This window comes from Medicago sativa, chromosome 7, assembly GCF_051527215.1.
Source record: "Medicago sativa cultivar Bolivia chromosome 7, Bolivia_mono, whole genome shotgun sequence".
NCBI lineage: Eukaryota > Viridiplantae > Streptophyta > Magnoliopsida > Fabales > Fabaceae > Medicago > Medicago sativa.
The window spans coordinates 9554604-9606146 of NC_140755.1; the positions used below are offsets into that span (position 1 = coordinate 9554604).

The window sequence follows — 51543 nt, forward strand, 5'->3', positions numbered from 1 at the left end:
AGAAGCAGAATATTAGCAACACATGTTTTAACACATACTTTTCAACACACTATCTTTGATTGTTTAAAATTCATATGGATCCTACCAAATTATGTGGGGCTATATAAATTTGGTGGAACCCTTGTAAATTTTAACCAATCAAAAAGAGTATGTTGAAAAGTATATGTTAAAATGTGTGTTGTTAGCATTTCTCAAATAAGATGAAATGAAACATAATGAATTCCTCGAAAGTCTTCCCATTCAAGACATGGATGCACTCCGAACTTGAATCAACAAACTTTCAAGGCAGCCCAATAACCTTCGAAGTGTTTTGAATTTTTTTAAACCATAAATTTTCAACTTATAAAGTGAATACATGCATGAGCCGGATTAGTCGCCCACCATTGATGGGTCAGAAACCAGTGCGAAAGAAAAAAAGAAAAAAAAAGAAAGATATATGTATGAATGCAGACATGCAACATAAAGGATTGTTTAACCAATCCGAAAAACGGTAACCTAAGTTTCTACCTTTCCTCAAAACGAACCAGTTTTGTTAGGGTCATTGTGACATTCTCTATAATTTTTTTCACTGAATTGTCTCAATCATCGAAAACAACTTTGTTTATATGTAACCAAATGGACCAAACCATCGAGAGTCATATCAGAAAACACACATTTCTATTCCTTTTTTACGCAGAAGAAACCACGTATTCGTAGGAAATGTGACACACATTTTTCATGAAGCACTCTCTTCAAACCCATCCACCCCATGGCAGCCATAAAAATTTGGCCAATAGAGAAAGTAAATTTATACATATAAAAATTAGAGAAATGATATTTTGACAACCACTTTTTGACAACTTTTGGACAACTTTCTCTCTCATACTCACATGATGTTGTTATTCTCTCTCTTCCTTTTTCTCTCTCCATTGTTTTTGACCAATAAGAAGTGAGAAAAACAAGGTTGTCAACAAAGTTGTCATCAAATGGATGTCAAAATATCATTACTCTAAAAATTATTAGAAAAATACATATAAAAAATATGTTGTTAAAAGAATGAGGTGCATTCCTTGACACTTCAATACCTTCATCTAAACCAAACTAACAAGAACTTAATATTTTGAAAGGAACAATAAAACTGTCGGGTGAATGCTTGGGAACCGTCGTTTAACAAGTTTGAATTACCTCATTTCAGATGTAAGACAATTGTTGTAGTTGGAATGTGCATTCCCTACCTAATCACGATCTTTTGGCAGAATCAAACTGTTGATAATATCTTCAGTTGATCTCAGCAACGTTACACGCATATCGATCCACTAGAACATGTTGTGCTCCCAAAACATGTTCCCCACATTATCGTCGTTCGTTAATTCCACCCAACTGAATGATATTCTTCTATCGTCGAGCGTTGGACGTTTATAACGAACGTATTCCACCTTCCTTGTGTCTCCGGGGTTGACTCCTTGGTTGAATTCATTCAGTTGATCCTTGATACCTCTTAACGTGACACCAAGGTGTCGAACCTTCAACCTCTGAGGTTCTCCACCGTTGAATTGTGCATGAACATCGAACATATCAGTCATTGTTTCAAATCTACACAATAAGAAATTAAAAACATTCAATGAAAAACTCATTCAAACATTTCATCAAACACTTGGAGTGCAAAATATACAAAAACCCTAAAACTCATAACTACAACATAAACATGCAACATCTAAACAATTAAGCAATATAAGTCATTTACATGTAACATTGTATCATTTCTTGCAAAAAAAATCAAAATTTAAACAAACCCTAAATCTAAAAAAATTCTCTAAAACTTAAAACTACAACATAAACATGCAAACATTTAAACATTTAAGCAACACAAGTCATTTTCATGTAAATATTGTATGATTTCTTGCCAAAAAAACCAAAATTTAAACAAACCCTAAATCTAAAAAAATTCTAATATAAGAGAAAAAATCTAACATATAAACATAAAAGGTTAATGGTGTTTGATTATGAAAACTTACTTGTTAATGGAGTGCGGTTTGATTTGAACTTGAAGGAATTTTGGATTTGGGTAATTTGAGAGAAATTTTTGAGATTTTAGATGAGAAATGAGGAAATGAGGTTTTGTCTGTCTTTAAAACAGCACGCAGCGTGAGTTAAGTCACGCTACGCTACTTAACTCACGCAGCGTACCTTAAGTTGCGCAGATTTTACCACTTGCGTTAGTTAAGTAACGTAGGGGTATTTTCGATATTTCAGTTGGGCACGAGCAAAATGTGTTGCGAGAAGAGCAGAATTCAATGAAAATAGGCACTGTGTGGCTGTGGTCGAGTTGGAATATTAGAACACAAACAGAAGGTACGAGAGTACTTTATTTAATTTTTGTTTATAGGGATTAGGGATGAATAGAATGAATATTATTATACGTGATTAAAAGTTAAAAGAACTAATAAGTTAAACTATCTTTATTCACTAAAAAAAGTTATCTTTAGTGGTCACGTCATCTTGGCACGGTGTAATTTTTTAGGTAGGGACAAAAAGTAGTCTAGTATAAACTCATTATGCAAAGGAGAATGAGCTAACACCACCTTTATTATCTTATTATATGTTTTGGTTTGGACAAAAAATGTTACTACTATGTTTGTAACTTTCTTAAGCTAACTTCCATTTTAAGTAACAATGTACTATTAAGATAAGTACACCGCACCATACATATATGATTGTATTCTTAATCCTTAAAACAAAAGAAAAATGAGACAATTATCTTGTGATAACGATGTTTCAATATGTGGTTTTTGGACATCATGGACAAATTAACCTCCACAATTTTACATAAAAATATGCTTTGAAATGACAGCTTTCAAATTTAGTTCAAAAGGAATGTTAATTGTTTTATTGACCTAGATGGAAATGCTAATTATTCTAAAGTATAAAAAACAAAATGCTAGGAATTTTTTTTTTTTTTTGAAAGAACAAAATGCTAGGAAATGGATAGAGACAGAAGTATTATGAACGAGTTTCATACCATCCTTTCATCATTGATAAATTAAGAGAGCATATATTTTTATCTAATTACCTTTTTTTTAGAGGATTTGTCTAATTACATATTCAATCATTTATTTGAGTAAATAATTAGTTTATTCATGAAATTAGCTAAAAATTCAAAATTATACTTAATTTATAAATTTTCAATTATATTAAATAACAAAATTGAATATAAATACATGTTAAAAAACTTAAGTTGATATACAAATTTTTAACTTCAGATACCTTTTTTAAAAGGTTTAGTAGTAAACTTTTTATTTAAGGGAAGCTTATCATTAGCCTTATGCACAAATAAGTTTAGCTTTCATTACCGTCCAAAAAATAAAAAGTTTAGTTCTGATTGATATGTAAACTTAGCTGAGTATGTACGCATCTTTAGCTGTATGCGGTAGACCAAGGACAATGGAAGTATTAGAATTTTGTTAACGATATAAAATAAAAAATTAAGAAATTTAGAAAAACCTTGTTAAGATTTTGTATGAAAAAATATGATTGGGAGTGAAGACTTTATTTTGTGTGTGGTACAGATATTTTGATAATGATTAGTGGTAGAAACTTCGTACTTATATTATAGTAATCTACGATAAATAAAAATATTGAGAAAAAAAATTTGTTAATATTTTGAAAACTCGGCATCTAGTTAGGAAGATATAAATGTAATATTGATGCGGCTTTTTCTACTCAATTGACCCGGACAGGTATAGAAATTTCACTACTAGAAAAATCAATTTTAGAGAGGGTAGAAATCCCTCACTAAACTACCAGAATTCCCTCGCAAACTAATTTAGTGACGGATTTAGTGACGACCGGTAATCCCTTAAGAATATTGGCCTTGCTAAATATTAGTGAGGGATTTTGGTTTCCGTCCCTAATTGATACGGATACAATCCCTCACTAATTATATAAATCCGTCACTAAATATGAACCATAAATGAATTGAAATTTGGACAAATCCGTCAGTAATTAGTGAGGGATTCTTGTTCCCTCTCTAATAGTGAGGGACTATTCCATCATTATTTAGCATTATTTCCGTCACTAATTAATGACGGATTGGTTTTCCCTCTCAGATTGTGAAGGCATATTTCATCACTAATTGTGATGAAACTGAATTCCCTCACTAATTGAAACAGAAATTTATGTTCAATTTCCTACCAGATTTCATTAATTAATTATATTAATATTTTAACTGCATTTACTATATTAAACCATATAGAACATGTTGGAAATTATAAATAAGCAATAAAAAACACTTGATAAGTTTACAAGGAAAATGTCAATAAGTTTACAACCATTGTTCAACTCTCAAAATACATAAAGAGTCATAAGGAAACTCTCAAAATAAGGTTCATAATAAATGCTTAAAACATTTTTAATGGTACTAGAAGTAGCACATTAGCTAATTTTGCAACCAAGCTATCAAAATAACCATATATTATACATATTATATATCTATATATCAAGTAGATGGAGGTGGAGGTGGAGGTGGATGACCTTGAGAAACCATTTCCATCAATTTAGTCATTTGCTCCCTAAGAAAACGTGAATCTTCCTGCGATGCACGAATCAACTCCTCATGAGCCTTCAATTTCTCTTTAAGTGATGCGTTTTCAGCCCTCATTTGTTCAAATTCAGATTGTAAGATGCCGTCAGATCTGGAAGATCTAGACGGCTTATATTTCCCTGCTATCGGGCCCAAACCATATATACGACCCTTCTTATTTACTCCTCCAACAACATCTAAGAAGATAATGTTGTCACTTTCATGTCTAGAAACATCATCCCCTAGTGCCTCCTCATGTGAATCCCTCTCAATAATTCTTTTTTCAAACTCATCCTGCAAATTAATAATATTTTACTAACAAGTAATAATTTCATACTTCATTCAGTCAACATAATCAACTTTTTTTTAAAAAAAATATTGAATACATGAATAATTCCAAGTAAGTATATGAAATATTTTGATAACTATTCTCCCCTGGTCTTAAACAGAGTACTTTGTCAACTTTGTCACCTGATAACTATATGAAATGTTGGCCTAAAACCTTATCTTTTTTTTGAAATGGCAAATATTATTCTCGACAAGTCCGTGCAAGAAGCACTAAAAGACTCGCGGTAAAAGAGAAAAATACAATAAGATGCCGCGATTAAACGGGACATCAAAACAAAGAATAAAACCCCAAGAAAAACCACAGAAACATGTTGTGAGGCCGACGTATACAAGCCATAAACTGCCAGCATACTCCTGCCTCACACCCGAACCGGCCACCAAGAACCACACCAGCTAAACAACAAAGTGCTGTAACAACAGAAGCTGCCAGTTCAGCACAGAAACTAGCTCAGCAAAAACTCCCTAAGAGGCAGAACCGAAGGCAGCAGGGAAAAAAGGGGAGGGACTCAGCTGAAGGCCTCACAAATAGCCAGCACAGACCGCTAAACCAGCAAGAAAACAGCAGCTAACAGCGGCCCAAACTACTGATTTTTACCCGGTATGCTATCCTAAAAACTTATACTGTGTTCACTGCTTGCCTATATCAGTTTCGCAGAAGCATCAAACAAACTAACATTATGATATATCTTTTTGTCAAGACAATTAATTATTTTTCTCAATCTGCTTCTAAAACATACACTTACAGACTGCTACATATCTGCTTAACAATTAGCATCAGTGCAGAACCTCCATAAAAATAGCATCAGTGTATAACTAGTTCCCAACAACTAGCATCAGTGAACAATTATTTCAGCAATATCCCAACAAAATAGACTAAATATTCATCGTTCAATAAGGTCATGAAGTAATAACTTACAGCAATATCCTTTGATTTTGAGGAAACCCACTTGCTTGGATCACCTTTCAATTTGTGTGTGTATTCAAATATTTCCCAAGATGTTGGAGTCACTTCTGGAGATGTTTTCTAAAAACAAAACGGATCAATCAATTTTAATTGAAATTAAAATGCTTAACCTAACAAATACAATTAAACTCAAATTCAATTACTTACTATTCTCTTAGAAATCTCAAATGTTGGAATCGACCCTCCAGTGTGGAGTGGAGCATCAGAAGATTTTCTGTTTTTGCTGTTAGTTTGTGCCTTGCTTTTCCATTCATCCTCACTCCATTTTTCATCCAATTTCTTACGCATTTCAACTGGAATCCAATCACCATCATCTTCCCCTGTTCTGACCCTATACATTGCACTTGAGTATAACTGAGAGGCTTTATGGTCAAATGACTTCTTAATCTCTCCATTAAGTTCAGGTAGCCACTTAAACTTCCTCTACAATATAAAAAATATAGGTTAATAATAGAATAAAGCAATATATTGAGAATAATCTACATGAAAAAAATAAATATAACTAGTAAGATACGTAAATATTCATGAATACTTTCATACATTAAACTCTCTAAACCACATTGCAATCACACTATGTTTCCCGTTTTTTTTTCTTCAGCCTTTAGTTCTCCATACGTTGTCCAACATCCATCAAACTTTTGCTTCATAATTTTTGTTATCGCACGTGTAGGCGCAATAGGAGGGTCAAACCTATTAAAACAATATTGAAGAAATTGTAAGATACGAGTATGATATATTTAAAGTTAAAGGACAAAAAGTAATAAAAGCATACGTGCTCTCTGGTCCTGGACGAATCCAAATACGATCATCAAGAGGGTCCTCACTCCCACTGTTTGGAGATAAATCCACATCATTTGATGATACATGTGGATCAGCAGCAGATGCATTAGATGATGGGATTTGTGGCAAGCTTGTTGATTGAGAAATGGGAGGGCTAGGAGTAGAGTGGGGAACTTGTGTATTTGTTGTTGTATGAGATGTGGAAGGATTTGTTGCTTGCCCAACAATAGAGTGTGATGGAGTAGTGGCAGCCATACCTCTCCCAGATGAAAGTGTGGTACCCCTAACTCCCCTACCTCTACTGATACCTCTACCAGTACCTCTTCCTCCACTCGCCAGAGTATCATTTCCTGCCATCTATATATACATATAAAAAAAACATATTTGATTAACACATCAAAATCTGGACACATCTAAAAAACATACAACGCGGATGTCAGAAAGTTCAATTGTTATTTGTAAGAAAAGCTTCTTATCATGACGATATGAGTATTTTGATCCAGAAATCAACATTTACTTGATGCATCATTTACAATAGAAATAATAAATAAATCTAAATTTCAAACTTTGATCACAACTTTCAAACGAAATGACAGCTTGTTTTATGATAATAGTAAAGGACCAAGGTAGTTTTCAATTAGATCTTGGCTAGTAGCACCAAACATGAAAGGTGAAGAAGGAAAATAAAGTAATCAGCAATATTCAGCTATAGCTATAGAAAATATCCTACATATTAAAATTTTAAGCATATTGCTTGAACCAAATTGTAAACATAAGGTAGTCAAGTTTAGCCAAACTAATGCTCTTTACCTTTAAAACAAGGGAAAAAGTAAAAATAATATGATATGACTAAAAAAGAAGCAAAGTCAGAGAGAAAAACACAATAATATGACTAATGCTCTTTACCTTAAGAAAGAAATTTGCTCCTGCCACAAGAAAATTCCTTTAATCTTCGTTGTCAAGACTAACACCAAGTATTTCTTTGAAAAGGTTGGTATACTTGTATGCTCCACCTCCAATAGCCTTCATCACAAAATTAATGCATTAGTCTAGTACCTCATAGCATCAAAGTGGAAGACATACGGAAAAGGGGTCAAAATTAACCATTTTGATAGCTTTCTAAAACAGATAATGTTACAATTAGATATTTTATTTTGAACAGCAATCATATTAACAGCCAAAAATCCTCTCAAGCAGAGAAAGATCATGCGAAACTGAACCATAACACAGGCCCTGAACATGAAAACACTGCAGGGAAAAAAACGCAAACAGCAACTCCTACAACTACTGTCAACTGCTGCTAACAGAAGAAGCAAAATACCAATAACAGAAGGCGAAAAAAACAGGCCTAGCCAATGCGCACAGGCTGAAGGCAGCAGCCCCACCCTTACCCCCACAAAAACACCTAGAAAACTAACTCTCCCTATGTTACAATTAGATATATTAATACCAATAACAAATGAAATGAACAGAAAAACCATCGACGTTGGTTTTTAATTACGAGAGGGCAGAGGAGATCAGATATCATTTTTACTGTTGAATTGATAGAAAATATCACATAAGATTAATCACTCTTTAAGGCTCCCTGCACAAAATATCACAGAAAATATCACATAGTCATACATACTCCTTTTCTATTGTCCATTTTTTAAGAACTTTGTTATCATTCATCTTTTTTTTTTTTTTAAACAGAAATATTATTAAGGCTCCCTGCACAAGACAAACGAAGGAGACCAAAACTGCGATACAAGGTGCCGTATATAGGCGGCACCGCAACACCCACAGAAAAACAGAACCTGAATAAAAAAGGCCACGCAACTGACAGAAAACACTAACAGAAACTGTGAGGAAACAAAAGCACAAAATCCCCAACCGAAGTAGCAGCACACAAAGCCAGTACCTGCAAAAACAAAGCACAAGACTTCTATCAACACTACAAAACGGTTAGCAGCACCTAAAAGACAGTCATGCTAATATGTGATGTGAGGATAGATTTCAAGAGCATCGTCTTCATATGACTTAGACAGTAAAAGCAAAGTACATAACTCCAAATGTTAGCCATGTAAAACAATAAAAACAAATATCACAAGTAAAAAAATCATACAACATCATCCAAGAAAGGTTGTAAGAATATCCTATTGACCTCAAATGTTCTGAATTTATATAACATAATCTAAAATTTACAAACCCTATAACTCTAAATGTTTTCAACAACATATCACATAACAGAAAAATTTGAACCCAAAATCCAAATGTAAGGTCCCTTTCCCTTCATTTCAACAAGCTTTACTTCAAATATGGCCATGATAAAGATAACAGTGAATATATAAATTAAAACAACATCAGAAAAATAATTATCACAAACATTAACTTCACTGAAGAGAAAAACTATAAAAAAAAAAATATTAAAAAAATAGTAAAATAATAAATAAATAAATAAATTCTAAGATTGAGAGAGAGGTTACCGTGATGATTTTGGGAGTCAGATTTAGTGAAGATCTACAAATTCAGCTTCAAATTTTGAAGAATCTACAAATCGAACATATATATTAGAAAAATTAGCTTCAAAATTAGAAGTGATGAGAATGGGGAGAAATTTCAAATTGAAACCCTAGCAAAGAGAAGAAATCGCTGAAACTGACCGATGATATTTTGGACTGAGAAGGAGAGAGCTTGCGATTCAGAACTGAGAATGGAAAGAGCTTGCAATTGGGAAAATTTGTTCTCTGAGTCGATTCAGTTATATGATATTTGGAAAGAGCTTGATATTTGTTCTAAGAGAGTGATTCAGTTTTGAGAGAGTAGATTGGAAAAATTTGTTCATCTGAGAGAAGAGTGAATGAACGTTTGGGGAAAATTTTGGGTTAATTTTATTTTAGGGTTTGGATTCATCTTGAGTTTTTGGGACTGAGAAGTTTTGAAGATGAGTGTTTGGGTTTGTGAGTATTGAGTTCATCTTGAGTTTGTGGGTATAAAATTTGTGGGATAATTATTTTGGGGTTTGTGAGCCAAAAAAAGAGGGGGAATATTTCAGTATGAGAGGAGGGAAACCAAAACGTGAAAAGAAATGAGGGGGAAATAATTTAGTTTTGGCTAATGAATTTAGTGAGACTTTTAGTGAGGGATACCTGAGATAAAGATATGTAATTGATATTAGTGAGGGTTTTAGTGAGGGATACATTAGAGAGGGATAAAGTCCATGACAAATTTCGTAACAAACATTCAACTAATGAATTTAGTGAGGGATTTATTGACGGAATTTTTGTGACGGAATTTTTGTGAGGGATATTTAGACAATTCCGTTACTAATGTTTGGCAACTCAACTTTTATGAAAAATACAAAAATCCGTCCCTAAATCCGTCACTATTAGTGAGGGATTGTGTTCCCTCCCTAAAATCCGTCTCTAAATCGCTTTTTTCTAGTAGTGTTTGTTTGCGAGATGATGCATGTACTTTTGTATTCGCGAAGTCGTTGAGTTTTGTTATTGTTCACACTGTTGAAGTTGGTGAAGCGTTGGATCTCTATCATGCATTTCAATGGTTAAGTGACATGTAATTTAATCATATTGACTTCGAAGTTGATTCCAAAATAACAAATGATGCATTTCACTAAAATAGAGTCGACATCTCAGAATTTGGTCATATTATCTATACGTGTCAAACTCTTTTTACCACTTCCTTCACAAACTCTCGGATCGAGTTCATTAGTCAACAAGCCAGTGTGGTAGCTCATGCTCTTGCATGAGAGGTCACATTCCTAACTTAGTCACACTATTTATTTTCATATTCCACATTATATCGACAACCTTATTATTAATAAAATGCTATAAGCACCCTTTATTTAAAACTTATTTTGTTTTATTTTATGATATGGTTTTTAAATCTATTGCCAATCCACCATATGAAGTCATCTGTATTTATTTCCCTCGTATATTTATATTTACAATTACATTTCTTTAGTTGAGAAATTTACAATTACATTTTATAAACTGTGAAAAACAAAACTAACAGCATTCTGCTAAAAACAAATAGCATACATTTTCCTTCAAGTTTTAGTTATATTTCTCTATCTCTCTATGCCAAGTCTCGTACCACTACCATAAGGTTGAAGATTTAACTTAAAACAAAGTGACCTCACGGGAAACATACAAGTTTTAATTATATTTAGTAATTATTGTGATAAGATATTTCCGTTTTCCCCTAAAAATTCATATTGTTGTCTTGGTGGCACCTTCGTAAGCTAGCTCACATATTTCTTTAAGCAATGATATGGGAACACAAATTGCATCAACATTGTATAGACAGTGTATTGCATTTGTTTCACGAATCATGTGAATAGAAAAGTAGGCCGAGCGTCCACGTGAGCATATATCAGTTGATAGGGATAACGTATTGTTATATGTATGGGTTAGAGTTTGAATTCCGGATACCCTAAACTAAATTCTAACCACTAGACTATTTGACCAAAAACAAGGAGGTCAAACTATGCATCTGAACCCGCGAACCACATGGTGTCCGATGTTAGCTTTCGCGTTCCCCGATCATTTTTCTATATTTTTGATGTTCTAACATCTACTTTTATTTTCATCATAAATTTTTTTTTACCACCTATCAAATTTGGTCATTGTATTTTTTTTTTTTTACTTTTATTATAAGCAAAATTTATTTATTTATTAGAGTACAAATGGTATTCAAAACTCATTACATCAAGTTATTTTCATACACTTTTAAGACAAGGTATATGTCTACTATCTCCAAATTTTTTACTTTCCCATTAAATAAGATGTTCTTTTCCAGCAAAATTACAGTGGTTAAACATAATGGATGAGATGCCTTGCATGCATTCTTACCTCTCAAAATGTGTCAAAAGACGCAAAATTTTCCTAATCATCAATTCCCAGCTCGATGGATAACATCCAAGCCAAGTGAAAACGGGCTCCAAACTTCCTTCGACATTTGACATGAGAAAAATATTGTATATTTCAATTTCCTTGAATCATATACACAACTTTGTTACATTGATGGAAATATTGGAAATTACATAAAGTCTTGTTCTTGTGCATAAGTAAAGAAATGGGAAGAAAAACATTAAGGGTTCGTTTGTTACGGATTAAAATAAAAGTGATTTTCACATAAAATAATTTAGAGATTATATTTTAGAGATTTTGTGAAAAATCAGAATCTATTTTACGTTTGTTTACCGTAACAAAAATCACTTTTTTTAAACAAATAATCTAGTTTGTTTGGATACAACTATATAAAAGGGATTTTTTTTTACAAAATTAGTTCAATCTTTTAAATCGTATTTTCTCTCTCCTCTAAAAAAAATCTATTTTTTAAAAAGCTGCTCTTAACAGCTTCTCATTTGAAGTTGTTTTTAGATTTTTTTTAGATTCTGATTTTTTTAAAAATCTGTAACAAACGGATCCAAAACTCTTAAAAGTGATTATTTGTTTAAAAAAAGTGATTTTTTTCTTAAAAAAGCTATAACAAACGGGCTCTAAAATCTAAAACATGACAAATTCTCTTAATCAAATTAGCTTAAGCCGGTTTGAAATAGAAACGAGAAGAAATATGACAAAGCATTATGACTTGCGATAATCTAAAGGTCCGTTTGTTATGGATTAAAATAAAAGTGATTTTTCCATAAAATAATTTAGAGATTATTTTATATAGATTTTATGAAAAATCAGAATCTATTTTGTGTTTTTTTACCATGATAAAAATCACATTTTTAAAACAAATAATTTAGTTTGTTTGCATACAACTATATATAAGCTATTTTTGTTGCAAAATTAGTTCAATTTTTTGATCCATATTTTCACTCTCCTCTAAAAAATCTGTTTTTAAAAAGTTGTTCTTAATAGCTTCTCATTTGAAGCTGTTTTTAGATTTATTTTTTTTTTTAGATTATGATTTTTTTTAAAAAAGTTGTAACAAACGGCTGTAATACTCTTAAACATGATTTTTTTTTTAAAAAAAATAATTTTTTTCTTAAAAAAGCTATAACAAATGAGCTCTAAATCCTCTAATTAAGTGAATATAAAGCGGTTTAACTCTTTCCAATTCCTTTAACCATGGAGAAAAGTCAAAATTTCTTAAAACAAAATGGATATGCTTAATGCTTTGTTTGCAAGTTTGGAGGGGGAAGGGAGGGAAAGACTTGGGAAAAAAGGAATGAGTAAGTGGAAGAAATGGAGGAAAATAGGAGGGGATGACTTTGGGGTGCTAACTTTTCTTCATAATACAAAACCTTCCTAATTTGGAGAAGTAAAAAATTGTATTGAAAGAGGGTTTTAGGGGTTTTTGGATGGGTTTTTTTTTTTTTTGTGGTGGCCGGGGTTTGAACCCCGGACCTTGCATATATTATGCATTGTCCATACCAACTAAGTTATGCATTGGTCGGGGTTTTTTCAGATGGTTTATATGAATTCTTCAAATTTAATCTATATTGTCATATTATTTTTAAAATTAAAAATAAAGTAATCATATGCATTAATTTATCATTTTCTAAAAAAACTACTCTTTCAAACTTTTTAAAAGATTTATCCATTTTCCCTCATATTTTCCACCCTCAAAGTCTTTCATTTCCCTACCTTCTAAACTCGCAAACAAAGTCTAAGTGAAACTTCACTTACTCGCCCATTATAAAAGGCAAATGGCTCCAAACAAAAAGGAGAATTTGATGTTTCGAAAAAAGATGATGAACCAGAGAGAGTCACAGAGAATTGAAGCTTTGATCACCATCAAAAATCATTCTTTGTGTTTATTTTGATGATGGCTAGCTACAATGTGTAGCTAAATTTCTCTTTGTTGGGATTGGATGTAATCTACCAAACTCTCATGTAACCTCTAATTTGATTTCAGTCACTGATTCAATTATGTTCTTAGATTACGTTTGACCCGGGGCATCATTAATCAAGAATCACAACTTTGTGCGAGTGGGTGTGGTGCTATAAAATCAACTAATTACTTGTTTTTGGATTGTAACTTCATCAGCGGCATTTGGCAACATGTTCGTCATTGGATCGATTTCTCTTCGGTTGATTGTTTCAGTATTTTAGACCATTTTTTTATCCAACATTAAAAAATATAATATGTGAATCAATCCAACATATGCATGAATCAATTCAAAACATAAAAAAATTGTTTTTGAACAATTCTTCATGAGTCAAACACCCAAGAGCTTAAATGCAATATGTGAATCGAATCAAATCAAATCAATAAAAATGGATTTCAACATATTGAACACAAAACTTGACTCCAATTTTTACATGTGCTTGAATGCGATATATGAATCGAAACAAATCACTAAAAAAGGATTTGGGACACATTGAACAAAAAACGTGACTCTAAAACATCACACCCTTTCTAACAACACACATATAGCATTTCCCTATTTTTTAACGTCAAATTTTTATTAAGAAAATTATAGAAGTATAAAAAACACTTAACCCATAAGTCTAAAAAAGTATAAGAGAAACTCGATCAACCCAAACACCCTATATTACAAATTGAGACATAAAAGAGGATTTTTTTTTTTTTGAAGAATCATAAAAGAGGATTTAAAAACCATTCAAAATACATAGAAGCCACATCAAGAGGTTGCTTTAATTGCCTCTACCATGTTTTCCACCGCCCGAGATTTTCGAAGAAAAAATAACCTATTTCGAACCTCTCAAATCTTCTAAATTGTTGCATGTCAAATAAAATATAAGTTTTTTCGATGATTTTTATCCTTAGAGAAAGATGATTAATAGTCGAGAAGAGTGGCAACATTTTGTTATTCCAATTCACAAAATAATTAATCATATTTACAGCAAAGAATTTGATATATCTCATAAAGATTCGATAAAGTTTTACCTTAGTTGAGAAGACTACAAAACACAAACATCTTGTTTTATCTTGAAGACTTTGAATATCAAAGCTAATATAGACATGCTTTAATTTATCATATTAATTCAAAAAATATCTTTCATGTTTTCATGTTGCAAGTTCAATCCATTGTAAAAAGAAGTTGAAAATCCATGTGGATTCAAAGATGTGAAAGAAACTGATTATCAAACAGTGGATTACTGTACTATGTTATAGTTGAAAAATTGACAAAAATTCCTGAGGATATGCAACAGTAACAGTCCTACCCCAATTTTTAAGGGGCAATTAAGCAATTAAGGTGGTCTCATCCAGTCCAGAACCAGCCCATGACTTGCTGGTTAGCAGTACGTAATGGGTCCCACACTCTCACCAAAACAAGATTACTGACTTCATCATCAAAAACTAAAAACCAAAACAAACTCAGAGTGGACCCCCACCATACACATGTTGTTATTTATTATTCCCTCCGTCCCGGAATAACTGACCCATTTTCTAAAAAAAAATGTCCCAAAATAACTGATTCATTTCAATTTTCAATACAACTTTCATTATTCCCAATACAATATAACACTAAATAATACTCCCTCCGTCCCGGAATAACTGACCCATTTTCTAAAAAAAAGTGTCCCAAAATAACTGACTCATTTCAATTTTCAATACAACTTTCATCATTCCCAATACAATATAACACTAAATAATACTACTTTTATCATTCCCAATACAATATATTCCACTTTTCCCTTTATTTATACACTTTTCTTAATATGTGTGAAAAACCAAAGTAGGTCAATTAAATTGGGACGGAGGGAGTACTACTTTCATCATTCCCAATACAATATATTCCACTTTCCCCTTCATTTATACACTTTTCTTAATCTGTGTGAAAAACCAAAGTAGGTCAATTATACCGGGACGGAGGGAGTACTAATTTTGAAATTTAAAATATGAGAAAGAGGAGTGGTGAAAATGAAAAAAACAAAAACATACCCATAACGTAAAGTGCGGATGTGTAAGACCAGACACTCTCTATCTCGCGTCATTGTTTTCATGATTCGAGTAAATATAAAACTATCATTACTTTTTATTTTATTCTCAAACTTTTTTTTTACTCTAATTCGAAAACTATTTTGAACCTATTGAAATAGCTTGATATTTTTTAATCGTTTGATAATTTTCTTTATTGTTTGATGTTAAACATTTAATCAAAACTCTACAATTTATTTCTAAGTACAATCTTATGTTTCCTTATCTATAATTAGAGATTCTTATGAGACGATCATTGTTGAATAATCTTATTGCTACATTTCTCATTTTAAATTATGTTATAGATTCTTATGAGACGACCATTGTTGAATAATCTCATTGTTACATTTCTCATTTTAAATTATTCTAACATGCATATGACAATATATCAAATAGTTTGTTACGAAAAGAACAAGATCTTCATCAATGTTTTTTTGAATGAAACAAGAATTCAATTTTTGAGTTCGTGTTTCAAGAAGTGATTTAACTATGTATAAAAAAACAAATCGATGTTTTGTTATCATCTCAAGAACGAGAATTATTAGTCGTATAGTAGATCTAAATCGTTAAAATATCTCAAGTAGTTTAGTAGAGTCAAAAACCTTAACCACTTGGGCTAGAAATTAAAAATAGTTTAGAATCTAGGGTTAAATATGTTTTTGGTCCCTATAAATATGTCTACTTTTCGTTTTAGCCCCTCTAAAATTTTCCTTCAACTTTTAGTCCCTATAAAATTTTCAATCTTCAATTTTGGTCCCTCTTTTAAAGTAAACTCATATGTAGAATTCATATTATTTAATAAAATTTTCTTTAAAAATTCAAAATATTATAAGAATCATTCCAAAAAAAAATTCAGAATTTTTTAACAAAACATGAATTTAATATGAATTTTTATATGTTTTAAGGTTAATAATTCATATTTAATTTGTGTTTTGTTAAAAAATTCTAATTTTTTTTAGGAATTTTTTTAGAATATTTTATACATTTCTGCACAATTTCATTAAAAAATACAAAAATTAAATTAAAAATAGGAACAAAAGTAGTGATTGAAAATTTTATAGGAACTAAGGGTGTGTTTGATGGTCAGGATAGAGAGTCAGGATATGATAAGCATTTCATATCCTGTTGCAATCTTTTGTTTGATGCACCGATAAGATATGATAATTTATTCCATTTATTTATCCTATCCTATCACTTCTTTGTAATTTATATCTAAGTTTAGGCTGGGTTAGAATTATCCTATCGAAGGTAACAACTAAAATCTTTATTTTGCCCTCACCCCCCACTCCCTTCTCTATCGATCGACTCTTCTCTCTGTTGCTCTACCTCTTCCTCCATAACTCTTCAACACCATTTCTTCTATGTGTTACAAATCTAATCCCAATTCATCAATATAATCCCCTTTTCCTCAACATGCTTAATTCTCAATTTTCCCTCTTTTTTGGTTATCTACGTTGTAGTGAAGTCAAATTGAAAATAATTGTTCTTTTGTTAACGCCAAAAAAAAATTGAAACAAATTGTTAAGATGTCAATTGGTGTTCGATTAAGAAGAAAAATTTGAGCTTATTGTTTATCAATTATAACATATGCAGGTGGAGATTTTATTTAATTGTTGGTTGTAGCTATAAGGTATGCAATTAATGTTGCTTTCCCATTTACTCGTAATTTACGAAAATGGTTTCTAATGGACGAAGAAGTGCTGTAACTCACAAAGGAAGAAGATGATTAATAAAGGAAATTATAATTTTATATCATTAATATGAATTTAATTGTATTCAAGGGGGAATTAATTATAATGGTATTTTTGTCATTTAATTCTAATATATATGCTATCATGTTTATTATCATGTGTGTATCAAACACATGATATGATAAGCATTTATCCTGTCTATATCCTATCCTGTCTTTATCCAGTTTCATATCATATTCTATCTCTATCATATCATGACCATCAAACGGACCCTAAAAGTTGAAGGTAAATTTTAGAGGGACTAAAACGAAAAGTTGACATATTTATAAGGATCAAAAACATATTTAACCCTAGAATCTATCTATCATATTCATAATAATTTAAAGTATAAATGAAATTTAATGGTAGAAAATTAAATCAAGCATAATCTAAAAGATTTTAGAAGTATGATGTGGCTTATGAGATAAGATTGCCACTTAAGTTGCAAAGTCTGAATTGAACACTAATACTTAGCTATTAGTATTTGTCCATTAAGTTTACTTAACAATTAAGAGTTGTATAAAGAGCAACACATGAATACTAGGTGTCTTATGTTTGTATAATTACTTGGAAGCTAAGTATGCTTAATCATTAAGAATAGTCTTAGTATTTTGTCTATAAAAGGCCATGCTTGTACCACTGTGACATATCAAGTTTTATGAATGAAATATAAGAGTTCAAAATACAAAGTCTCTCCTCTGTTCTTTCTATGTTAGTGTGTTTGTGTTAATTTGCTTATATGTCCCACTGATTTTAGTAAATATCCTATATACACAATAATTTTATTTGTCAAAAAGTAATAAATTATTTTAGTAAAGAGAGATCTACTTTCATTCCATGATAAGGAAAGTGCCCACAGATTATTCTTCAAGAATATAATACTAAAGCAACTAAGGAAGTTATATTGGTCTCACAAAAAATTAGTCTTAAGATTGGATAACGTAGAAATGAGTGCTTTATTAGATGAAAAGATTACAACCATAATCAAAGTTTCTTTTGGATTCATTAACCTTATCGACATCCCACAAACTAATAAACTATTGTATTTTTTACTAATTAAACTAATAAACTATTCACTTGTCTAAATCATACTCTAATTGGTAATACAAATTATAAAAAGTTTACAGATTTGATATACCCCGTTATAGACTATGGTAGTATAGTTTGTTTATTTATGTCTCTTCTTTTTATCAAATTTCATTCTTGGATTTATGGAGCACAGTAGCACAGTACCAAAGGAATTAAATAGAATAAAACCACCACCAAATTCACCACCTTCCATAAAACAAAACAAAATAAAACTTCTGATCAAACAGCAACACTTTCTGCCTCTTTCTCTCAGACACGAATACAATTTATATAAAAAATGCAAAAAAAAAAATAAAAAATACACTATTCCATTTCTTACGGGAGAAAAATTAAAGAGAGAAAACAAAACTGCAGAGAAATTTTTCTTCTCTAAACTCAAAGAACAAAAACAACAATATGATGACACTGCCAAGTTTACTATATTCATATTTCACTTTCAAACAAAATAAAACTGAACAATGAACAGAGAAAATTAAATTAAATCATACCAAACATTTCCACACGTACAAGCAAAAGCCAACATCAGAAAAATTTCAGAACAGTAACCAATTCCAAGAACTAACACTCCTAGTACCATCAACTTTAATTAATTAAAATTAAACCCATTTTAATTAATTAATAAACCCATTTTAATTAATTAATTAACTAATAACTAATTAATCAACCATATAAAAACACACAAAAAAGAAATAACATTAACTAAACTACTTTAACTTGATCATATCCAAAATGTTAACAAAGGTGATCATAATTCCTCATTCATAATTCATAATATCTCATAGCATAAAACTGATTAAACTAAAATTAAAATTAAAAAAAAAAAAGCTAATTAATTAACCAAGTAACATAAGTACTTAAATCTATCTAATTACTTTATTTATTCCATTAATTAAAGATTAAGAAGAAGATGATGAACCATTAGCACGAACAGTTACTCCAACAACTCCACCTTCATTCTGATAATGATTGTGATTAAGACCATGAATCTCAACATTCTTGTGTTCTTCATCTTCAAGAGGTAGCTGAAAACTCTTAACACCATCATTAATATTCTCATTGTTGTTAAGGTTTTCTCGTTTGGCTAAAGTGTTCTTGTTGTTATGCATCCAAACCTTAAGAACACTACGATCAACACCAATCTCATTACAAAACTCATGAACAAATTCATCATCTTTTTTCTGCATCTTCCACCCAACTTTCTCAGCAAATTTCAGCATCTTATCTTTCTGATCTTGTGTAAACTTTGTCCTGAAACGCTTTCTAGAATTGTTAGAGTGAGAATTCATCAACATGGTTTGGTTTGGAGCTGCAACGTTTTCCGGTAAGGCGGCGGAGAGAGCAAGAAGCATGTGAGGGGCGGAGGGGTAGTAAGAGGAGGAGATCGGTGGTGGTGAGGAGGAATTTGGGCTCCGGTGGGAAAAGGGTGGTGGTGGAAGTGGTTGATGACGGTGGTGAGGTTGATATTCAATGACATGGGTGGTTGTGGAAAGTGGTGGCTCTTCAGGTTCACGGCGGTGGAAGTTACGGTGGCAGCCACAAGCAGCACATTTTAAGGATGTTGGGTCGGTTGGTGTTGCTGTGGGTGATGTCATGAATTCACCACAACCATCTAGGGCATGACCACCTAGGTTTGCTGCATGGTTTTTGAGACATTCTTTGTAGGTTATGGTGAGTTGATGGTTGTTGGTGTTGTTGTGGTGGTTGAAGTGGTGGTGGTGGTGGTGGAAACGTTTGAGAACACCATTTGAAAAAGGTGAGATTTTTGGTGTTGTTGAGGTTGGGAATTTTGTTGTGGGTGTTTCAGTTTCATGTTGTTGTTCTGGTGATTTAGTTAAGGTTGTTGTTGAGGTTGTAAATATGGTTGGTGCTATTGATGTTGGTGGTGGTGTTGGTGTTGGAGTTGGGGTTAAGGTTATGTCCATGGCTCTAACATCTATGGTGAAGAAAAGATTTTTTATGTGTATAATAAGAGAATAATTTAAGGAGAAAAATGTGTTAAAAGAAAAAGGGACAAGGTTAGCTTTTTATGCTATAGGGTTAGGTTTAGAGATTAGAGAGAAAGTAGTAGCATGGGATAGGATATATACTCACTCACTCACCATGAATTCAAGTTTGGTGATGAGTGATGACACTGTTTTATCTTTGAGAAATTAAGAAAGGGGTTTTGGTTTTGGGGTTTGGAAAAAGTGAAAAAAATTAAAAAGAAGAAAAGGGTTAGAAGGAAAAGGGAGAGAGAGATGAAGGAGAGAATGGTTTTTTGGTTTGTGATATGATGATGATGCAAAATGAGAAATAAAATGAGGGTTATGTGTGGTTGTGCTTCTTAACCACTTGTTTTTTAACCTTGGTTCTAATCTATGGTTAAGTTCTTGACCCTACTTGAGGTTAGATGTGAGTAATAAATATGCCTTCTTGCTTACATCCCTTTTTCTTATTTGACTCATTTTGCTTACACCACCATACTTTTTATTGTTTTAGTTTGCTTGGTAGTATAGGGACACAAGTTAATTTTGACTTGAATTGATTATGTTTAAGAAAATTGAATGTATTTAATTTAGATTTGGTTGTATTCGCTTAAAAAGACTAGAACAATAAATTTAAAAGTAAAATCAATTTTAGAGAAAAACTCTCTAAATTCTAATTTTTTTTTTGACAAATTAATCTTACTAAAAAAAACATTCAAATTTGTCAAAATCAGTTTTTTAATTAACTTTTTGTGTCTTTGGTTTTTAGACGACATACATTGAGTTTAAATGAAAGGTCATGCTAACGAGTACCCTTAAGGCACTAGTTAAGGATTCAAAAAAGAAATAAGTGTTAAATTTTATGTTAAAAAAAGTTACTTTTTGGTATTTCAATAAATCAAATACACAATTTTCGAAATAAAGTTTCTACATTTAGTTTCATAACAAATGCCCCAAGGGCACTTATTAATATTTCCCTTAGATGAATTGAAGGTAAATTGTTTTTTGTATTTAAATACATTTAAAAGAAATGAATTGAATAATAAATTTAAATTGAAAAATCAATTCTAGAATTTAAAGTTTGAGTTTATAGCTTCAAATTAAAATCGATTTTAACGATAAAATCATTTTTTTTAAAGAAGCTAAATTAGTCCTCCCAAATAACGATAAAATCAATATTACTCAATAAGAGTCATACATACTTCCTTCGGTCACAATTATAAGCAAGTTTTACGTTTTCAAATTTATTAAATAAGCGTATCTAGACTATATTGTATTTTCATATACATCATTTATTTAATAAATTTAAAAAAATAAAAGTTTTTTTTTATTTATAAATGTGACCATAGAAAGTCCTCGTGAGCTTAACTCAGCTGGTTGGGACAATGCATAAAATATGGAAGGTCCGAGGTTTAAACCCCGGCCACTACCAAAAAAAAAATGTGACCATAGAAAGTATCAATCAAATAAACACCTAAAATCAATTTTTGATCCTCCAAAGTTAAAACCAAACGCACCCGTACTATTGTTCAAAAGTAAAATCAAAGACAAACTAAAGTTGCGCTACTAATTCTTTTTGCATGTCAAAATCAATCTTCATAACACACAATATTTATGAACATAGGAAACATGACATTTTTATGGATGACCATTTGAACTACATGTAAAAGATCAACAACCTCTAGTGTTAAAAAACCTAAAGTGTCAAACGCAAAACATATAAAAACATGTTGATTGAGATAACACGATTTCTTATATTTTACCGCTTTGTTTGACGTGGCTTTAAATGTTGTCGATTCACCATAAAAGCATTGATCTCTAATTCCACAAATGATAAAACCCCAATCAAATTTACACATACTTATTCTTCTTACCGACTTATACACCGTATCATAACCTAAAATTGAAACGAGTATGACCTAAAATTGAAATGGAGTATGACTATACTATATAGGTTATAATTACATACCACTATTATTAGTTCTTGCAAGTTGCAATACTATGCTACAACAGCAATGATCTTTTATGTCATCAAGGGAATTTGATTTTGACTCAAGCTAGCATAAGCAAAAACACAAGGGACCAAGTCAGTAGAAACTGTAGACTTAATTTGCTTGAAGAAGAAGTTTTTTATGGGGAATATAAAATAAAAAAATGATGACTCGGTTACTACTATTGAGTTGACTCATGGTGTGATTTGTTAACATGAAATTAGTATGACCTGCAATTCTGAGGCCATTGACTGTAACCCCTCTTAATTTGTCAAGTTGGCAGTAAAGGAAAGGACGAGACAGCTTTCACAGTAAAATCATTGAGGTTTTTCATTTTGGGGATGTAACCCAATTCCCTTTTCTTTTCTTCTTTACTTTTTTCCCTTCTTTTCATAAACCCCTTGTTTTATAGATAGATTATTACATGCAATTCCTTACATATCCCCCTTAATATAAGAAAATCATATGTTGTGGAAAACCCTTCCATGCCCTTGTCCCTTTTTAATGCCAAAGTATCAAATTTTGGGGTAAATCTGGTAATTTGCTGCAAGATAATGTGGAAAACCCACTTATGCCCTAATCCCTTCTTCTTAGCTTCTGCCACGTCATCAACACAAGGGTAGACTTGATATTTTGCAACTAAACTCAACTTTCCCACTTTTATCAAAATTTCAAATTTCAAATTTCAAATTTTATTCATTCACTTTCAAATTTCAAATTTCAAATTTTATTCATTCACTTTATATTCCCTCTCTTACATTCTTTCTACAAAAAAACACTTCATTCCTCTCATCTCTCCTTCTCATTTTCTCTGTCTCTTTCTCAATGGTGAGCAAATGCTGGAAATAGTGAGCAGCTTACAAATAGCGAGCAAATTCAGTAACATTATCAAAATAACAAATTGTCTTCAAGGTATACAAAATATATTTATGTTCTTCTATTCTACTATGTCTACTTACAAATAATATATACTTGATAATTGCAAATACAACAGAATCAAATAATGTTTCTTTCTCTGTTACTAACAGCAAAGAAAAAGAAAACAATTACCATTGAGAAGTAAAAATGAGAATACCACAACAGCAAAAAAACTATGTTACCAATTTCTTTGCAGGAAAAATCAATTTCCAATGATCAACAAAGATCATTCACAAATTATGGCATCAAGGTACCACTAACATTTTTTATTTACTAACATTTTTTTATTTACTAAAAGTTTTTATTCACTAACATTTTTTATTTACTAACATTCACAAATTAGCTCATCAAGGTACCACTAACATTTTTTATTTACTAACATTTTTTAATTTACTAACATTTTTTTATTTACTAAAAGTTTTTATTCACTAACATTTTTTATTTACTAACAATTTTTTTATCAATAACCTGTTCGAACCTTATGTTGCTAAAATAAATTATGATTATGCAAACAATAACCTGTTCGAAGTTTATGTTGCTAACAATAAAAGTTATAAATTTTAATTAACAAAATAGTTTCTTTTTATATGATTATGCAAAAAAAGGAACTTTTACTAATCAAAGTTCACATAGAAGGATTACTAAAAGGCTACCATTGATATCTATAAAAGAAAAAACAGTTTCACTAATCAACAAAAAATATGCTTACATCTGTTGAAAATACAACAAAATCACATCTAACTTCATCTTTTGATTGTTGTTGTTGGTTTTGCTGCATGTATGATAGCAAGAGATGTAAACTCTGATTTGAAGTTGTTGTTGTTGTTGCATGTTTGAAAGAAGTCTGCGATTTGGTGGGATGAAAAAGATCAAAAAGAGGGCTTACATGATGAAGTATCAGATCTGCTGCTAAAGAAAATGAATGAGACCAAAGTATCAGATCTACGGTGTCAACCATGAGGATTTCGAAAAAATAATCAGAAGAAGAAAGTAAATGATGATATCATTAGATTGGTAGTGTTGTAATGGACATCCAAAGTCATATGTTGGTGGACGCGCGGCCACCGAAAATAGAAGGAGAAGGAGCGGCGGCTAGAGTTTGTTTAAGGGAAGAGAGAGCTTTCTCTGGTAAGTGAAGAAAAAGAGAGAGAAAAATAAAATGAAATGTTTGTAGATGTGGTGTGAGTTGAAGGCATAAAAAATAATAATAAATAAATAAATATGTGGGTGTGGAGTCTCCACGTCTGAGAGTAGTGTTAACTAATTGTTTGCTTAACAGACTAAAATAATGGCACAAAAAGATGCTTAACAATTGTGCTATGTGCCAACAATAAACAATTCTTCATGGGAAACAGGTTCAGCATGCGCAATAACAGTGTTATGGACATCACTATAACTAAAATATTAATATTAGTATATTCACACTCATCTACATGGGCAAAATTATTGTTATCACCATCACTAATATTTAAATATTATTATTAACCCCTATAACATTATAAATCTTTTATGCCATAACAATTTTTATCTTACTTTAATTGGTCAAATACTACCAACATTCTCTCTGACACTATCCCTCTTAAAATAGTACCATACCCACATTGTACACCATATAACTTATTGCTTTTGCATTTACACATACCATTGCATTGCCCATACCCTTCGTACAATAGCTAAAAGGATTTAAGTTACCTTTTCTAACCACTTCTCTCATCCATTGAGCTCTTTAGGCCATCCTAATTTTGTTTCTAGATCTGCATTTACAATTTACTTAGATAATGTAAAACCTTCTTTTAAGTCCTTACACTTTGCTACATAATTTTTATTGGCTTCTTATGTATTATCTATCCTACAAGATTTTTATAACACTTTTTTTTCTTATTTGTTCTCAGAGCAATCCCAATGGCAAGACCAGTTCAATTTATCGGTGATATTAACCCAAAGAAGGATTTCTGGAAGCTGACTGTGAGGGTGAAAGACAAATGGGTTGTTGTTAAGGATGGGAGGGAGCACTTGGAGATGGTTATCGTTGATGCCAAGGTTTTATGTGTATCTTTAGCTGTTGTAATATTAATTATTTCAACATAGATGAAAAGCTTTTGATCAGCAAGTGCTGCTTAAATATGATTACATGTGTATCTCTTTACTTACCTTGAACGTAAGAAAAAGTCCATAACAAATAAAAAGATCTACGGTAAATCGCAGACTGCTTAAATCGCAGACTGCTTAAGCATTTATTTATAAAGTTCAAATAAAAAGTCCATAACAAATAAATGAAATATCATAACTTTCTTTTACCAGAAAACCCAGAATAAATGCTCAGCTGTTAATATTAAACCGAAATTCGAAATTGCCTTCTCTGCATAAAATTAAACTTCTGATCAGAAATAAAAGAAATAGGCAGAATGATGAAGAAAAATGAAGTGAATGATATGGAAGAAGGGAAAGTAAGAGAGGTGAAAAGTAACATAAGATGTAAAGAATTTGACCTTGATTAATACATCAACCCATTTGTAGACCATAACACTGGTGGCTTCAGATTCCGTCGCGGTGGTCGCCGGCGAAGGTATTTCGATTCATGATTTTCTTTGTTTGGTTCTGTAGAGGACATGACGGAGACTCTTTTAATGGTGATGGTTTTTCAAAACATTGTCTATGTTGGTTGAGATCTAGCCGGGAAAGTGGTGATTGAGATGTTTACAAATTTTTTGATCTGGAAATAAATTTAATAGAATGATAGATGAGAAAAAATAGATGAAGATTGTGAGGGTTACTTGTGCATAGTCGGCCAGAATGGACTAAGGAAGCTGTGAACATGAACAATGTTGTTACGGCGGCTAACTTTTGGTTGGGGAGGAGAGCTTCTCAAAATTATTTTGTTGAGGAGAGAGAAAGAAATTATCAAATGAGTATCTGTGAAATTAATTATGGCAGGTGTAAGGTAAGTTTTTTTTTTTTTTTTTTATAACAAAAGAATTGTATTTTTTTTTTTATTCAAAATAACAAAATAATTGATTCAACATCACGTCCAAAAATTCTGAATTATTTTTTGTAAGGTAAGTCTAATTAATTATTGTTGGTAGCTTTGACTCATAATCTTAAAAATGGCAAGTGTAAGGTAAGTCTAACAATTACAATGGCAGGTGTAAGGTAAGTCTATATTTTGTCACATTTTTTTTTCAATGTTTATTTTATACTCAAAAAATAAAAATTTTAAAATAATAATTATATACGGGACGAGTCGTCACTATACACGAGAGATGTTCTCATTGACAAAAAACTTAAAGTATTTGTAATTCACGGGTCATGTTGTCATTGATATAAATTTTAATAATTAATTTTAAAATAATTTTTGTACACTGGTCAAATCGTCACTATACATTAGACATGTTCTTATTGATAAAAAAAACATAAAGTAATTATATACTACATTACAGAAATAATAATATATTTTTTTGAAAAAAGAAATAATAATAATAATTTGTTTAATTTGTATACATTTCAACTGTTTACAAATATTTATTGTCAAGTATAAACTACACAAATTCGCCCACGACGAACCTGTACCCGTGCGGATGCACGGGTATATTACTAGTTTTGGCTTGAAAATTATACCAAGACAATATTACTCCTCTTAATTTACAGCTTCACCAAGAGTTCAAAATGAAAATTCAGTATTTTTTCAATTAAAAGGAAGTATTTTATTTGTGAGTTATTTTTAGATGGTCATTTAATTTCTTAAAAAAATATCGATTGATTAATCCTTCAAAAAAATAGTTTAGTCATTTTTTAAAATATAACACACTATTAAATGACATATATATATATATATATATATATATATATATATATATATGAGTTAGGATCCGTTGACACCAGGTGTCAACGAATTCGTTGACACCAAATCTCAACCGTCTATCTCATTTAATCAAAAGGCTCATATTATTTCACATCTCTATTTGATGAGTATCTTTTACATCAATCACATGCTATTTTTTTTTTTTCCAATTATTTATGTTACAATCATACGGTTCCAGAGACAATTTATTGCGAATTAATGTTCCAATTAATTTGGTGTAATTTCCTCCAATTCCACCAAAGTAATTTGCTGTAATTTCTTCCGCTGCCACACATCCTCTTGGTTTATTACTCATACAGTTTCAGGGATATTTATTCCAAATTGATGAAAACAATTGTAAATGGAGAGGAAGGTATTGAATCCAAGATTGACAATTGAGTTTTTGAAATTTTATTCCAATTTCATAACTATCCCTAAGTAATAGAATTCCCAAATTCATTACCTAAAATATATTGAGAAGGAGAAGAAGATATAATTTTTATTTGGAACATTGATCGATGGTAGAGAGGGGAAATCTGACCGACAACAATAAGAAAGAGGAGAGAGATAACAAAGAACACTTAAGCTAAAAATGGGGTGATGCAAAAATTTGGTAAGAAAAGATCCAAAGAAGTAATGATCATGTAAGATTTTAAGTAAATAAATATGAGCCTTTTGATTAAATGAAATAGACAGTTGAGATTTGGTGTCAACGAATCCATTGACACCTGGTGTCAACAGATCCTAACTATATATATATATATATATATATATAAATTATTTATTTTGATGGTCGTTTAATAAAATATATTTTGATGAATAGATTAATTTGTTATTTCAGGGTGTGTATGAATGAAAGGTTTATGAGGAGAATTGAGAGGATGATTTATTTTTCTTTTTTAAACTATGGACACTAATATTTTTATAAAAAATTAAAATAATAACATGATAAATGATCATACAATATTTATATTATCTGTGATTTAAAACATTGTTTTGTTTGGTGCAGAGCTTGGTGGTTGCAGATGTGGCCTTTGGTTTTGGTTTCGTGAACTCATAAGCGTTGTTTGGTTACCAACACTTTGACTCGATCTGGGTTCAAACACGTTCTTGAGAAACTGGTTGTGTTGGTGTTCCTTGCTTGATTCTCTGATTCTTCCAGGTCTGTTAAGATCTGCAGGTCTCGATGCATTAGGTCTGCATCCACTTTGGTACCGTCCTTTATCCGTCACAGTCTTTGTGATTGTTTTCGAAATGTTGCTCAAAAGAGCTTTATACTTTGTTCAGGGGGTTGCTGGTACGTGAATCTTGTTACCGTGTTGGCGGTCGATCCATTCGCCAACCTAAAACCCTTTTTTATCCTACGGACGCTCGCGCGTCATCTTTTTTGTAACCTGGTTTTGAGCTCGTGCGCGGGTTTACTGGATTACGCCCGTGAGAAGTGTTCGTTTTGTTAAGATTGATTAGGGTTGTTTCACTTTAATGTTTTATCACGATGTACTCCCGGTTGAGTTGATTTTGGGTCATATCTAATCCGCCTACCTCTGTATCTTTCTTTTTATTTATTATATTTCTCCCTTTTGTCTAAAAAAAATAATAATAATAAATATTCTCCTCATAAATCATCAATCGAAACACAACCTAAATGAATCGACCATTATAATTTGGATGGTTAAAATGTCTATTTATTTAAGAGAAATGATATTTGAACATCCACTTTTTAACAACTTTTGTGACAACTTTCTCTCTCATACTCACATTATCTTTTTACTTTCTCTCTCTGTTGCTTTGATTTTTGTGCTACTACCTAAATTTCTTTGTATAATTTGGTTGTCCAAAAGATTGTCACAAGAAATGGTTGTTCAAATAATATTAACATTGCTCTTTATTTAAATAGAGAATAGTCTGGTTACTCTAACTCTAGAGAATGATGAGTTCAATGAAATCTAAAATTCTCACTCATCATGAGTAAAGGAAAGCTGTCGCGAAAAAAAAACGAGTAAAGGAAACATTCTTTGATCACTAGAGTCTAGAGTATGAATGCCTAATACCTACTCGTTCTATGTCTACACTTTGAATCATAACATAATTAAATGGCAACATGGCTGGGAACGTGACTCGGTTCTAATTTTCTCTATTTTTCAAAAAGAAATTGAGCTTAATTTACAAGAGGTAGATAGATAGAGGTAGAATAATAATGAGACTCACTTATTAATGGAACACTCTATTGATAAATGGAACAAACTAGTATGGACACCCGTGCCAAGCACGGGCTAGAATTTCGTCTTCCTCAATATAGAGAATATTGTGATGCATCAAGTGTCAGTTGAATCTCAACATTGTATAAAATATTGGAGGTTGAAGAACATATAAGTGAAAAATAAATCATATACTTAAGTCTTAAAATTTTGGATGAAGATGTAACATCATTTTCACTTGTGTGATTGCTTTTTCTACATTGTGTTGATTCACACAAGTGTTGGCTCGCCATAAGTCCCAATGGTGATATCATATTCGTTTCAACATTTTTGGGGAGCGAAAGTGGTTCGTGGTGGTGGATCGCAGACACAGAGAGTCTCATACTTAATGGAGAGATGCTAATGTGTCATGTGTGAGTTAAAATAACACATTGAATGCAATAGTAGATGTTGAGAAACATATAAGTGAGATGACTCGTATATCTAATGTCTTAAGATTTTGGGTGAAGTTGCGATGTCAATCTTACTTGTGTGCTTGCTTTTAACCTAATGTTAAGATACAACCGAATAAAGGTTCCCACGAAAGTCTCAACATTATGATGATTTGTTTTGTTAGCTTTTGGTGTCATTTGTTTAATTTTTTTTATCTTAAATTTTGGTTTTGGGATGTCATTCACTTTCAAGCAATTTTTTATTCAACTACTATTGTATTAAATTCCTTCACTTCTGGTTTTTGGTGCGATTTGACAATGAAAAAATGTAGACGTGTTCTGCTATGTTAATAAAATACATGCTTATTATGGTAGCATAATTACCCAATAATTTCCAACTCCTTCAACAAATTCATAAAATTACCAACAAATCATTTATCTCGTGCACAAATTCTTTTTACATCTTATTTCTTTTTCTAATTTACTTTCTCTTTTCTATTAAAAAAAAGGAAAAAAGACACCCCTCTATTAAACCACCACCAACCATATTTTTTTTACCTTGTTGTGCCTTTATGCTTATTTGATTATCTCATCATATCATAAATACAAATAGTCTCACACTTGAGGGAAAGACGTTAATGTGTCATGTTTGATTTAAACTTCTCCATTATATGAAAGAGTAGATATTGAGCAACATATAAGTGAGAAGACTAATATACGCAAAATCTTAAGGTTTTGAGTTTAGATGTGGTGTGAATTTCACGTGTGGGGTGTCTCTTGGCCAAATGTGATCATTAAACTCATTGTAGGCACTCTAAGAACTCTGGACATCGTGATGAATTGTTTTGTTAGTTTTTGGATTTCGTTTGCTTAATTTTTTTTTATATTAAATATACGTTATTGGAAGTCATTCAATATTATTTAAAATACATTCACTTTCGCTTTTTGTGAGATCTAACAATGAAAAAAATGCATGTGTTTTGCTGAGCTGATAAAGTGATATTTTAAAATTATGTGACATTTTCTTATTGAGTTTATTTATTTTTGGGTAGAATAATCACTCGTAAATCTCAAACTCCTGCAACTAAACCATAAAATTACCAATAACTCGATCTATTTTCAATACTTCCACGGATGAAACACTCACTATTTTTTTCCTATCATTTCTCTGATTTTCAACTTACTTGTTCATATTCTTTCTTTTTCTAATTTCATTTATCTCTTTTCGTGAAAGTTAGAATTATAAACCCCTCTCCATGAAATCGCCATCAATCCACCTGTTTAACCATGTTACGCCTCCTTCTGACCTTATTTGGTTATGTTATCAGATCAGAGACGCAGACAGTCTCACACTTAAGGAAGATATGTTAAAATGTCAATTGTGATTTAAAGTTCCACATTAGATACAATAGTAGATGTTGAGACACATAAATGAGATGACCAATGTAAGAGTATATGTTTAATTTTATATTAAATTTAAATTTTTTTGTTTTTCATTTTTATGCAAATTTTTTTATTAATCCCTATTATTTCGAATTTCTTCACTTCGTGTCTTTGATGAGATTTAACCATAGAAAAACTCAAATGTATTATGCTGAATTAACAGAATATGTGTCTAATTATTAGAATTTCTTAAATGTTATTGTGTTTTTTTTTTATTAAGTCTAATTTTTGGGAAGTGAATTACTCAAAATTCTCCAACTCATTTGAGTCACTTTATTCTTTATAACCTCAGGGACAAAACACACATTTTTTTTACCGGTGTCATTTATCTCAATCTCAAATTTCTTTTGCATCATCTTTCATTTTCTAATTTTCTTTCTCTTTTCTCATGAAAGAAAGGAACATAAATATCTCATCATTAAATCACCAGCAACCCACTTTTTTATCTGTTGTGTCTCCGTTTGACCTTATTTGACTATGTCATATAATTACGGACATAGAGAGCCGCACACTTGGGGGATAGGTGTTAATATGTCAAGTATGAGTTAAAGTTCTAGAATTGATGGAATAGTAGATGTTGAATAACATATATGTGAGATGACTCATATATATGTGCCTAGATATTTTGAAAGAAGATGTAATATTAATTTCACTTGTGTGGTTTCACATATAGTCTAATACGATGATACAACCCAATGTAAGCTCCATGAGAATTGCCAACATTATAATGATTTATTTTGTTATTTTTTGGATAATATTTGTTTAACTTTTTTTTATCTTAAATTTTATATTTTTGATTTCATTCACTTTCGTGCAATTTTTTTTATCAAGACAATATTTTTTTTAACATCTATTATTTCAAATTTCTTCGCCTTTTTTAGAGTATGGGCAAAGAAGAAAGTTAGTTATCAAGTTCCAATCTAGTTGAGACGTCATGCCTTTCTCTTTTATGCTTTACATTCTATTCATTTATTAAAAAAATCTTCACCCTTGGTCTTTTGCAAGATCTCACAAAAGGAAAACGTAGATGTGTTATACTAAGTTAACAAAATACATTTGCTAAAAAAAAAAAGTTAACAAAATACATGTTTATTATACATTTAAAATTGATATGGAATTTTTTTAATAAGTGTAATATTTTGGTAGTATAGTTACCTACTAATCTTCAACTCCTTCAACAAACCCATAACACTAACATCAAGTTATTATTTTCCCATATTATTTCTCTATGTTCAAATTCCTTTTTCATCTTATTTCTTTTTCTAATTTACTTTCTCTCTTCTCATAAAAAAATAAAAAAAACATCCCTCTTTGAAACCACTACCAACCCATCAAGATTCACACCTTTCATTTTATCTTGATTTAATGAATTAAATTATATCATTAACAACTCTTATATTTGAACACCAATTATTTTCAAATACTCATTCAACACCACATTTAATTTTCTATCTCTATTTATCTCTTCCTCCCAATATTTTTCGTACTATTTATTATATTCTTCTTCCCAATGTTTTTCGTACTATTTCGTATTATGTGCTTGTTTGACACTTCAATAACTGAAAATGAAGAGAAACATGTGTACTAACGAATACACAGTGACAATAGATGTCTAGTAAAAATAGATGCTTAGAGCATCGCCAACGATGAGGTCCTCACCATTTAAGATCTGGTAACTAATAGGTATCCCATGGGGAAATTTTTTTGAGGGTCTTCTAATACCGAGAGTCTCACTTAAGACCCCCAATTCTTAATTGGACCCGACAATACTTTTTATTAAAATAATATGTTAGTGTTGAAATGTAAATGATGAAGAGTTATTGCTGGAAACCATTTAGACTTTTTGTCATAGGATCCCCATTGGAGTACTTATTGTGTACTTTTATTAAAAAATTATAAATGAATGATATGTACATGGGAGATTCGTTTAAAACCTCAAAATTGGGGGTCTCCATTAGGGATGCTCTTACAGTTTGATACATCAAAAACAAACAAAAGACGAACAACGAAACTCTAAGATTAATGGTTTTGGGCCCACTGAAAAAATGAGAGTAGTAAGTTTTTTTTTTTTTTACAAATAGTGAGTATTGTTGAAAACTCATAAATACAATAAAATGGAAAATAATTTTGAATTCTTTGGTTCAATATCAGAATTGTGTGAAGAATGGTGAAATTAGAATCAACATCTATAGAAAAAATTCAAGAAAATCACTACATTAACGTATGGATCCAAAATTTGCTGCAAAATTAATTAATAATATATTTTATAAAAAAATTACATCATGTGAAAATGAAAAAAAAGTATTAAGTTGTTTTTAAAAACATATGAGTAGATAAAAAAAGTAATTTATAGAGAGAAAAAACTTTAATTTTCGCACATAAATTTTTCAAATCACATGAAAAAATACCGCCCAAATTTTATATCAATTCTCATGATGCAAAACAAAAAATATGTAAGCTATAATTAGTTATGATATTAAATGTCATAATATCTTTAAATGAAATTTAAGGTGACAGTAAAGATAATTGGGACAAAGACAATCACTGAAATTAATGGAAAAAATTATGTTGTCTCTTTCTTTGAATTCGGTTTATGTCCATAATTGTTTATTTGGCTAGGTTTATGTCCATTAGTTTTTTATTTGTCATTTTTTTCTTAATAAATTTTAGCCTAAAAAGCTTGTTAAAAAATATGCTTAAAATATCTATAATTTGCTATTTTAAATACGAAAAACTATCTTGAATATTATTTACAAATGAAAGATATAATATTTTATTCATTATCATAGTTGAAAAGTGATATCTTTAATATATTGAATTGATAAAATAAGAACATCATTAAATGTAATATCATTAAAAAATAAATTAATGATTTTGTAATGATAAATGTTAGTAATTAGTTGCAAAAGGAAGCCATTAATTACATTAACTGGAATATTCATTTAGAGTTAGATGTCGTGATTATGCGTCACGAGAAATGAGTCATGATTCAATTTGATTGGATGATAAAAAAACATTAAATGAGATGAAGAATGTGAAGATGTCACATGTACTCTTGATTTAAAGGAAGGCAAATGTTTATAATAAAGATTGGTTTATATTCGAACAATCATAACTCGTCAATATTACTGCTAGCATTTTTACAATCTCAATGCAGATAAAACTACTTAAAATTCATATAACATCAGACACTTTAATCAAATTTTTAATATATACAACTCTAAAAATATAAAGCTTGATTAAAATATACAACTCAATGTAATTTTTTTTTACAACTTTTATTAGTTTTGTAAAATATTCAACTCTACAGATCCTTTCTATTGTTGAGAGGAACTCTACAAATCCATGTAGTCAAACTTCAGTTATTGCAGCCTTGCACTTCATCTTTGATTGAATCCACATAACTGGAAAAATAAGAAATTAATAAAATCCAGTCAAAACCAAAGAACAATTGGTCGAAGAGCAACCCATATATTTCAACTGTTGCTAAAGAAGAAAAGTTGATCAATTTTTTTGGCAAAAAGACTATAAAAATATAGAGATAGAAAGAGGATTAAAAAAATAAAATAATGGGTTTAAATAAATTGCAATCTGAGAGTAGTCAAGAACCAGAAACAAATATGTGATATTTAGAGAATAAGGATGAGACACTATTTATAAGCACTATGAAGAAAAATAATACAAATATTTTTTTATAAAAAAATGGATACAAATTATAAATGAACAAACATGATTGTTTTGAAATAATTTTGTATTCTTTAACTGAATATTGAAATGATGTGAGGAATGGTTATGGTTGAGGTAATATTTATAGGAAATTATAAACAAATCTATATTAAATAGTGGTTAAAACTTTCTGTACACAAATACTAATGCAAGAACGATCAACACGCATCAATGAACATTTACACAAACACGGGCTTCAAATCAATACTAACACGTTGACACCGTCAATAATCTAAGAAAATAAAATATTTGAATCCACTTACCTTGTTACACTTGAGACTATGATTTTCATCTAATTGATTTTTACTATATCATATTTTTGTGATTGAAAATATGATCGTGATTTAAAATATGCTCCCTAACAACCTGAAGAGAAAAAAAGAATGGTGTTAAAGCTTGGAAGGAACATATGGAAATGAAGAAGATAAAAAATATGTTCATTTTTTCATGTTTAACTATGAAACAAATTAAAAAATGCAATGAAAGTTAATTAATAGCATTTACACGCCATTAAACCATTCATTTTTCAGTCACCATTTACGTTTTTAATCACAAAAAAATAAGAAGAAATATTCTTTGATGAGAGATATTCTGTCTTGTGTACATGAGAAAAACATTAAATGAGTCTCTCACTAATAGGTTGCCACGTGTACTTTAAAAAAAAAATAGCGCAAATATATATAATAGAGATATCCCATTTGTTAAAATGGATTCCATGAATATCTAATTTATGTCTATCTCTTTTAAAATTGAAACACTTCATTTTTATACGAAATTGAGAACATCTTGGCTATAACTAGATGACAAAAAAAATCCATACTTTGCATATATGTGATAAAACCCGCCATAAGTATGAGACAAATAGCTTAAGTAAGTACTTTTTTAAAGAAATGCAATTATCCAATAAAAGATAATAGAAATATACAAATTCAATTTTTTTTGAAGAAGCTAAAATAAATTAAAAACTTAGATCCTTGAATTTTCAGCACAATAACTCAAAATCATTAAATACCCGTCTAACAGATATCCTCACAGATATGGGGTGGACATTAATATCATATTTATCTATCGTAATATAAATAGTGGATGATTAATATCGGTGTCGATAAATACTTATTGACATCCTTAATCGTGACTTCGACAAATAAGGATTTTAAATTTCAACCATCTTTTTTTTTTAACTGCTAGCATGTGCTATTTGTTAAAAATATGCATATAGAAATATTTTAGGAGTATTAAAATTGTGCATTTAATTATTTTAAATATTTTAGAAAAATCCAAAAACAAAATTTCTACTTTTGAATTTCTCAACATGTTTCATTAAGAAACAAGCAAGATCCATTTTTTATTATTATTAATAGTGTGTATCAAGTTGTGTCAAATAAGGTAAAACTGTAATAAGTGGTTGTGGTCGTTGTCTCTCTGTTTTGGAAGTGACTGCGGATGTTGATGTATGGTGCATATGCTTTTTCTACATTTGTGGTTGTCGTTTTGGTTATGGTTGTTGTGGGTGTTCTAGTGTTTGTGATGTAGTTTTATCAGAGGGTTTGACTTTTTATCGTGTAGAAGGATAATAGAATAGGATGATTGTTTATTTTATGAATGAAGTTGGAATCTGAAAGTTAGTTTTGTATTAGGTTGTGTCGAACGAGATGCGGATGTTGTAAGTGGTTGTGACTATCGTCTCTCTGTTTTGGCAGGAATGAGGGTTGTTGGTGTTAAGGATTTTGCTTGAATTTGAGGTTATTGTTTTGGTTGTGGTTGTTATGTGGAGGTCTAGTGTTCATGTTGTTGTTATATTGGAGGGGTTGTTTGTTTTTTGGTGGAAGGTTGTGGCAAGGAGCTGATATTGTTGCTGCTCAACGGATTCTTGTTGTTATAATGGGCTTTGGTTGTTGGTTGTTTGTAGGGGTGTAACAGTTCGATTTGGATCAGTTTTTGATATAAAAAAAAATGCTTGAACTGATGAAATATTCATCAGTTCGGTTTGGTTTAGTTTTTACTGTTTTTTAAAAAAGAAACCAACAGTTTGGTTTGGATTGGATCGGTTCGGTTGATCGGTTAGTTTGAAAATGCAATTAAAAAAATCCACATTTTCATGAAAATTGGGTTTCATGCATACAACATACTCAAATATTTCACAGAACATTATTTTCCATGTTCCCTGTTTTCAAATATTTTGTATAACTAACATGAAAAAACTAACAAGAGATGGACGATCCCGACGACAGTGAGGAACGATGGGTTAGGTGTGACTTGCAGCTAGTGTTCTTTTTTAGTATAAACGAAATATAGTGTGAATGATGGGATGAGATGATGATGGGAGAAAGTGAATGAATTATGAAGAATTTTACGTTGGACTTTAATTTTGAGTTTAATCATAAGTGTGTGTGTGTGTGAGGAGAGATAATATCACTAAAATGAGGAGTGAAGTTATCATCGGTTAAGTTCATAGGTTCTTTGGATCTCAAAATTAAAAATCGAGAACTGAAACAAACAAGATCGATTTAGGTTGCTTCGGTTCGGTTTTGAACCAAACCAAACAAGGTTGGATACATTTTCAGTTTGGTTCGGTTTGGATTTTCGGTTTTATCGGTTTTGTCCAAACAACTTATACCCCTAGTTGTTTGGAGTTTTTGTGGGTGCAATTGGTTGCGTGTGTGGACAAATATTAGTGGTCTTTTGGTGTTTGGTGTTGGGGGCTTGGGAAATTGTTATTGTCCTTGTGACTTTGTGTTGTTTGGTTGTTTTGTAAAATTGTTTGGGTTTCGTTGGGAGCTCTTTGTAGAGTGACCGGTATGGTTTTTTATGTTGGGGGCTTGTACATGAAGGGACTTTGTTGTGCATGGGTCCCTCTTTTAATGTTCCTCCTATATTTGATGCTCATTACTTTGTACATTTTATTTTTCTTGTCTTTGTTCGTCTTAAACAAGAATTTGTTATCAATAAAATTAATTGTTTTAAAAAAAGGGTGCGTTTGATAAACAAAGAAAGCATGGTGTCATCACGTTAAAAAGAAGCTATCATTTGGAGACTTAATAATTGGGTGCACATTGAAATGTCAATGGACATTAATCCAAACGTGGGTCAAGATTTGATTGATTTCACAATTAGGATTGATTTGTTTTGATTTAGATGTTTAAATGTGATTAGGATTCTTTAAAACCTCTCTATCTTCTTTGTTGGATTAGTGCAAGTTTCCTACTAATTATGACCTAAAAACTCTATAAATTATGGTTTTGCGTATGAGATTGTGATATTTCTATAGAATGATCGTATATGAGCCTAGACGAGGGTTGTATGTAGCAGTTCTCTAAAGATGAATCATAATCTAACTATCATACTTTAAAATCCCTAATAAATTAAATATAATTAAAAAACATTCATATTGTTCTTGTTTGGGTTAAAGTGAGGTCATCAATCTTATAAACTAAATTATAGACCACTTAAACATCCATGGTTGTGAGGCATATAGTTGAAAAGCATTATAATGATTGGATCAATTGAAAATTAAAGGAGGACTCTTTCTAGTCTCACTCCATGTAATTTTATTTACGCCCAAATTTACTTAAAATTTTACAATAATACCAAAATTGTCCTCTCCTTATAAAATTCTAAAAAAACCCTTTTTCATGATCGTTCTGAACCTTTAACCCCTTTTACTCACAAACCAACATACATGTGAAACCAAAATTAAAGATTGAATCAACATTTTTTTCATTAATCGGTACTCTTTTCATAAAGGTTAGTGAATTTTGTGAATTTCATTATCGAAGAGATTCTATTTATTTCTTGTTCATTGTATGTTTTCTTGTTTTGTTAAGAGATTGCTTGTGTGAGCGACGTATAAGGTAGATGTAAATTTAGATTAAGTAGATATTATTTCAATAGATATGAATTTAGACGTTATTTAAGATCACATATCAATTATTAAGGTAAACATAACTTGATTTTACGTATACATTATTACTCACTGTGAGAGGTTAGAGTAAATTAAGTTTACTTATGTATAATTACTCACTATGAGATGTTAGTGTAAATTCAGTTTACGTATGTACAATTACACTATGAGAGGTTAGTGTAAATTCAGTTTACGTATGTACAATTACTCACTATAAGATGTTAGTGTAAATTCAGTTTACGTATGTACAATTACACTATGAGAAGTTAGTGTAAATTCAGTTTACGTATGTACAATTACTCACTATGAGAGGTTAGTTTAAATTAAGTTTACATATGTATAATTACTCACTATGAGATGTTAGTGTAAATTCAGTTTACGTATGTACAATTACACTATGAGAGGTTAGTGTAAATTCAATTTACGTATGTACAATTACTCACTATGAGAGGTTATTTTAAATTAAGTTTACGTATGTACAACTTATGTAGAGTTCTCGTGAACAAATTTATACATACACACATGTAAACTTAGTTTACGTAACTTATGTAGTTTAAAGGGTATATTGGTCATTCCGAGGTGTAACTTGGATTTTTTTTGGGGCGTGAGTAGTATCCGTCTTAAAGGAGACTTAGATCACAACTGAATAATGAAATTGCATTAATTGAATCCAACAAATAAGTAAAGTTTCATCTTAAAACTTTAATCTTATAGTGTTTAGTTACTCATGGTCACTAAATAGATAAACAAAGAAAAGATAAACACGCACTCTGGAACAAAAGGAGAGGAGATAAACTCCTCTTTGATTCTCATGATGATTGCCCTTGCCTTGAACCGCCAAATTTCTAAATGAGTATTTCTTTATGCAAGGCTGTCTATTTATATGCATATTTCCAATTGGGATTGCATTAGAAATTTGGGCATTTTCCTCTGATCCAACTTGAAAAATCATGAAAGAGTTTGATCAATTATCATGCTTCATAGAATAAGTGGAATCAAACTTTAATAAAGAACCAAATTGAAATTGATCTTAACATTCAAGATATTCATCATTGTTTCTAACTTGAGGTATTTTTGAAAAAGTTTGGTCCTAATCATGTGTTTAATTTAGACAAACCTATCTCAATCTATGCATATGATAAATCATTTAACAATTCAAGGAAATTTCATTAAAAAAATAAAAAAAATTAAGAGTTAAGGTTAGAGAACAGAAAATTTAATTGATCGCAAAATTTTGTTGTTGGTGCCTTGAGTTTTCCATTTTCCGACTGCATCAATTAGTCATAGGAATATCTACCACTATGATGTGGTATTTCTTTCTTATTCTACATGGATTCAAATCCATGATCATGGGTTTAAGTACGTTGTTATGGTTTCGCATCCTTATGGGAGACAAAAAATATATCACATGAAATGTAATAGATATTCCTATGCGTGACAAATTCTTACAAGAGGCCGGTGGCCAATCCGTTATATAGGAGTTGCTAACTTATACTCCATCCGTTTCACAATACTTGTCACTTTCAAGTTTTAATGCAACATTTAATATGGGTTTGTTAATAATACCCTTACCTATTTATTGTAGAGAAGGAAATTATAGAATGAAATAATAAATGTTTAAGGGTGTAGCAGAGATAACACAAAGAAATTCATCAAAAATAATAAAATTTATTTGATTTTTTGGTATGTGTAATTTTCTCAAAAGCGACAAGTATTGTGAAACAGAGGGAGTATCAACCTAAAAAAATTAGGATCTTTTTTTGGTGGTGATCGGGGTTCGAACCCCAGACCTTGCATATTTTATGCATTGTCCATACCAACTGAGCTAAGCTTACGAGGACAAAAAAAATTAGGATCTAAGTTAGCAAGTGTGTATCTTTCTATTTAGACAAAAATATTCATTTGTTACTATTCAAACAAAGTTTAAGCATAAGGTTATTTGGGTAAATTTAGGAAACATTGTTTGAAACATTTTATTAAAATATAAAAATTGAGTGCAATTTACTAAATTTTCCTTTATTTTAAATTGGTTTGAATGGGGCAAGTTGATTTTTTTTTTTTCCAAATAAAAAGGTGCACACTTGCTAACTTAGAATTTATATTTTAAATATAAGTTCTAAGTTAGCAAGTTAGCAAGTGTGAATATAAATTCTAAGTTAGCAAGTGTGCACCTTTTTATTTGGACAAAAATATCCACTAGTTACTATTCAATCAAATTTTAAACCAAAAGTTATTTTTGTAAATTTAGGAAACAGTTTTTGGAATGTTTTATTAAAAAATAAAAATTGAGTGTAATTTACTGAATTATCATTTATTTTAAATTGGTTTCAATGAGGCAGGTTAATTTATCTACTTTATATCTAATCTTAAGGTTCAATGCAAACAAACCATGCTTAACCCTAAAATTACTTCATTTGGCGGCAATTACTTAGGTAATACATACACGTTTTGCTAAGCATAATCAATGCATGTGATCAAATTCAAATTTCCCCCCAAAAAAATCCCACTTATCCCCATTCATATCGACCTTCCATATACTCCCATACAATCAATATGCGCGCTATCCCAATGCAGCATGCTTATACTTTATTATCAATTCATGTGGTTATAAATACCCTTCACAACCATTTTTCTCTTACCCTAAACCCTTAGTTCACTTCACGTAAGATATTGCTCACAGCAGTGTCATCACTTTCCTCTCATACCACTCTCTGACTGGTAAACAACATTGAGAAAATAAAAGTTATTTATATTGTTTCATATCAATCCTCCTTATCGTACGCTAATAACTATTTTGTTTTGTTTCTATCGTTGCAGTACCATTGAATCCTAATCCAGTAGGTGAGTTTGAAATCAGAATTAATGAGTTGCGCCTGAAGTATAGGACATACTTGGTTGAATTTGACGTCCAATATGTTAGTAATATCTCTGAGCCTTTATATTTTCGTGTTAGCGTGTATTATGATTATTATTTTCTGATTTTTTGCGTGTATTATGTTTTACAAGGTGTTGTATCACTGCTTACCATGTTTGCACATGACTTCGATGATCAGATTGATAAGCATGCCACACTGGTGGATGCTAATAATAATGAGTTTGAGGTATTGGTTCAGAGAAACAACCATGTCATTTTCCTGAGAAAAGGATGGCATCGCTGCGTGATTTTTATCACTTATCACTTGGTGACCGGGTAATCTTGGTATTTGTTACTAATGGAAAGTTCAATATCCGTTTGAGGGATCGTTTTGGTGGTAAAGTCAGATGTCCAAAGTTCTGCCCTTCTATGAAATTTTCTCTTGACAAAAATGGTGTGCATTTTCATTTGGGAAATGTTTTTCCTATCCCTTTTATGCATGATGAGTTCAACTTTCAGTTCATTTACGAGAAGAGGATTTATGCTGATGAACTGCATTCTGGATTCTTGGTTGATTTTTTTATAATGTGTTGTTTATAATTTACTAAGTTCCATGGATGCTTACTAATCTATTAAATTTTCGTTGCGAAGGTGCTTGCCTATGTTGGTTTCTGTCAGATTGCTTTGGACATGATAGAAAATTAGCAAGTGTACTAATTTGAATCGAGTAATAAAATAATTCGTTTCCTCAGGGACTATTTTGATTTCCACGTAACATGAACCATAACATTTAGATATAATTAAATGGGGGGGGGGGGGGGGGGGGGTTGCCGTAGGCTGGTTTTTTGAGTGCAATGGTAACTAAATGATTAACGCAAAGTTGGTTTTAGAAATAATAAAGAGAAATGACTTGGTCATTCGATTCATCTGCACATCGCTCTTTAGCAACTTGTTTCTTAAGTTTACGAATGCTTGTAAGTTAACGACAAATTAACAAAATGACTTAGGTCAATCCCTTGACCCTAAGTCCTCTTTATCTAATTATAATTCCATAATCCTTTAGGTGAACCTATAATCATCAAAGGTTTTAAGTCCGTTAATTCAACTATCACAACCTACCAACTTTCCATCCCTAGATTATCTGTTAGATCGAACAGTATAAATATTTCCAAGTTACACACTAGTATCAATAGTCATATAATCTCTGGAATCAATTATATTAGGATAGAAACATAAAATCATTATGAACAAATTATATTGAATAAACTAGATTGACATTCATTAAACGTAAGAGTTTCAGGTTACATAACATGAGCTAGTACAGAATCATCTCTTGACCTAATCACAAAGGATCTAGCTACTCATGTCTAAAGCACAAATAACTAATGAGATATAAGAATTCATTATATGAAATTGATAACCGGCTATGAGTTTTGATGGTCTCCCACCTTCTGCTCAGATCTCCAGCTCCAAAAGTTACTCTTTTTCTCTCAAATTTCGAACCCTTCTTTCAAGAAAGAGTTTGGATTTTATAGAAAATTTCCAGGTCACGTAAAAATCGTACTACGATGCTTAAAATCGTAGTACGATTCCTCATTAATCGTAGATCGAACCCAGACTCTCCCCTTCATCGTAGTACGATGCTTGCAGATCGTACTACGATTTTTCTAGTGGCCAAAACTCCTCAAAACATCTCCAAATCGTAGTATAATGCTAAAGATCGTAGTACGATGCTTCTTGTACTCATGCATTTGAATTTCACTTCTTTATAGCTCATAACCCATGCAAAATCACCTGAACTCAACTAAAAGTACATAAAAATTATAGCAAAAGTGATATATGACCTAGTGTCATCAGAACACAAGCACAACAAATCCAAAGTTGGTCGATGAGTGTGGCAATAGGTGGCACTACACACTAAAGTATGTTGCGAAGCAAATTCCATATTTCAAGCTAGATGGTGGTTGGGACCGAATGGTTAAGGTTCGGAGGCTTCAGAATGGTGTTTGTTTGATCGTTGGTGCTCCTTATGTTGGAAGGAATGAAAAGCTTTTCTTTAGGGTTGTTAACTACTAGAATGAACGTGGTTTTATTTAATTTGTAGTATTATTTGAATTTATGCTATGTTATCTTGATGTTTTTTTTTTCAATGTTTAAGTTTATTGCTAAGATTGTAAAGTTGCCAAGAGTGAAGATGTTTTTTTTTTCCATGTTTTATAATGTATCTTCACCAATTTTGGTTGTAATGGCTATTAGTATAAGTTTCGTATTATGCAATGATGTTCAATGTTTATTTTTGTTTTGTTTTATATCTATATGCAGAATCAATCCATGTCAATTTTATATGCAATAATACTAGCTAAAAGCTTAACCGGAATAAGGCTTTAATATGTGTTTAGTCCTTGCAATTAGGGGTCATTTAAAAATTGGTCCCTGTAATCGCTAATCCTGGCAAATTACCCTTGCAATGTTTAATCATTAAATATTTCGTCCTTTGACCCAGTTAATGACTGCCACGTCACTAATCTGATGAGGTGGCATTGTTAATTGATTCATATGCACGTGAATTGGCAAAAATACCCCCTGGCTTTATCTTCCTTCTTCCCTATCTTCTTCCCTGTCCAGAAATTCTTCTTTTCTTTAACCAAAAATTCTCCCTTTCTTCTTCCTATCTTACAAGAACCTTAATTACACTTTAATCATTTCACCAATTTAATAACTCCTACAAATAACCCAAATTCAATAACTCCTATCTGATCCAATACCTTCTCTGGTTCAATCCCTCCATCCATAACCACACTCAAATCACTCGAATATCTTGATCTTTCACACAATTCACTATCATGGTCTCTCCCAAAATCTTTGAATTCTCTCACAAACCTTCACAGAATCGATTGAGCTTCAATAAACTCACGGTTCATTTTCTGGCGTACATGAAGGTTGGCGACGACCATCATCGACGAAGGCAACAAAGATGTCGTTATCAATCGTTTTCGTTTCCGGGTTCGTTGGGTTTTCTGGCCACAACGTGTTTTCGGGTTCGTTCGTTTGATTTGGTGGTTAAGAGCATCACGACGGCGACGAAGCTGTTGTATTTGTTGACGGCGGCGAAGCTGTTGGATTTATTGCTGGCGGATGTGAAACGAGCTCTGTCGGAAGAAGAAAAGAATCGTAGCTAGGGAAGGATTTTTTATTGAAGATGAAGGTTTGGATTTTTTGTTTTTTTACCTAAAATTTCCAGAGCTTTGAGGGTTAGGATGTGTGAATCTTGTTTCCCACTTGTGTTACTTTTCGTAACACCGCCGTTACCGTTTCGATCAATCATTTCGTTTCTTTGTTATTAGTGTTGTTGTTGTTCTTTTGCTTTTATGGTTTCAATCCCTGGTATTGTTCTTCGACCTGTTGGGAATTTCAAGAGCAATTATGATTATCATTACAAAATCCTAAAAGATAATGTTGATATGTTGAAGCTTGTTCAATTATGTTGAAGCTTGTTCAATGTTAATGAGGATGTTTTTGCAAATGATTCAATTGAGCTTTTGAGACTAAGTGGAATTGATTTCAAGAAGAATAATCAAGATGGTATCGATGCTAGGCATTTCGGTGAGCTTTAGATGTCATTTGGGATTGTTTTGAATGATAATGTTCTTTGGATAACTTTTCATAGGAAGAAGAAGGATGATGAGGGTATTTTTGTCCATTCCCATGTCATTTTGCTAATTTGATGACGTGGCAGTAAGTGGGTGTAGGGACGAAATTTTAAATGATTAACGTCTGTAAGGGTAATTTGCCAGGATTAGCGATTACAGGGACCAAATTTTAAATGACCCCTAATTGCAGGGATGAAACACATATTAAAGCCCTAGAATAATAATACTAATGAGCCTGAATTCTAATCAAGTGCTAGTAGCTATTAACCTAAGTTGAGTTGAGATGACAAATATGTCAAAAGGGTCCTTGAAACACAAAAATCATGATCATCGTAATTTCTATCTATAAGAAGATGGTGGAGAAGCATTGTCTGTGTTAATGGTATTACAAGCCTAACAGATTGAAATAATTCTCATAGCATAATGTAAAACAAGGTTGGAGCTAAATGTGCATGTGATTGTGTTTATTTCATGTTAAAATTCATATACGACATTTAAATTGGAATTTAGATGCAATATGTTAATATCTAATGAATTTATGTCTTTTGTGAAATTTTCAAACAAAATCAACCAAGTCCAAAGGACACAATATTTGGTTACGTGTGGGAGCTCAACAATTTTGGGTACCATGTGTTTTCTCATGCATACCTACATATTTTAATTCCTTGAAGGTGAAAAGTCAACCGTTTCCGCTTCCAATACATTGAATAAGACTCAATGCAGACAAGAACAATCAGAGCATTAACGCAATGTCCCCCCTTTATTTTTTACCATGCGCCGTTTTGTAGTGTATCAATGTACAAGATTGTGAGTGAACATTTTGTATCTGCTTAGCCAATTAATATCCATATACTGTCATTAACCTTAGCTTTTTCCAATAAACTCATAGCTGAGCTTTTTGACTGCCTTATTAATTGAAGCTATATAACATTGTTTTGGAATTTTTGACATCCACTCTTATCCTCATACACTACCAATCATCAACTATCCAGGTTAGCTGAAGAGAATTCCCTAACAAACAATGGCACCAATCATCACCCCTGTTTCTACCAGCCTTGCCGGTAAGATTAACATTAGGCTACAAGTTCGTGTGATACATATATGGACGATACCAGACTACTCCACGCCACAGGAAGGTTCCTTTCTCCATATGCTTTTCATTGACGAAAAGGTAATGGTGTTTTAGGGAAATATTAGTTAAGTTTCTGCACGTAATGTATCATATTTTCGTTGTCTGTATTGCGTATTCTAAGATTTTCTCTTATCAAACAGTTTGGTAAGATTCAAGCTACATCGAAGAAGCACTTGATTTCCAAGTTCAAATCAATGGTGGATGTTTCTTCTGCGTGTGAGGTGGAGAATATTTTGGTCACTCATAATGATCCCAAGTATGCAATGACTGAACATAGATACAAGCTAACCTTGATAGACAGGACAAAGTTAACCAAAATACCTGGAAGCAAAATACCTGTCAATCACTTTGATTATATGGCATTCAATGACATATTGGAGTCGGACAAGGAGGAAAAGAATATGAGGTTGTTACATGGTGCTTTAGACAGTGACTTCAATGAAAGAAAAGAATTCAGCGAGTGAGTACTAGGTATTGGTGATGGAAGCATTGGAGAGGATAATGATGACCATATAACTATGCAAATTCCAGATGATTTGCTCATTCATAGTTCAAGTGATCATGTTGCATCAATTGGAGTCCATATACCCATCTCTTTTGGAATCTATGCATGACATCACATTTTTCCAAGATAGAGCTATTTTGACACCTAAAAACTCTACAGCTCTGTTTGGATAGCTTAAATCTAACGGAGTGGAATGAAACGGAATGGAATGAAATGGAACGGAATGGAATGGAACAGAATAAAGATATCATTCCACTGTTTGGATATTTTATGACGGAATGGAACTAATTTCCCATTCCATTGTTTGGGAAGTCGACGGAACGGAATGAATTATAACTTTTTATTCCAATTATACCCTTTTACGTAAAAAAAACATCAAATAAACAATATTAACAATATTGACTAGTTGAACATAATTAAGGATAAGAAACTTGAAGATTATCCAAATCTGTATCCTCGCATGAACTCAGTACCTATGGCGCAGCTTCTCATGTTCCATCATTTAATACTGACTTTTAAAATATTAGAATTATTTTTTAAAAAATTAAACATTACTTAATTGATAATACACTTTATAATTAAAAAGTTGAGTACTTGAATAAATTATTTGTCCGAGTTAATCCCCATATTTTCTTGCATGTCTTTTATTCTATGTTCACGTACACAACTCATGATGTTTCTCCCATTAAAAAAAACTCACAATGCTTTTGAATTATTTGTCGGTTACGTTGAAATTTTGCTCTATGTTGTGTGGTTTTTGTATAATCAAATTTGTGTAGAAGAAAGATAAACAGAGAAACAAGAAGAAGAGAGTAGCTGACGCACATGAAAATAAATGGCAAAAAAAAAAGAAGAAGAGGATGATATGGAAAGTGATGAAATAAAAAATAGGGGGGGTCAAATGGCGATTATGTAATAAAGAAAGTCCATTCCATTGCTTACCTCCCAAATTGGATGGAATGAAAAATAAGAGGAAGTGGTGGTATATGATGGAATGGATTCCATCATATTCCATTCCACTCCATTAAAATTTTACAAATCCAAACAGTGGAATATGATTCCATCCCACTCCATTCCACTCCATTCCATTCCACCACATTCCATCAATCCAAACATAGCCTACATGTGATGAGATTAATGATTACATGTTTGCTCTTATTCCTGGCGAGGAAAAGGTGTATCTAAGTTGTGATTCTCCTTCAACAAAACCATCAATGATGAACATGCCAGATGATATTCATACACCCGAATTTTTAAACTCTATCAATGCTTCAGTTATCGCAAATCACAAAATTATATTAAAGGTTGGAGTTCCCGTGATGTTAATGAGAAACTTAGATCCTACTATAGGCCTCTATAACGGAACCAGGTTGATAATCACAAAAATGGGAAAATATGTTTTGGAAGGGAGAATTATAACAAGAAGTAACATTGGTGAAGAGTTTTATATTCCTAGACTTTATTTGACGCCTTCAGATACAAGGATTCATTTTAAATTTCAACATAGACAGTTCCCTGTATCTGTGTGTTTTGCAATGACAATAAACAAGAGTCAAGCGCAATCACTGAAGCAAGTTGGCATATACCTTCTGCGCCCTGTGTTCTCGCATGGACAACTCCATGTCGCAATTTCAAGAGTTACATCAAGAAATGGTCTGAAAATTTTGCTTACAGATGACGACGACAAATGCATTAATACTACTTCGAATGTGGTGTATAAGGAAGTTTATAGAAATTTGTAGAAGAAACAGTATTTCCGTTAACTTGACTTTACAATTTATTGTATCTTACTTATAACTTCAGCCTATGCTACTTTATTTTGCTATCAAATATTACATTATCGTTTTACATTTCCGGTACGGTAGCACCGGTAGCAAGGCTAGTTTTGTCCTAATAAAAAGGTGAACACTTGATAACTTAGACCTTAATGTTTGTGTATATATATGAGGTTACTAAATAATTGTGTACCTTTTTATTTAGACAAAAAAAATCATTCATCTTTATTATTATTAAAAACTAATAACTTGAGGGTTAGTTTAGCAACTTTTGTTAAAAAATATTTGTTAGTTTGTACCCGCTGTTAATTTGCACCTGAAATATTTATAAACAAACATCAACCTTGCTAATTTAAGGTGCAGATTTTGATAAAAACAAAAAACAAAAACATCTGGAAACTTGGAAGAAAAAAACAAAACTAAATATGTTGGGTTAACGTCACTTGTATATTCAGTATTCTCATTTTCTTTCTCAATAGGTTAAGAACACTTAATATTTGTTTATAGACTCAAATGGCTTTGTATATTTTTTTTTCTTTTGATTTTGTTTAGTAGCTTCTTTGTTCTTTTTGGTATAATGTTTAATAGCTTCTTTAATGAGTCAAAAAACAAAAAAGGAGCTTCAAATTATTCAACCCGTGTTCCCTGGAGAAAGTGGATGCTTCATTGGTACGATGAAATTTCATGGGACAGCTCTACAACATGCGTTTGGTTTTTAACAAAATTAACTGCTATTTATAAAATGGAAAATGCTTATTCACCCGAAAATTAAACTCACGACAATATCACGATGTCACAAAAGGTAACTACATCAGCACTTATTCCTCCCCAATTGCCCATGTATTCCGGGAAGTCCTTGATCTAACGGTTGCCATTATTTCGGGAAACGCTCGTGATGTATTTTGTCGCTATAAATAGCATCACTCTTGTAAAATTATTTTATTTAGGGTAAAATATGCTTTTCGTCCCTGTAATTATAGGCCATTTGAATTTTCGTCCCTGAGCTTACTAATCCTCCCATTTCGTCCCTGTAAAAGTTAATCACTTGAAATTTCGTCCCTCGCCCCTTTTAATCACTGCCACGTCAGCAAATTACCAAAATTGCATGGGAAATAACGAAAATACCCCTGGCTTATTTTTTTTTTTGTTTTTTTTCCTTCAAAATTTTTTTCCCAGCTTTTTCCCGAATTTTTTCTTACGATTTTTTCTCCGAAAAATTTCAGTTTTTTCAGTTTTAATTTTAACATTTTTTTTCCGCAATTTTTTATGATTTTTAATTATTTTTTCAGATTTTTTTAATTTAAAAAAAGAATTTTCAAAATTTTGAATTTTTTTTTAAAGCAGTGACAAATGATATTTTGGTCAAACTAACAAGGTGAACACTTGCTAACTTAGACGTAGGTATTGTCTGTTACTACATTTCAAAGCAATCTTGTCCTGAAAAAACAGTCACAGAAAGAGATAATTTGATGAATTTCATCCTCATTGAAAGGAATTGTTACATGATTATTTTGTTGCAATGTTAAAGTTGGAAATGAAACTTATAGATACATATTCCATTAAACTTCAAATTATAAATGATTATAGAAAAATTGTCACGGATTAAATAATACTCCCTCCGTCCTAAATTATAAGCAAAAAAAAAAATCACACTTATTAAGAAAACTAAAACATAGTAAGAATTTGGAGTATAGTTTTGTGTTTGCTTTGGAAAAAGTTTTATAGGAAGATGTAAAAACAATTTTCATTGGCTATTGGTTATGGAAAAAATGAAAGAGAGAGAAAATTGAATGTAATTTGCATTTAATTTTATGAGAATAAACAAAAGTATTTCTTGGAAAAGAGATTTTTTTAAAAAAACAAGATTAAATAGTATAAAAGTTTGTCTTTTTTGCTTATATTTCGGGACAAAGAAAATGAGTTTTTTTTGCTTATATTATGGGACGGATGGAGTATTTGTATATATCTGGTTGCTGTGAAATCTTTCTTCAACGTGCTATGCCCTACAAATCTCAATTGAAATTCAACGGTTGTTTTTCTCTCAAGAAATAATGATTCTCAAACCTTGAAAATGAAAAAAAGAAAAGAAAAAAAAAGATCACCCTTTACAAGATAAGGTTTTATATAGTCGATGATAGGATACTTAGAATAATGAGTACTAATGTGGTGACTCAGCTAGTTCTAGAAGTTATTATGACTCACCTTAATCTAAAAGGATCTAGAAGGTATCTTGTTAAGAGATAATATTGAGTATATGTTAGGGTGCACTTATCTTATTATGAGTATGCACAAGTCTATATAAGCATTGTATGTCTTATTTCTTAATTTCTGAAGTGTGATCCCTACTCGAATTGGGTTGTATCATTTGGTGCGTTCATTTTGATCTCATTCCCGCTAATTGAAGTCAATAATGGAGTTTTCTATCTTTGATGGAGAAGACGACCCATATATTGGTGGATCCTTTGTACTGAAAAATACTTCAGGGCAAGAGGAACATCAAGTGCCGTGAAAGTCAATAATGGAGTTTAATATCTGTGCATGATTCCAATTATTATGGGACTCAATCATATTAAATTTGTTCTTTGCAACATAAAAATATATCACAAGTGCTTCATATATATATATATATATATATATATATATATATATATATATAATGATAATGGTGCACATTTCATGCACATGTAACGTCTTTGCTTGTAGATCCTCCATCCTTATAAAGTTGAAATACAGCAACAATGCTTTCCATTATTATAAAAAGAATGGTGTATAAGGTTATTGGCTGCATGTATGTACAAATTAATTATTATAATAATGTTGAGAGTGCTAACATTATTTTACACTGGCGAA

At 31.3% G+C, this 51543-nt stretch overlaps 1 protein-coding gene, 4 long non-coding RNA genes and 2 pseudogenes across 8 annotated transcripts; 2 read left to right on the forward strand and 5 right to left on the reverse strand.

Annotated features, from left to right (window-relative positions):
* Positions 1-4288: 4288 nt before the first annotated feature.
* Positions 4289-6773, reverse strand: LOC146904078 (uncharacterized). The gene is made up of 5 exons (XM_085726642.1): positions 6643-6773; positions 6411-6560; positions 6018-6293; positions 5823-5930; positions 4289-4852 (listed from the first exon to the last, which is right to left on the reverse strand). The coding sequence occupies exons 2-5, from the start codon at positions 6429-6431 to the stop codon at positions 4475-4477; spliced, it is 783 nt and encodes a 260-aa protein (XP_085582768.1). The 5' UTR covers positions 6432-6560; positions 6643-6773; the 3' UTR covers positions 4289-4474.
* A 1165-nt stretch (positions 6774-7938) lies between these two features.
* Positions 7939-9799, reverse strand: LOC146904079 (uncharacterized). Its single transcript, XR_015019064.1, has 3 exons — positions 9293-9799; positions 9116-9179; positions 7939-8550 (listed from the first exon to the last, which is right to left on the reverse strand). It is a non-coding gene; the product is annotated as an uncharacterized LOC146904079 (long non-coding RNA).
* Positions 9800-19097: 9298 nt separating this feature from the next.
* LOC146904080 (zinc-finger homeodomain protein 8 pseudogene) lies at positions 19098-20674 on the reverse strand (annotated as a pseudogene). The gene has a single exon (XR_015017698.1). The product of XR_015017698.1 is annotated as a zinc-finger homeodomain protein 8 pseudogene (transcript).
* A 2083-nt stretch (positions 20675-22757) lies between these two features.
* Positions 22758-25364, forward strand: LOC146904081 (uncharacterized). Of its 3 annotated transcripts, XR_015017701.1 has the most exons (3): positions 22758-23490; positions 24084-25020; positions 25133-25364. It is a non-coding gene; the product is annotated as an uncharacterized LOC146904081 (long non-coding RNA). The 3 variants fall into 3 exon arrangements; XR_015017700.1 differs by lacking the exon at positions 22758-23490 and having other exon boundaries at positions 23512-25020; XR_015017702.1 differs by lacking the exon at positions 22758-23490 and having other exon boundaries at positions 23512-24368.
* LOC146904082 (uncharacterized) lies at positions 23879-26830 on the reverse strand. The gene is made up of 2 exons (XR_015017699.1): positions 25730-26830; positions 23879-25599 (listed from the first exon to the last, which is right to left on the reverse strand). It is a non-coding gene; the product is annotated as an uncharacterized LOC146904082 (long non-coding RNA).
* Positions 26831-34269: 7439 nt separating this feature from the next.
* LOC146904083 (uncharacterized) lies at positions 34270-35266 on the reverse strand. The gene is made up of 2 exons (XR_015019938.1): positions 35140-35266; positions 34270-34554 (listed from the first exon to the last, which is right to left on the reverse strand). It is a non-coding gene; the product is annotated as an uncharacterized LOC146904083 (long non-coding RNA).
* Positions 35267-41575: 6309 nt separating this feature from the next.
* Positions 41576-48660, forward strand: LOC146904084 (uncharacterized; annotated as a pseudogene).
* The last annotated feature ends 2883 nt before the right edge of the window (positions 48661-51543 follow it).

Coding starts and splice junctions, on each gene's coding strand:
- LOC146904078 (XM_085726642.1), bottom strand. CDS start 6,431: ATGTGGTTTAGAGAGTTTAAT. Junction 5,931..6,017: donor TTGAGATTTCTAAGAGAATA/GTAAGTAATTGA, acceptor TTTTGTTTTTAG/AAAACATCTCCAGAAGTGAC. Junction 4,853..5,822: donor CAAAATCAAAGGATATTGCT/GTAAGTTATTAC, acceptor ATTAATTTGCAG/GATGAGTTTGAAAAAAGAAT.